The sequence below is a fragment of the Magnolia sinica genome, chromosome 4 (assembly GCF_029962835.1).
Source record: "Magnolia sinica isolate HGM2019 chromosome 4, MsV1, whole genome shotgun sequence".
Lineage (NCBI taxonomy): Eukaryota > Viridiplantae > Streptophyta > Magnoliopsida > Magnoliales > Magnoliaceae > Magnolia > Magnolia sinica.
Window position 1 is genome coordinate 109,521,996 of NC_080576.1, and position 61,661 is coordinate 109,583,656.

At 41.3% G+C, this 61,661-nt stretch overlaps 2 protein-coding genes across 4 annotated transcripts; both read right to left on the reverse strand.

The window, feature by feature from the left end:
- Positions 1 to 21,497: 21,497 nt before the first annotated feature.
- On the reverse strand, positions 21,498 to 34,836 carry LOC131243767 (E3 ubiquitin-protein ligase SDIR1). 3 transcript variants are annotated; one of them, XM_058243334.1, is made up of 9 exons: positions 34,683 to 34,835; positions 31,867 to 31,974; positions 31,682 to 31,739; positions 31,493 to 31,545; positions 31,130 to 31,358; positions 30,443 to 30,578; positions 28,533 to 28,581; positions 22,763 to 22,876; positions 21,498 to 21,827 (listed from the first exon to the last, which is right to left on the reverse strand). In XM_058243334.1, exons 2-9 carry the CDS (start codon positions 31,942 to 31,944, stop codon positions 21,702 to 21,704), a joined length of 843 nt encoding a protein of 280 aa, XP_058099317.1. In that variant the 5' UTR covers positions 31,945 to 31,974; positions 34,683 to 34,835; the 3' UTR covers positions 21,498 to 21,701. The 3 variants fall into 3 exon arrangements, with proteins under 3 accessions (XP_058099317.1, XP_058099315.1, XP_058099316.1); XM_058243332.1 differs by lacking the exons at positions 21,498 to 21,827; positions 22,763 to 22,876; positions 28,533 to 28,581 and having other exon boundaries at positions 30,181 to 30,578; positions 31,493 to 31,548; positions 34,683 to 34,836; XM_058243333.1 differs by lacking the exons at positions 21,498 to 21,827; positions 22,763 to 22,876; positions 28,533 to 28,581; positions 34,683 to 34,835 and adding an exon at positions 34,487 to 34,647 and having other exon boundaries at positions 30,181 to 30,578; positions 31,493 to 31,548.
- A 10,862-nt stretch (positions 34,837 to 45,698) lies between these two features.
- On the reverse strand, positions 45,699 to 48,106 carry LOC131243768 (aspartic proteinase PCS1-like). Its single transcript, XM_058243335.1, has one exon. The coding sequence runs from the start codon at positions 47,997 to 47,999 to the stop codon at positions 46,725 to 46,727; it is 1,275 nt and encodes a 424-aa protein (XP_058099318.1). The 5' UTR covers positions 48,000 to 48,106; the 3' UTR covers positions 45,699 to 46,724.
- Between the last annotated feature and the right edge of the window lie 13,555 nt (positions 48,107 to 61,661).

The following is a 61,661-nucleotide window of genomic DNA, read 5'->3' on the forward strand; positions in this document are numbered from 1 at the left end:
AAAGGCCACAAAAGTTTTAGATCAAGCTTATATTTGTGTTTTCCCTTATTTCATGTCTTTTTTAACTTTTGAATAGGTTGGATTTCATGGTGGGCCTTAGGATAATTTCAACGGTGGGATCCACTCTACCCACTGTTTTCTGTGGTGGGGTCCACTACAGATTTTCATTTGCCTCATTCTTTGGCTTGTGCCTAAAATGATATCTCAAAATGGAAGGGCAGTGTGGATACAACACATGCATCATACTGGAGCTCACAAAACTTGGTGACGTCACTTCGGACTCACTACTCAACCTGTCAGTATCTAATCCGCGTCCGGTTGTACCGACCATTCTCCTTGCAGACCACTCATGACCATTACATATACCTACTTCCTTCTCAAAATACGTATAGGTATACACGTATATATACGCATACGTAATATGCACGTACAAATGTATATATCCGATACATTCTCGTGTAGTATAAAAGTGCATACACAAAGACCTGTATGCATATACGTGCTTAATGACTGTAGGCTGCTGCCCTAGAAAGAGAGGCTGTCTATCGTGTGCATTTAATAAACGGCCACGACTTATCTATACACATCTTCCATACATATACAGTCAATCCAGACCATCGAAATCTTTGGGTCCAATGTTGATGAAGCGTAGACAGAGAGCAGGAGAGCCATATTAATTCAACGGTCTTAAATGGATGGAACCTGTGATTTGGACGGTCTGTGTTGGGGCTAATGAATGCCATGTGGACAGTGCATGAGTGCGGATCCTCTGCCTCCCGCGGGCAGTAACTCCCTGCGTTTTCATTTGTCAACGTCACTCTAAGTGCCACGTCATTAAATTTTTTAAGAGTGCGGATCCTACGCCTCCCGAAGCAGAAACTCCCTGCCTCTGGCGTTTTCATTAGTCATCGTAATTATAAGTGCCACGTCGCCACATTTTAAAAATATATTAAAAAAGTACATTTAATAAGAAGTATAACGTAGACGCTAAACGGAAGCGGTTTGCGTGCTAAGTAAATCAGTATGGTAAGCTTACTAATTAAGTAACGTCTGTGGAGCCCACCGTTGACTGTATCAACTCCATCCATCTCTTTTATCATCGAATTTTAGGGTTTAAGAACAAAAATTAATCATATCCAAAGATCAAGTGGACCACACCACCTGAAACAGTGTGAATTGAATTCTACCATTGAAAAGTTGTTGGGGGCCCACAGAAGTTTTATATCAAGATGATATTTGTTTTTTCCATTCACCCATGTCTTTGTTATCTTATGAACAGTTTGGATGAAAAATAAACATCATTGAGGGCCTAGAAACATTTCAATGGTGAAAATCAATACTTCCACTGTTTCCTTTGGTATGGTCTACTTGTGCTTTTGATATACTTTAGTTTTGGGCTCAACCCCTAAAATGATCTGAAAAAACGGATGGACGGCGTGGATAAACCACATGAATTCATAGTGGGCCCAACAGAGTTTACTTAGTACGCAATCCGATTTCACGTGTCTAACGAGGACTCGGATTTCCTGCCAAAGCCTTTTGCAGTAAGCAGAGCTGGGCAAAACAGGTTCAAACCGGTGGATCCGACCTGATCAGACCCGATCCGACCCGATCCTAACCGAACCGACGGCCTGGATCAGGGCGGATCGAGTTAGGCATTTCGGATCCGAAAGATTTTCGAATCAGGATCGGATCGTGGTCAACCCGGACCGATCCGATCCGAATAGACCCGATCTGGAGCCTTAGGAGGATTTTAATGGAGGATATCCAATCATTATTGTTTTCCTGTGGTGTGGTCCACCTGAGATTTTTATCCCTCTAATATTTTGTATCAAGCATTGTAATGATCCGTAAAAATGAATGAACAGCATCGATGAAATACATACATCATAGTGGGGCCCACAGATCACTGAACACAGGAGTAGGCAGTAGCCAATCCGTTAGCGTCAGTACCATGTAACAACCTAGAGCCTACTGCCTACTGTTGTTGCTTAGGAAACGAGGGAAATAGGATTGCGTATTGAGCTACTCGGTAGGCTTTTATCGTACAAAGTAAACTCAGTTGGGCCTACCATGATTGTATTGGATTATCCACGCCGTCCATCCGTTTTTCGAGATCATTGTAGTGGTTGAATCTAAAATAGAAGTATTCCCAATGCGCAAGTGGACCACACTATAAGAAACAATGCAAGTAATGACTCTCACCATTGAAACCTTGCTAGGGCCCACAGTGATTTTTATTTGTCATCCAACCTGTTCATAAGATTACGCAGACATGGATGAAGGGAAAAAAAGAAATGTCAACTTGATCCAAAACTTCTGTAGGCTCGAAATTTTCAACGGTAGAATTTCAATTCACACTATTTCCCGTGGTGAGGTCCACTTGAGATTTGGATATATCTCATTTTTGGGATGAAACCATAAAATTATCTTTTAAAATGGATGGACGGAGTAGATAAAATATGCAAATCACGGTGGACCCCACAGAGTTTACTCAGTACACTTAGTGTACTGAGTTACAATAGTACGCAATCGGCTTCCGTAGCTATGGTAGCTAGCTAGGTACGTGGCGTGCGACGACCCTCCTCGAGCTCCGAGTTGTACAAACGGTTCAAAGGAGATCAAAGTTATATGGGCCCTACAGTGATGTATTTATTATATTTGCACCGTTCATATATTTTTAGATATCATTGTAAAATATTATCCAAAAAATGAATAATATCCAAAGATCATTTGGACCACACTACAAATAGCAGCAGTGAATGATTTTCACCGTTAAACATCTCATGTGGTCCACTTGATAGTTAGATCTGTCTTATTTTTCGTCTCAAGCCTTAATACGAGCTTGCCAAATGGATGGACGGTTTGGATATAACACATACCCTATGATCAGACCCATAGAACATGCTAACATCAACACAACAAGTACAACACTTGCGTGAAACGTTGGGAAACGTCACTGCACTTTCGTGCAGTGCACGTCTAAAATATCTAATATATATCCCATGAAAGTAAGGATACGTAGATGGGTAGTTCCTTCATAGCCATGTGGGGCCCCCCTTGATGTATATGTTTTATCTAAGCCGTTTATCCATTTTGACATATCATTTTAAGCCTTGAGCACAAAAAGGATGTATAATAAAGGCTAAAATAGACCACACCACATAAAACAGTCAGATTAAATTTATACGATCCGAATTCTACCGAATCCGATCCGACTCGGTTTCCCTGACCGAGTCGGACTTGGTTCGGGTCAGGCCAACCAAGTATCGGATCGGTCTGAGTCAGGTGACCCACACTCGGTTCTGAATCGGATGGAGTTCGGGTCAGGACAATGAGACTTCGGATCGGGTCGAGTTGTACCAATCCGGTCCGATCCGGACCGATGCCCAGCTCTAGCAGTAAGATCTTGCACAAGGATTCCGGGTGGGCCCACTGCGACGTTTGTGATGAATCCAACCCGTTCATCCATTTTTAGATATCATTTTAGGACATAATACCAAAACTAAGGTGTATACAAAACTCAAATGGGCCACACGAGAGGAAACAGTGTGGATTTAGTGTCCACCGTTGAAATATTTATATGGCCACAAAAGTTTTGCATAGGTCTAATATTTTGGTGTTTTCACTTCATCCTAGTAAAAATGACCTTATAAGCAATTTGGATGGCATATAAACATCAAGTCGCCTAGGAAGGTTTCAATTGTAGGAATTTCTTTTTCCACTGTTTCATCTTGTATAGCCCAGTTGAGTTTTTGATCATCCTAATTTTTGGTTACATGTCTTAAAATGAGCTCTAAAAATGGATGAATGGATTGGAGTTCTTATAAACATCATGGTGGACCCCACCATACATCCCAGCGCTGGAACTTCATGCAAAAGGCTTTCCCCAGTGAATCTGCGTCCATGGTTTCCATTGGAAATGGACTGGCTACTCCCCTGCCACTCGGTGCTATGTGGGCCCTCCATGATGTATGTGTTTCATCCATGCCATCCATTTATTTTTTCTAGATCATTTTATGGTCTGAGACCAAAAATGAGATATAACCCAATCTCAAGTGGACCACATTACATGAAACAGTGTTGAATGAATGTTGACCCTTAAAAACTTTTTAGGAGCCATAAAAGTTTTGGATCAAGCTGATCTTTGTTTTTTCCCTTCATTTGGGTCTTTATGACCAAACCAACAGATTGGATGTCAAATAAAAAGTACGGTGGGCCTTATGAGGACTTTAATGATGGATATCCAATCACCATTGTTTTCCTGTGGTGTGGTCCATATGAGATTTATATCCCTCTCATTTTTGGGATCAACCCCTAAAATTATATGTAAAAATAGATTAACGGAATGGATGAAACACATACATCATGGTGGGGCCCACAGAGTACCAACCACCACCACCGGGCTGGTGGTGGGGGGAGTAGCCAATCCGCTTTCATTTCCATTTGGGATTCAGTGCCACATTGAGCAGTAAGACTCGCTACTGAAGTGATGTCACCTATTTATATGGGTCCCACTATGATGTATGTTTTGTATCCACACCGTCCATCCATTTGGAGAGATCATTTTAGGGCATGAGCCAAAGAATGAATCAAATCCAAAACTCAAGTGGACCCCACCACAGAAAATAGTGGAGAGAGTCACGCCCACTATTTATTACAACTGAATCCAATCCAAACCTCGTCACTTTGTCTATTGAACCCCCTCACTTTGTACTGCAACCCCGTCACTTTATCTACTGAACCCTATCACTTTGCACTGCAACCTCGTCACTTTGTTTAGTGTACCTCGTCACTTTGTACTGCAATCCCGTCACTTTGTCAACTGAACCCCGTCACTTTGTCTACTAAACCCCGTTACTTTGTACTGCAACATCATCACTTTGTTTACTGTACCTCGTCACTCTGTGCTGCAACCCCATCACTTTGTCTACTGTACCCCGTCATTTTGTGCTGCAACCTTGTCACTTTGTCTACTGTACCCCGTCACTTTGTACTGTAACCTCGTCACTTTATCTACTGAACCCCATCACTTTGTATTGCAACCTCGTCACTTTGTACTGCAACCTCATCAAAGTGACGAGGTTGCAGTACAAAGTGACAGGGTTCAGTAGATAAAGTGACGGGGTTGCAGTACAAAGTAACGGGGTTCAGTAGACAAAGTGATGAGGTTTGGATTGGATTCAGTTGTAATAAATGGTGGGCGTGACTCTCTCCACTGTTTTCTACGGTGGGCTCCACTCGAGTTTTGGATCTGATTTAGTCTTTGGCTCATGCCTTAAAATGATCTCTCCAAATGGATGGACGGTGTGGATACAAAACATACATCATAGTGGGACCCATATAAATATGTGACATCACTTTAGTAGCGAATCTCACTAATCAATGTAGCACTGAATCCCAAATGGAAATGATAACGGATTGGCTACTCCCCTACCACCAGCCCGGTGGTGGTGGTGGTCGGTACTTTGTGGGCCCCACCATGAAGTATATGTTTCATCCATTCCGTTAATCTATTTTTACATATAATTTTAATAAACAAAGTGATGATGTTGCTGTACAAAGTGACGAGGTTCAGTAGACAAAGTGACGGGGTTGCAGTACAAAGTGACGGGGTTCAATAGACAAAGTGACAGGGTTGCAATATATTGTGACGGGGTACAGTAGACAAAGTGACGAGGTTGTAGTACAAAGTGACGGGGTTCAGTAGACAAAGTAACGGGGTTGCAGTTCAAAGTGATAGGGTTCACTAGACAAAGTGACGAGGTTGGAACACAAAGTGACGAGGTTGTAGCACAAAGTGATGGGGTACAGTAGACAAAGTGACAATGTTGCAGTACAAAGTGACGGAGTTCAGTAGACAAAGTACGGGATTGCAGTACAAAGTGACAGGGTTCAGTAAACAAAGTGATGGGGTTGCAATACAAAGTGACGTGGTTCACTAGACAAAGTGACGAGGTTGCAACACAAAGTGACAGGGTTCAGTAGATAAAGTGACGAGGTTGCAGTGCAAAGTGACGGGGTTCAGTAGACAAAGTGACGAGGTTTGGATTGGATTCAGTCATAATAAATGGTGGGCGTGACTCTCTCCACTATTTTTTGTGGTGAGGTCCACTCGAGTTTTGGATCTGATTCATTCTTTAGCTCATGCCTAAAATGATCTCTCCAAATGGATGGACAGTGTGGATACAAAACATACATCATAGTGGGACCATATAAATAGGTGACATCACTTCAGTAGCGAGTCACACTGCTCAATGTGGTACTGAATCCCAAATGGAAATGAAAGCGGATTGACTACTCCCCCCACCACCAACCCGGTGGTGGTGGTGGTCAGTACTCTGTGGGCCCCACCATGATGTATATGTTTTATCCATTCCATTAATCTATTTTTACATATAATTTTAGGGGTTGATCCCAAAAATGAGAGGGATATAAACCTCATATGGACCACACCACAGGAAAACAATGGTGACTGGATATCCATCATTAAAGTCCTCCTAAGGCCCATCGTACTGTTTATTTGACATCCAATCTGTTGGTTTGGTCATAAAGACCCAGATGAAGGGGAAAAAAAAAAGATCAGCTTGATCCAAAACTTTTATGGCCCCCAAAAAGGTTTTAATGGTCAACTTCATTCAACACTGTTTCATGTGATGTGGTCCACTTGAGTTGGGCTATACCTCATTTTTGGTCTCAGACCATAAAATGATCTAGAAAAATAAATGGATGTCATGGATGAAACATATACATCATGGTGGACCCACATAGCACCAAGTGGCAGGGGAGTAGCTAGTCTGTTTCCAATGGAAACCGTGGACGCGGATTCACCGGGGAAAGCCTTTTGCATGAAGTTCCAGCGTTGGGATGTACGGTGGGGTCCACCATGATGTTTATAAGAACTCCAATCCATTCATCCATTTTTAGAGCTCATTTTAAGACATGTAACCAAAAATTAGGATGATCAAAAACTCAACTGGGCCATACAAGATGAAACAGTAGAAAAAGAAATTCCTACAGTTGAAACCTTCCTAAGTGTCTTGATGTTTATATGCCATCCAAACTGTTTATAAGCTCATTTTTACTAGGATGAAGTGAAAACACCAAAATATTGGACCAATGCAAAACTTTTGTGGCCATATAAATATTTCAACGGTGGATACTAAATCCCCACTGTTTCCTCTTGTGTGGCCCATTTGAGTTTTGTATACACCTTAGTTTTGGTATTACATCCTAAAATGATATCTAAAAATGGATGAACGGGTTGAATTCATCACAAACGTCGCAGTGGGCCCATCAGGAATCCTTGCGCAAGATCTTACTGCTAGAGCTGGGCATCGGACTGGATTGGTACAACTCGACCCAATCCGAAGTCTCATTGTCCTGACCCGAACTCGATCCGATTCAAAAATGAGTACGGGTCACCTGACTCGGACCGATCTGATACTTGGTTGGCCTGACCCGAACCAAGTCCAACTCAGTCAGGGAAACCGAGTCGGATCGAATTCGGTAGAATTCGGATCGTATAAATTTAATCTGACTATTTATGTGGTGTGGTCTATTTTAGCCTTTAATATACGTCTTTTTTGTGCTCAAGGCTTAAAATGATATGTCAAAATGGATAAACGACTTAGATAAAACATATACATCAAGGGGGGCCCCACATGGCTATGAAGGAACTACCCATCTACGTATCCTTACTTTCATGGGATATATATTAGATATTTTAGACGTGCACTGCACGAAAGTGCAGTGACGTTTCCCAACGTTTCACGCAAGTGCTGTACTTGTTGTGTTGATGTTAGCATGTTCTATGGGTCTGATCATAGGGTATGTGTTATATCCAAACCATCCATCCATTTGGCAAGCTCGTATTAAGGCTTGAGACGAAAAATAAGACAGATCTAACTATCAAGTGGACCACATGAGATGTTTAACGGTGAAAATCATTCACTGCTGCTATTTATAGTGTGGTCCAAATTTTTTCCATAATATTTTACAATGATATCTAAAAATATATGAACGGTGTAGGTATAATAAATACGTCACTATAGGGCCCATATAACTTTGATCTCCTTTGAACCGTTCGAACAACTCAGAGCTAGAGGAGGGTCGTCGCACGCCACGTACCTAGCTAGCGACCATCGCTACGGAAGCCGATTGCGTACTATTGTAACCATCATTGTATGGCCCATATAACTTTGATCTCCTTTGAACCATTCGAACAACTTGGAGCTCGAGGAGGGTCGTCACACGCTATGTACCTAGCTAGCTACCATAGCTACGGAAGCCGATTACGTACTATTGTAACTCAGTACACCAAGTGTACTGAGTAAACTCTGTGGGGTCCACCGTGATCTGCATATTTTATCTACTCCGTCTATCCATTTTAAAAGATAATTTTATGGTTTCATCTCAAAAATGGGATATATCCAAATCTCAAATGGACCTCACCACGGGAAATAGTGTGAATTGAAATTCTACCGTTGAAAATTTCTTACTCCATCCATCCATTGTAAAAGATAATTTTATGGTTTCATCCCAAAAATGAGATATATCCAAATCTCAAGTGGACCTCACCACGGGAAATAGTGTGAATTGAAATTCTACTGTTGAAAATTTCGAGCCTACAGAAGTTTTGGATCAAGCTGACATTTCTTTTTTTTTCCTTCATCCATGTCTGCGTAATCTTATAAACAAGTTGGATGACAAATAAAAATCACTGTAGGCCCTAGCAAGGTTTCAATGGTGAGAGTCATTACTCGCATTGTTTCTTATAGTGTGGTCCACTTGCGCATTGGGAATACTTCTATTTTAGATTCAACCACTAAAGTGATCTCGAAAAACGGATGGACGGCGTGGATAATCCAATACAATCATGGTAGGCCCAACTGAGTTTACTTTGTACGATAAAAGCCTACCGAGTAGCTCAATACGCAATCCTATTTCCCTCGTTTCCTAAGCAACAGCAATGGGCAGTAGGCTCTAGGCTGTTGCGTGGTACTGACGCTGACGGATTGGCTACTACCTACTCTTGTGTTCAGTGATCTGTGGGCCCCACTATGATGTATGTATTTCATCGATGTCATTCATTCATTTTTACGGATCATTATAATGCTTGATACAAAATATTAGAGGGATAAAAATCTCAGGTGGACCACACCACAGGAAAACAATAATGATTGGATATCCTCCATTAAAATCCTCCTAAGGCTCTGAATCTGGTCAGATCTGATCGGATCGGGTCTATTCGGATCGGATCGGTCCAGGTTGACCACGATCCGATCCTGATCCGAAAATCTTTCGGATCCGAAATGCCTTACTTGATTCGCCTTGATCTAGGTCGTTGATTCGGTTAAGATCAGGTCGGATCGGGTTTGATCAGGTCGGATCCACCGGTTTGAACCTGTTTTGCCCAGCTCTGCTTACTGCAAAAGGCTTTGGCAGGAAATACGCGTCCCCATTAGACACGTGAAATCGGATTGTGTACTAAGTCTTATCGTACTGAGTAAACTCTGTTGGGCCCACTATGAATTCATGTGGTTTATCCATGCCGTCCATCCTTTTTTTTCAAATCATTTTAGGGGTTGAGCCCAAAACTGAAGTATATCAAAAGCTCAAGTAGACCATACCAAAGGAAACAGTGGAAGTATTGATTTTCACCATTGAAATGTTTCTAAGCCCCCAATGATGTTTATTTTTCATCCAAACTGTTCATAAGATCACAAAGACATGGATGAATGGAAAAAACAAATATCATCTTGATATAAAACTTCTGTGGGCCCCCAACAACTTTTCAATGGTAGAATTCAATTCACACTGTTTCAGGTGGTGTGGTCCACTTGATCTTTGGATATGATTAATTTTTGTTCTTAAACCCTAAAATTCGATAATAAAAGAGATGGATGGAGTTGATACAGTGCACGGTGGGCTCCACGGACTTTACTTAGTATGCTTACCATTTACTTAGTATGCTTTATACTTCTTATTAAATGTATATTTTTAATATATTTAAAAACTCTGATGACGTGGCACTTATAGTGACGTTTACCAATGAAAACGCTGGAGGCAGGGAGTTTCTGCCTCCGGGAGGCAGAGGATCCGCACTCACAGTGCACAAGCACCGTTTCGGTTGTTGGGGCTGTGGCTATTTAGAGTAGTCGTTTTCAATCTTACGTGGCAACTGGTTTTTCCTTTAGGTAGTAAAGTGCACGTGGAAACACTCAATTACGACAATACTCGATCAACCGTTCCCTAAAAAGTGGAGTGGGCGAGGATAATTTCATGGTGGGCCCCATTTAATGGACAGCTTTGATCTTGACGTTGGTAGACGCGAGTTTACTATAATAAGTGTTACATGGAGTTCCTTGGATCCAAAGCTTCATAAGCCCCACGTCCATGTTGGTATGAAATCCCAAAATCAAGTGGGCCACACCACAGTGGATAGTAGGGATTGAAGGCCAACCATTAAAATTTTCTCTAAGTTTATGTAGGTTTTGGATCATGGTGATATTTTTATATATTTCCCTTCATCTTAGTAGGAATCACCTTTTGAACGGGTTGGATGTCATACCAATATCATTGATTATCTCTGAGAAGGTTTCAACGGTGAGTGTTTCCATTCTTGCTATTTTCATGTGGTGTGGTTCACTCCCATGTTTGGTGTTTTATTTTTGGGCTATCATCTTAAGATGATTTGATAAAACTAGTAAACGGAGTAGATTTTACACGGACATCATGGTGGGCTACACACAGCCTTTTATTACGAAGTTAGAGTAAAAGGGAAACTTGCATCCTAAGAATTACAGGGATGGGCAGTTAGGCAGCCATCTCGAGCAACCATGTCCTTAGCTGAAAATGATATTCTTGCATTTCGTGGGTAGGGCCATACATACTCCTTAGGCCGTGTGCCTCTCCGAGAGTAAGGAAACGACCTTACTAGCATGAAATCCACCCGGTTCATCAGGTACATCGTCTCTTGTTTGGTCTGATCTCAAAAGCTCAACTCTGATTAGATACTCAGGTGGGCCACACCATAAAGAACAGTGTAACATTATACCTGAAACCTCTAAATATTCACGTGCTATGACCCACCTGAGTTTCCAAAGAGAGTTATTTTGGGGGAATTTTTTCATCCTGATGAGGAACATCAGATGAATGGATTGGATGAAATATAGACACCGTGGTGAACCCTACTCAAAACTAATGGTGAGCGGCCCATCTGAATTGCTTTCTATGGTGTGGCCTACCTGAGTTTTGGATCGTCAAATGTCTAAGCATCAATAATAATATGTGGTTGCGTACCTGATGAACGGTGTGGATCTCATGAAAGTTCTAACGATGGGGCGGGCCACCACGCCAGTATCCCTAGGGTCCTTTTTTAAATGGTGGTGATTCATCTTCCTCTCACGTGGCACTCATGTAAGGCTATGGAGACAACCCGACCCGAGTATCATGGGTAGAACATGCATCTAATGCAATCATAAGTTCCTAACCATCCAATTGATGGCCATTGAATGAATGGCTAAAAGTAAAATAGTGAGTGGTCCGAATTCCAACGGTAAGAATAAACTTTTGAATTATACTCCATCAACAACTGGGTCAGCAATCTGCACGGTCTGGATCGATGTATAACTATGCCAATGCCTAAGGTCCAAAGGATCACCAACTACCACAGGAGTTTTTAGCTAAAGGTGGTATTTCAATGATCCAAGCCGTTCATATTGATAATCCTTAACTCTTTTTCTTTGCATTTGGACAGCCTCATTAACCTTTGTGGGCCATTCATCTAAATTTTAAGATATTCTGATCTTGATGAATTTCAACCTCAACCACTATCGACTATGATTCTTGCCAGATCAACGGTTTGGATCATTGAATAATATCTGTCCCTTTACATATTCTAGTAAATCGATGAATTGGAGCGAAGCTCAACACGGCTGTCAATGGGCTGCACTGGGCTATTTGGGATTTGGGCCCGATACTGGGCCCAGAACTAGAATTAAAATCTGTTTATTAATCGGGCAGGCATTTGGCTATATACAAGTTCTCTTTGGTCAAGCTCAATCATGGATGGGCCCAGCCCACATATGGGTTTAAGGGCGTTTGTGTAATAATCATGCATGTGAGGTCCACTAAACGGATGGCTGGATCTTGCACAAAAGCGGATGGCAGGCCCCAAGCATGGACATGGGACATGATCATCTGGGCTGGGCTCTCAGCAGGAGTTATATTGAAAAGAAGAGCTAAGCTTGTACAATTGCATGCCATCCCACGTACCAAAGTGGCACACATGGGAGTCTTCCATCCCTGATGACGCCCACCATATAAGTGGTTTGGATCATAAAAGTATGTCCCCCATAAGCGGCATCATGCATCAGCAAACAGAACGATTTGCAAATGAAGACCCTGTAATTCTTCAATGATTATTTATTTATTTATTATTTTCATTTTTCATGCACTCTAGTTAGTGTTCCTCTGCAAGTGCTGGTAGAATGAGCTCATTCTACAAGGGTTGCATGTGGGGCCTCCATGGGGTTGCCCCACCAAACGCACTAAAAAAATCAGGCAAATCCAACCATCATGTGGGCCAGCACTCAAATTTGAAAGTTTTCAGGGGATCATCTATTATTTTCTATGGTGTGACCCACCTAATGATTGGATGGGTGAGCACAGTACAAATAGGCAATTAGGCAGGTGAATAACTTTTAGACAGGTGCTTCACGTTCATAGGTTGTACAATAAGCATATTCTACCTGAGTGTTTTTTTTTAAAGAAGTATAAAAAAAGTCGAAAAGCAAAGTATTTTATTTCACTTTTTCAAGTGGAAAAGGCAATCACATGGGGTAGGAAGAAGGAATTTGGAGTGCTTATAATGCTCTTATTTATATAGCCTCTTGAAAAGAATCTATATTATACCATACTTCATACACTCGGATGGGACCGACCTAGGCGGAAACCAGTTAATCGGGTGTGCATGATATTCACACGCAAACCAAGTATATAATCGAGTGGGTCACTTTCTTTTAAGCCTTCAAACGCTTGCTTTTGCTGAAAATTAAAATACATCCCTTCAAATCCAAGCGCACCCAAACTACTCGTAGTAGTATCAGGTCTCTCTCTTTTATCTCATTTTGTTTATAAACAAAGGGGCTGTTGTGTCTTAAGATTTCAAGCAACAGAACTCTCTTCCTTATTCTCTCTCTGAAATCTCATCCTCTCTTCTTCTCTCCGGATATGTGAAGGAGCAGTGGTATTGGTGTTGGTTTCAGGCAACAATATGCACATTGTCAGAACCATATGCTAGGCCAATGTATGCAGAAGATAGAAGATAGTGCGCTAAAAACCTATTGGATTGAAAGATTCTGCCAAGAGACGGGAACTATGTCAAAGATAGCTATTGAATCCATACCTTGTTCAAACAAAAAATCATATTCGGTGCCAGTTGCATTATACCGTGAACAAGTATGAGGTTTCATATATATTTTTTTATATTTTATTTTTGAATATTTTCCATATCATTATTTTAGCATATTAAGATGCAAAGACTTATAGAGGAACCGGCCTATAGCAAATGTTGTGATTTAACCACATGGGTGATCCACCTTGCAAATAGGCCAGGCCAGTCTTCAGCTAATTTACATTCCCCTCAAGAGACCATCCCATGAATGTCCCTATGGATGCCTCAGATTCACAACACATGCACCATGTTGGCAAGTTGATTGTTTGTGTTTGAGACTTCAAGGTGGGGGCCATGCATGCATTCCTAACGGAAACTACACTATGAATCCATGACTGAACTTGATTGATTAAAACATGATTGCTTAAAACATTCTTCTTCTTTTTTGGGTTTTGGGCAACCGCAAACCGAGCTTACCGCAACACTCAAGACTCACGTTGATCTCATGTGAACTTGGCAAGTGTGTGACACGGGCCAATCAATAGGCAGACATCCAATAATGGCCATCGCCCATATCAGAAAAATGGGGGCAGTCGGACAATCCTTATGGCCTGATTTGAACATTGAGTGGGAACAATTGGTTCAAGTTGTGAATCATGCACTTGTCTGTCAGGCTTACAAATCCAATACAAACGAGATTGCCGCCAAGCAAACCCTTCGAACTCTATAAAACCCATGATTGGTGGACCTCACCGATGAGAGGACCATCCCTTTGGTGGGTAACAGAAAAATTCTGCAAACTGGGTAGTTCATAGAGACCTCCTCAATAGCAACCAGGCGCATGACGGTCATATAACGTTAACAGCTGGAATATGTCGAGAAACTCTTTAATGCTTCAAGCATCGAGCACTGGCCCATCCATCCCATATGATGCAACAAGTGCACCAACCGCATACTCTCAAACATTTTTTTTTTGAAAGATTACTGAATATATATATATATATATATATATATATAATAAAGGAAGGGAGGAAGAAAAGATGGGGGCATAGACGGGAGCAAATGGGGGTTGCCGAGCAAGCAAACAAACCATTAGGCCCCGAGAAAAGGAAAATCTACTTCCTGATAACCAACAACATAGACTGTCCATTCAATCAGAAGGCTTTACTGGCAATCACCGATACGGGATTTGAAATGTCCCTAAAACACCTGTTGTTTCTTTCTTCCCAAACCGACCACCAAATAGCTATGATGACTGACGCAGGGGAGGACGTGAGGTCGAGCACTGTCTTCCTCAAGAGGATAACTATTCCGAATCCACGGAACTTCTCTGGACTCCTCACAGAGACTTCTCGAATCCACGAGGAAAGAAAGCAGAAAATAGAAATAAATTCTAATAAATTCGAAATTGATTAATGAATAATTAAAAACGAGTTCACAACCCTTTAAATAAGGGTATCAAGCAATGGGAAAGAAATCATAATCAAACTACAACTCAAACTCCTAGAATCCGTGACTTACTATAAATAGTAAACTTACTATTTATAGACGGTCGTGATGTCTACTAGTGCGCAAGGTTTTCGGCCAAAAATAGTAAGTGTCCTATTTGGCTTCACCAAACCGTTCCCCTAATTATTCTAAGCTCTTTTCACGTTGGGCACAACTCCTAAAGCCCGACGGATGAAGAGTTATAATCAAACTAAAACTTACTATTTATAGTAAAAACGAAATTAAAACAGGGAAACGACCATCGATCAAGGGGTTTTTCGCAATTCCGGGCTGCGCATCCCAGCATAGCTGAGTTAGTTGGCTAAAGTAGCTCGTTCTACCCCAAAATCATATATTTTACGTCAGATAACTCATTCCGGATTGCGAGATACGCCCGATCTAAGGTCTGATGGTCCGAATCACTTTTGTCGTTGACCGGGCCTTTTCTGATCCATCTTGGCCATGAAACTGTCTGCGACCCGCTCTACATCAGTCCCCTCCACTTCAAAAGAACTCGTCCTCGAGTTCTCATCTTGCGCTAGTTCATGATACTTGGTCAGGTCCGCGACGTTGAAAGTCCGTGAGATTGCCATGTCATCTGGAAGATCAACAACATAAGCGTTGTCATTGATCTTTCGGATGATTGGTACCGGTCCAATCTTTTTATTCTTTAACTTGTTGTACGTTCCAGTCGGAAATCGTTCTTTGCGCAGATGGACCATTACTTGGTCACCCACCTCGAACACTTTTTGTCGCCGATGCTTGTCGGCTTGCTTCTTGTATTTTTCGTTCGAGGCATGTAGCTTGGTTTGTACTTCCGCATGAATGCCCATGATCTTGTCAGCCATATGTTCCGCTGCAATGCTCATGCCTGGGAGCTTGGGCAGAGGGACCAAGTCTAGTGTGTGGCGAGGGACTCGTCCATAAATAACCTGGAACGGGGATTTCCCTGTCGAGCGGTTCACCATGTTGTTAAATGCAAACTCCACTTGAGACAAAGCCAAATCCCACTACTTCGGTTTTTCTCCTGAAATACATCAAAGGAGGTTTCCCAACGTGCGATTCGCAACCTCGGTTTGACCGTCAGTCTGTGGGTGGTAGGCGCTGCTGAACCGAAGTCGTGTATCGAATCGAGTCCACAAAGTTCACCAAAAGTGGCTTATGAACTTCGTGTCACGGTCAGAAGTAATAGTCTTGGGAACCCCGTGTAGCCGCACAATTTCTCTGAAGAATAGATTCGCACGTGTGTTGCATCGAGAGTCTTCTTGCATGGAATAAAGTACGCTATCTTGGAGAAACGATCTACTACCACGAACACCGAATCCATGCCGCGTTGTGTTCGTGGGAGACCAATCACGAAATCCATAGATAAATCCTCCCAAGGGCCGTCAGGCACGGGTAATGGAGTGTAAAGGCCCGTATTAGGAGATTGCCCCTTACAGGTTTGACAAATATAACAACGTTGGACTGCCTTTCCCACATCACATACCAATTGCGACCAGTAATACCGTTCTTCTACAAGAGCTCGTGTCTTGTCTCGCCCAAGGTGTCCACTGAGGCCACCTCCATGTAGCTCTTGGATTATTTGTTCCCTTAGCGAACTGTTTGGGATGCACAGTCGATTTCCCTTGAAAAGGAACCCGTCTTGCATATGTAAGTCGCCGGGGTGACCTTCTTGGCATCTAACCCATGCGTCCTTGAAGTCGTCGTCATCGGCATATATGTCTTTGAGGCGCTCGAACCCGACAACCTCATTACTCATAGTGACTAACAAAGTTGCACGGCGACTCAGTGCATCAGCTACTTTGTTCTGTTGCCCTGACTTATGTTTTAGTACGAACGTGAATTCCTGCAAAAACGAGATCCATCTAGCATGCACACGGTTAATGTTAGCTTGACTATTAATGAATTTGAGAGCTTGATGGTCCGTGTAAAGTATGAATTCCCTTTGAATCAAATAATGTCACCAGTGCCGCAGTGCCTGGACCACTGCGTATAACTCGATCTCATATGTAGACCACTTCTTACGTGCATCGCTAAGTTTCTCACTGTAGAAGGCTATTGGCTTACCTTCTTGAGATAAAACTCCTCCAATTCTGACATATGAGGCATCGCATTCGACTTCAAACAGTTTATCAAAGTTGGGAAGTATAAGAACCGGGGTCGTGGATAACTTGCGCTTGATTTCGGCAAAGCTCCTGTCGGCTTCGTTAGTCCACTGAAACTGTCATTTCTTCATGCAATCTGTGATTGGTGACACAATGGTACTGAAATTTTTCACGAACCGACGATAGAATGTCGCCAGTCCATGAAAACTTCGCACTTCGTGAATATTTGTAGGAACCGGCCATTCTCTGATTGCCTTCACCTTTTCCTTATCCACCCGAATGCCCGTGGATGTGACGACAAAACCCAGGAACAATAGGCTATCAGTCATGAAGCTGCACTTTTTTAAATTGAGGTACAGTTTATTTTTAGTGAGCACTTGAAGGACCTTCTTGAGGTGTTCCATATGGGTGGTTTCGTCTTGACTGTATATCAAAATATCATCGAAGTAAACCACAACGAATCGCCCAATGAAAGGTTTCAGAACTTGGTTCATCAATCTCATAAATGTGCTAGGCGCATTCGAAAGACCGAAGGGCATGACCATCCATTCATATAATCCTTCCTTGGTCTTAAAGGCTGTTTTCCACTCATCACCCGACCGTATTCGAATCTGATGGTAGCCGCTCCTTAGGTCCAATTTAGAGAATATTTTTGCACCCTCTAGCATGTCGAGCATATCGTCCAACCGGGGTATAGGAAACCTGTATTTTATGGTGATTTTGTTGATGGCTCGGCTGTCGACACACATGCGCCAACTCCCATCTTTCTTTGGAGTTAATAGAGCTGGTACAGCGCATGGACTCATGCTCTCTCGAATAAGACCCTTACGGATTAACTCCTCTACTTGTCCCTGCAGAATCTCGCACTCATTCGGACTCATTCGATAATGGGGACGATTCGGTAAACTGGACCCAGGGACAAAGTCGATATGGTGTTGGATATCCCGCATGGGGGGTAACCCATCTGGAAGCTCATCGGGCCAGATTTCTTTGAATTCATGTAGCAGGGGCCTTAGTCTTTCAGGGATGTTGGTAGGCTCGAGTTCTTCCCCTTTTACAATTAATGCATAAGTCTGTCCTGTTTCCTTTGATTCTTCCATGAAGTCCCGTATGGTTAAGAGAAAACGCCCTCCACTTTAGAAGTTTCAGGTGGTCCCTCTGGATCCATAGGGGCCAATATGGTCTTCCGGCCGTCCTTGACGAAGATATATATATTATCTCGCCCTTTATGAGTGGCATCACGGTCAGATTGCCAGGGCCGACCGAGTAGTATGTGACATGCTTCCATGTCGACCACATCGCATACTACTTCATCCTTATAATGTTTGCCAATTGAGAAGGATATGGTGCACCGTTCAGTTACCTTTATTTCATTGACCTTCTTGATCCAACCGATTGTATATGGTGAGGGATGACGCTCCGTTTTCAATTGCAATTTTTCTACCATGACCTTGGAGACGATGTTCTCGCTGCTCCCACTGTCAATGATCACGTCACAAACCTTTCGATTCACCGTACACCTAGTGCGGAAGATGTTATGTCGATGTGGATGCACTTCTTTTCTTGGTGCATATAATAGTCGCCTCACGATGAGCGACTCGCCGTGATCTTGCTGAATCCAACCTGAATCATCTGCCTCGTCCTCGGTGGTATGCTCTTGTTCTTCAATATCTGGACCTTCATAAGCATTATCAGTACTACCATCATTAATGGCGAGGTTTGCCACTTTTCGAGGACAAGTATTTGATAGATGGCCCGGTTGGCCACAACAGTAACAATCGGGTCTTGGCCGAGCATAGGGGTTCGGGATTCTACTTGGACCGGCAGAGTTGATATGCCCCTTTGGGGTCTAGCTTACCCACTTCCCTGATCTCGGCTCTCAAGCGTAGGAGGTTGAGTGCGTGCTCCTATGGGCTCCTTCCCCTTAGGGTCATGCGGTTCCACAGGCGGACACTGCCACAGAATCCTTGCGAGTAGGATATGTCCGTGTGTTAGGACGTTCAAGTTGCGCTTCTACCCGAGTAGCCAACTTGATCGCGTCATTCATCATCCAAACGGACTGCATCTGGACTCGATCTTGGATAGCATACGTAATCCACCATTGAATCGGACGACTTGCTGCTATTCAGTCTCGACCAAATCATTACGTGCCGCCAGGCGGTAAAATTCTTCTGCGTATTCTCTCACCAACCGACTACCCTGTCGACAATTTTGATATTGTTGGAATAATACCTGATCGTAATCGCTATGGAGGAACGGGCACGTAGTAGCTGCTTCATCCACTGCCAGGTGCGGACTGATGGTGTCATCTGCCTGGTTCGCGCGAGTTGTAGTTGTTCCCACCAAGCTGAAGCTCCTCCTTTCAATTTGTAGGCCACAAGCTTGACCTTCTTTGCTTCAGGGATGTCCATATAGTCGAAAAATCGCTCAACTTCAAAAAGCAAATCGAGAAAATTCTCAATGTGTAGTTGGCCATTGAAGCTAGGAATATCAACCTGCATCTTAAATTCTCGATCCGTTCGATCTACTCGATCGCCGCCATGTCTGGGGTGTTGGAAGATTATGTCGTCGATTTCCTCCTCACTGGAGCCCCCTTCCTCAGGAAGGACTCTTGGATGCATTGTCGGTACTATCCTGCAATCAGGGCGATTAATTGGGGGTGGAGGATTGCCACCTGGAATACGGAGTTGCCTTAGATTTTCCGACGATCCGTTATGCGGTCGATGGAAGCCTGCATCCCTTGCATGTCTTGCTGATTCTCTCGTTGCGCTACTAGCTGGCGCCGTTAAAGGTAAATTCCCGGAGCACCGCCATGGGATTGTTGCCGACTCGTCGTTGGAAGCCATCAATTGAGGAGAAACCTCGCTTTGATACCAAACTAACGCAGGGAAAGACGTGAGGTCGAGCACCGTCTTCCTCAAGAGGATAACTATTCCGAATCCACGGAACTTCTCTGGACTCCTCACAGAGACTTCTCGAATCCACGAGGAAAGAAAGCAGAAAATAGAAATAAATTCTAATAAATTCGAAATTGATTAATGAATAATTAAAAACGAGTTCACAACCCTTTAAATAAGGGTATCAAGCAATGGGAAAGAAATCATAATCAAACTACAACTCAAACTCCTAGAATCGCGACTTACTATAAATAGTAAACTTACTATTTATAGCGGTCGTGATGTCTACTAGTCTTCAGAGTTTTCGGCCAAAAATAGTGTCTATTTGGCTTCACCAAACCGTTCCTAATTATTCTAAGCTCTTTTCACGTTGGGCGCAACTCCCAAAGCGACGGATGAAGAGTTATAATCAAACTAAAACTTACTATTTATAGTAAAACGGAATTAAAAACAGGGAAACAACCATCGATCAAGGGTTTTTCGCAATTCTGTTGGACTGGGCAATGGGTTGGTTAGCTAAAGTAGCTCGTTCTACCCCAAAATCATATATTTTACGTCGGATAACTCATTCGGATTGCGAGATACGCCCGATTTAAGATCCGATGGTCGGATCACTTCCGTCGTCGACCGGGCCTTTTCTCGATCCATCCTGGCCATGAAACTGTCTACGACCTGCTCTACATCAATGACCATGTGCCAGATCCTCGTTTTCTGCTTGCCCAAACTGACCCCATGCCAAGCTTTGATGAGGAGAGAAACCGAGCCAGGGAAACACCACTTCAAATTGAAGCATTTGAGGAATTCTGACCAAATTTCAGAGATGAACGGGCAGAAGAGCAACAGGTGGTCGATGTTTTCTTCATTCTTCATGCAGCAAAGGCAAATGTTGACAATTTACATACCCCCTTTTCTCAGATTATCCACCGTGAGTATTCTTTTGGTCCCCACCAGCCAGGCAAAAGCAGCGTGTTTGGGAGGAACGGAATATTTCCAAAATTTGAAAGGAGGGTGCACCTCAAGGGAGATCGTGCCGTGGTCCAGTTGGTGATAAAAGGATTTGACTGAGAAGATGCTGGATTTGTCCGCCTTCCAGATTAATTTGTCCAGACTGAGGATGTCTGGCATACTCGAACTTATGCGCTGAAGGAGTCCCGCAAACTTGTCAATCTCCCAGTCCTGTAGGTTCCTTCTACATTCCACGATCCACTCGATCTGATTGTCCAGGGAGTAGCAGTCGGCTACGAAGGACTTGGGGTTGGAGGCGATATGAAAGATGTATACTCTCAAACATGTCAGGACACAAAATGAACATCCTGCATCACCAGACTACATTCCATGTCTACGCCCCTACAATTGATAAGATGAGTTGCAGAGTTCCGTGGGAAGAAGAGAGTCAAAACTGTTGTATCGGTGGGGCCTTAAAACAGACAGTGATTAGAAAGCAAAGATCACCATACCGCACAAACACCAGCACATACAAGGCATATGGAAAGAAACGCATGGCATCTGAAATTCTCACCGATACATTCAGTTGAAATCGTCTCATTCAAGCTACTGAAAGCCCATTCTCTACAACGCCACACCAAATGTGGGTTTTACTCGGTATAGAAAAATCTATTTCTTCTTCAGTCAATAAGTTTTTAGATACTCAACACAACTCCTGGATATACATGTCAAACTAGCCAGTGACAACGATCTACGTGTATGTATTGATTAAATACAGGGCGGAACCAATCATGGTTACAATTCGAAGGGACCACAGGGCAGATCGTTTAGTGAAACCCAGGGCATTGGGTATGGAATGGGTGCTTAGACGATGAAAGAACTCGCCATTCCACTCTCCCCGCTTTCTTGCCACCCCGAGCCTGCTCTAAATTTACAGACGGGGCATGTGCCCTGTTGCCGCAGCCATGGATCTATGCAATTGGCGTGAAACTGGAAAAACACGTTAGCAGACTGTTCAATTGGCTGTAAATAAGGTAAACTTTCCCATTCAATATCTTGCAAGGTAATAGTCATTTATTCATCCTTCGCTGACCCCAAACCATGGGCCTTCTGGATCGGAGATACACCGACAGGTCTCCCCATCAGATGATCCTAACCCAGCTGACAACTTCCAAATAAATGCAGCCGGTTTGGCTGACATTATCTGTTTGCAAGAGAGAAATTGGGGGCCTAACATCATATGGATGGGAAATGTAGGGGCATGACCATCCCATGATGTGGCCTAACTTATGAACAGTTTTTTATTAAAAACTGGGTCCACATTCAAGGAAAGACCACCTTTCTATCTGGGACATTTCCAGGGCATTCCCATCTACGTCAGGCCCATCAAATCAAACAGTTTGGATTGCCGAAGCATGTGTCTGCACTCAGGAAGGGTAATGACAAAAGCTAAGATATAACGAAATAGAGGAATCTGTCTCAGTGCCTCATGTGCAGATTGCTAATGCTGCTAATTTGACACAGGTGGAGGACATGGTCGGTGTTCCAGACTGTTGATATGATGGGTCCCACCATGGACAGGGGGATGGTAAATAGGAGCTCACCTTTCAGTAATATAGATCATTTATCCCGTGGCCCACAATGGGATGGAACATCACCTAATATCTCCACGACCAGATGATCTTAGCCATCCAGAGTGTGGTCAACTACGACCAATCGCCAATATTTAAGGCCCAATTGGATGATTAGGAACATGGAGATATTCAGGGACATCCTGCACACCCCACAGGGCCCATCAAATGAACAAGTCAGATCACCAAATTGTAATGTCCTGCATGAACAGTTCGCAGAGCCAAGCGATTGCTCAACCAAAACCACATTTCCTCATCATACGTATCATAAATCATGCAAGGAAAAGCAGTGACCTGATGCAAGCATGGCAAGCTACGTATAAGTTCTCCCATGCTGACTTGCTCCAAGCAGACGCTGCATGTCAGTTCGTCTTCTGGGGCTTTTGTAGCTCCATCTGGTTGTTTTTTCTGCTTAACAAAGAAGTTAAACAGATAAGAGTGACACTTAAAAAGGGGAAATTTTATTTTAAAAAAAAACTTGGAGATGTATCAAACTGGTGACACAAGTGCTCATGAGACCACAGAAAGTATAAAAGCAATAGAGAAGACCTTAAGATATTAAAAGAACAACAACAGTGGAAATGATTCATTGTCCTATTAGAAAGGCACTAGTTTTTTTCCCCCTTTAATCGTTTGCCAATTAGAGAGATCTCTCATGTTTCTGACCTTTTTAAAAAAAAATATTCCAAAACAACAGATGAATTTAACCTTATAGAGTAGTTTTGTTTCTATTCAAAACCGTTAGCATTCAGGGTACTCTTGATCCGCAAATAATCATGTCTACTATTTATTATAAATTTAAATGTGCTCCTACATTGAATGCATAAATTACACAGCATGCAATTGTAAAGAAAAAAATAAAATAAAATATGAATGACCAGTTCTTACCAAATTCTTAGCTGAAAGAAGGAAAATATGAGGTGTGTCGTTCGATGTGTCGCCTCACCTTTTTTTTTTTTTTTTTGGAACAGTCACGATTTTATTGAAAAAGGGGCAAAAGAATTACAGCCAAAAGGGAATTAACAAAAAAGGAAGATCCCTATCGACCATTCTGCCTTCTTCCCCACACCTCCACTCTCCACGGGGAGATAAAAGACTTGATAGAATGGGGATCACCACATCACCCTAAAGCATCTGAAGAAGTCTTCCCACAACTTCCTGGCAATTGGGCAATCCTCATTCTACACGCGAAGGAAACAGATGTAGTGATGCAGGATAACTAACCACTTGGTCTAAAAGCTCTAACTAATACCCTGCCAAACCCACCTCGTGGGCCCCACATCACATGGGTCTCGCCTCACACGAGTGTGAAAATGCCCTTGCATTAATCACCCCTGATGAGGAGTCTCGAATACAAGGCATCCCACTCTGATACCGCTCTGATGTAGGACAACTAACCACTTACTCTAAAAGCTCAAACTAATAGAGCATGGTGAATCAATCCCTTTATCTCATAGCCTAGGCCCCACTTTCCATGGGTTAGGTCCTTGGCCGAACCCCCTCGTGGGCCCCACATCACATGGGTCTCTCCTCACATGGGGGCACAATACAGGCCACCCCACTCGAGCTCGGTGTAAAAATGACACTGCATTAATCAACCACGGTGAGGAGTCTCAAACATGAGACCTCCCGCACTAATACCATTTAGATGCAAGATAACTAGCCACTTTCTCTAAAAGCTCGAATTGATAGACTGTGGCAAATCAATCCCTTAATCTCATAGCCCAAGCCCCACTTCCCATGTGTTAGGCCCTCAGCCGAAACCCCCTTGTGGGCCCTACATCACATGGGTCTCACCTCACATGGGCTGCCCACCCCGAGTGTGCCCCTGCATCCCATTATTCTCACAGGCCACCCCACTCAAGGCCGGTGTGAAAATGCCCCTGCATTATGTTGGCGATATGCATTCCTCTTCTTCGCAAGTTGTTGATGGGAACAGTGTTACATCATGTCTCTGCCTTTTAAACACTAATCAAACCTTCCCATCTGAGCTTGCACAGAACATGTGATTCATCTTAATACGGATGTGAGATATGCTTTCTAGAAAAAGATTACTATCATTTTTCCTTCTGAAGTGTAGATCCTGGATTCAACCCCAGGTCACCATCTAGTAGCCAAAAAGAAGAAGGGTAGATCATGCCATTTCTCTCCACAAGCATGCCGTGGCATTGAACTCTCTATCCATTTCAAGCCAGTTTGATGACTGTCTCGTGCGGGACATTGGGAGGATAAAAAAGAAATGCAAATGCAATAGATTCTTTTCTGAGAGGGAAGGCTGTTCTTATAAAATCATTGGCAATAAATAGATTTGGAGCAGAACTTCCACTGGGAGGATAAGCAACTCAGAGAAGGAACCCTACACTTAATTAAATCTAGCAGAAACACCACCAAGGACGAGTACACTGAGTAGTTGTGATCTCAGAACAAATGGAAGAGCAGCATCTTTCCTTGTATAGCCCCTCTGAGGTCCAACTGGCCAGCTGACTGTGGAAGGCCTTTGAACAAGAAAGCTAGGAATCTCATTGATTTTGTGACCATAACAGTATTTTCCTTTTCCTGGATGACGTCTGGGAATCCTTTATATAAATAATAAGGTCCAGGACTTTTTTTATGGATGACAAGATCTGGGATTCTATCTTTGGTTGCAAGAAAAGAGACTAACAGTGGGTTTTCTGCCTTTATAACTACTAATAGAACTACATTTAAGTAAATTTTATTAGAGGAGAAAAGCACACATATGAAGAGGATGATGAACCATCATCCTATTAATGCAACAAAGAAGAGCCCCAAAACAACTCAATGGCACTCTATGTGAAAACCTTGAGCATTGGTGCCTGTTTGGCCCTCAGAAAGACCAATCCCAGTGAACAAAACTCATCCTAGAATAGCCTTCAATTCCATTCAAGCCAAATTGCCCAGAGAGTGGCTAGGCAATATAGCTACAATATAAAGAAAACCTCCTTTTGCATTTGTTTCTACCCCTTGCAAAACATGGAAGAAATCCCCAATTGAAAATGGCACAACTCATTCCACACCAAACAACTAGAAGAATTTCCACCCATTCAAGCCAAATTGCTCAAAGAGTGGCTAGGAAAGATAGCTACAATATAAAGAAAACCTCCTTTTGCATCTGTTTCCAGCCCTTGCTAAACATGGAAGAAATCCCCAATTGAAGATGGCACAACCCATCCCACACCAGACAACTAGAAGAATTTCCACCAGATCTCCAACGCATAGGGACAGCGCATGAATGAACGGCCCACCGTCTCCACGTCCATTAGGCAAAGAATGCAACCATTAGGAATAATCATATGCCTACTCCTTGGGCTAATTGCAAGCACCTTCTTTTTACCTACTGCAATATGATAAATGGGATCCAAGACCCTATGAGCTAAGGAGATTGCCAAATAGAAAGACTGGAGTACTGGACAGAAAATCAGCCCAGGAACTTCCATTCCTCAACTTCTAGAGAAGGGGCTCCATCTTCTTAGAAAGAGCCACACAAGGTGGCTCACATACAGTTCAGGAGTCAAGCCCCAGAGCAAGCGTTCGATCAACATTTAAATGTTAATTAAGCCTTTCGTCATTTTCAAAATTTTCTCTTGGTATGTAAGCTGTGAGCAAAGCACAACATCAGGCTACAACACAAAAGAACCACCTGATTAAACTAGGGGGTTGACTCCAACAAAATAGAACAGAACAGATTACATTGCTTTTTTATATTAGGGTTTCATGTTTCTTAGAAAGAACTGCACGACGAGGCTCATGTATGGTCCAGGAGACAAGCCCAGCATAAGCACTCAATCAACACTTAAATGTTTTTTTTTTTTTGAAAGATAACTTGTATTAAAAAGCAAAAAGGAACAGAGGAGAAACGGAATCTGCTGAGGAGGCAGAAACCATTAATCCTTAAAGGAAAGAAAATCTACATTAATCCCATCCATATGGGATGCCCAATCCGCTATCATGCACTTAACCAGGGAAGACAGAAAGTGGGGAGGCCGCGCTTTGTTCTGAAAACACCTATTATTCCTCTCAATCCAAACAGCCCACCAAGTAGCCATTATTGCCATGTGCCAGATCCGGGTAGATTGTTTTCCTATTCCTACGCCATGCCATACCTTTCATCGTTTTCAAATTTTCCTTTCGGTAGGTCAGCTGTGAGCAAACCGCAACATCAGGCCATGGCGCAGAAAAAAATAATCACCTGATTGAGCTAGGGGCTTGACTGGCATAGAACAGATCACAACTCTTTTCCAATATTAAAGAAACTGATGTTAAGAAAAGTCGTTATTCTTGATGAAATTGTCTTCGTCAGTGTTGAGAAGAATCCGGACAGTTTCATAGTTTCTTAAGGACATCTTACCTTGAGGATCCAGAAAATTTATTTTTATTATGGGCAGGTATTAACAGAAAACTTGTAACTCAATATGGCTTTTTGCCTGCCAATACTGCTTGCCTGAAGAAATAATGATCTTGAAGCTAAGCTCCTTGCAAAAAGTCACTAACATAAAAAAGTGATAATGCATTAAAGAAATAAAAAATCCCTCACTAATTTTAATTCTAAGGCCAATCTTTTATTTTATCAATCTCTAAGTATTAACAATTGATAACATCCTTATCACATGAACCCCATTCTATTATAACTATTCATTTGATAGAAAAAAAAAAAGAAAAAGAAGGAAGCAAGGTATCAAAACTAATAAAAAAGTGCAAAAGACAGAAACCAAAAAAGTTACATAATTGCCTGTTGCATTAATACCGTCCCAACTTATTTAATCACACGATGAATCGTCTGAATAACAGTAAAGGCCACTAACTATGACAACAAAATCAATCATAAAATAAAATGCACATGAGCATTATCTACGTGACACAATTAGAATCACAGCATTTAGAGAATGTAGAAGATTCTTGATCAGCCATGATGACGTAAAATTTTGAACATGCAAATAGAACAGGGTAAAGGGACTCGAATCACCATTACACACAAGACAGATGATAAAGAAGATATGAACTAAGTAACCCCATCATAAATGTTAGATGGAAATCAGGAACAGTGTTGTCAAGTGTGATTGTATATGGCATTTTTTTAGAACAATTGCATCATGGCATATGCAAACCAAGATGGTATGCGATGGCATACGTTGCAAGTAGTGTTTTTTTTTTTTTTCTTTTGAAGGTGGCTTGTAAATAGTAAATTAGGTTGTAACTTGTAATTTATAAGTTGTTCAAGTTATCATTTACCAATAAAATTTCCATGTTTGAAGGTTTTTAATAATTAAACTCTTTACGTAACATGTCGTTTGTTTTGTTAAATTTTATGTAAATATAATATGAGTAATTAAATACATAACTTATTTTATAGATGGTCTAATAGTCTCAAACATTCAAACTACAATGAAATAGGTAAAAGAATCCAATACAATCACTTGTAGTAATTAGGCATAGTTTTTCCTAATTTTTTAGATTTTTTTTCAATTTTTACATATTTAAAAAAAAAAAAAAATTTAAAATTAAATTAAAGCCAAGTGAATATGTGATCACATGCGTAAGTAGGCGAATAGCATATGCCACTCACATACGATGGCATATGCGATTTGACAACATTGATCAGGAACTTCATGAACTATTATTATAGTTTAACAGACAGACCAAGGGTATACTTGGGTTCCAGGTTTACTAGGGCAACAAAAGCGCAAGTGAGATAAGTAAACGACCTTGAACCTTCCCACGTCTCACTTGTGATTCAGCACCAAAAAGCAGGAAAATGGAAATCTGCTTAATGCAGGTTTTGCTTCTGAGCTGCTCCAAACACAAAAGGTGCCACCAACCACCATTTGGTGCTACACCCAAGTGCTAGCTAAACTAGTGCTATTTCAAACTTATAAGCCTCTACTGAAACAGATTAATCATGTGGGACAAACAAAACAAAACAAAAAAAACAAAAAAAAGAAGAAGAAGAAGAAGAAGAGGAAGAAGAAGTGACAAGTAGCTTATATTTAAGATGCAGTTAGTGAAACCATCTATGAAGAGTTAAAACAAGAAGTGAAGAAGAATATACCTCAGTCATGGTTGCAGAAGATGATGCCTGCTGCAGCGATGAGCCTTCACTGCTAACAAAACCAAGATTACACTAATTACCTCTCAGAAGTTATCAAAACCTCTAGAATGTAACCGAAATGTTCATTTGAGACTTCTATTCCAAATCAAACAAAAACAAGAGAGAAGATGGAACCATTGCCGTTGTTGTCGTCATTGTGGCATTCTCCAACTGTTCTCCAACTTTTTTTCCTTTATTATTATTATTATTATTGTTTTGGAAAGATCTATTTGGGGTAACTTAACTTTTCCAACAACTGGGTTTACAAGTGGCAGTCTGTCTATTCCAGCAATTGCGCTAACTTATTCAGGATTTGAAACAGGAGCTTTCATGATGGCATGGAAAACATTCCACAACTTGCTGCCTTTCTCAACATCACAATCCTCTGACCCTAACATAAGGGGGAAAACTGCATAAAGGCCAGCCTCAGCTTGGCAAACTTTTAATCAGGCTGGCCTCAACAATTGCAAGCTTGTCTACAGTCAAAATTATTTCTCTGTGGATACATGAGATGCAACCAACCAAGCTACAAGGAGGATTTTATTTTATTTTTTGTTCTTCATTATCTTGTACTTTGATTTAAAAAACAGGTAGGGTTCACCTTCACCCACATAAGACATTGAGCAGCACCCTCAGTCCAGAGCAAGGTATCCCGTATCGGTATCGGTTGGCGTAACAGTACCTTCCGATACCGATACGGATATGGGGGTGTAACGGCGATACAGGGGCGTAACGGCCCGTAACAGTGCAATTTTTATTTTTTTTTTGCCAAAAAAATATGAAAAAATATGGATTAAATCCGGAATATTCTAAGCATTCCAAATATGCATTCATTTATAAATTAGAACATGCTTATGGTGGTGTAACAGTCCACTCTTTGGTGAGAAGTTGTATCGGACTGTCTGATGAATTTATGAACCATATAACTTAAATTTGACTACAAAATTCATATATTTAATTTTATAAATATCTAATTTACATACTTAACAATTTGATATCATTTCTCCCAATAGTTCTTTAAAAAAATTAAATTAAATTCGGGTAGATGGCGTTGCCAATTTGGGGCTGACTTGGAGGACCAATTCATGCTCCAAATCAGTCTCAAATTCTTGCAATTTATTGGCATTATCCCACTTATGAATTGGTGGACATTTATTGGATAGCGAATCATGAAAAAAATCAAAAGGCCCTATTTAAAAAAATAAGCGTCTACAAATTAACAATTAAAACAATTAAAACAATTTGATTTTTCGGTGGACATTTATTGGATAGCAAATCATGAAAAAAATCAAAAGGCCCTATTTTAAAAAATAAGCATCTACAAATTAACAATTAAAACAATTATTGGCAATCAAAAGGCCCAATTTAAAAAAATAAGCGTCTACAAATTAACAATTAAAACAATTTGATTTTTGGGTGAGCATTTATTGGATAGCGAATCATGAAAAAAATCAAAAGGCCATATTTAAAAAAATAAGCGTCTACAAATTAACAATTAAAACAATTTGATTTTGGCATGGTGAATTAGCACATGAGACAAATTAACAATTAAAACAATTTGATTTTGGCATGGTGAATTAGCACATGAGGAGGAGTAGGAGGAGACTTCTGTATTTTTTTCATCTGTTGGAAAGGTAAATCAGTTCCAAGACTTCTGTATTTTTTCCCTTTGTTGGAAAGGTAAATCAGTTCCAAGACTTGCAAAAAGATAATTAAAAAGGAAAAAAGAGAAAGCCAAGCTTTTAGGCTGACAAAGAAAATGCATGTCCCTGAGCTTTTGCCAGTTCACCATCATAAAAAAGGGATGCAAAGCCAGACAGACATTCTTGCAAGCAGGCTGACAAATAATGGAACAAGATCTTCTAACTTGCCTTGGTGGACCAGACGGAGATGCATGGTGAGACTGAACTTTGTATTTGTGAACAGGCAGAGCATTAATGTCTTCCTCACTCATTGAAGGAGCACTAGGATTATTATCCGAATCAAGTGCTCTTAACGCATCATAGTCTGCAACGAAATGAATGAAAGAATTAAAACCTGCAAACTGACATCTCTTTCCATAGCAACCAAGGTAAACAAACTTGTATAAAATCATGTAGCATGATTTTAGATATGAAGAACACCACATTTTCACTGCCTAGCAAACAAAATCTATATCATATTTCATCTACAGAGGATTTAAAGTGTCCATATGCAACAAGTCCTTGATCTAGACTATTGATCAGACTATCCCTGCCCCAGATGGGGAATGCCCAAAAATCTCATAGATTTGGAAATACTAGCCATGCAATATAGCCTTTTTTTTCCATATGGTTGTTGAACTGTGCTTATTTGTGGGCGAATGATCAAGGATTGGGATCTTTCACCCTGAGAGAATTTCCGGGATCCCTTTCCATGATAATTCCCATCGGATTAATTGTCTGGATCAGCAAACCATTGGCCCCACTTGTATTGACCTGGCGCACCAGGTCCCCAATGAATACACATATCCTGATGCTTCAGCACCTTAATAATACCTCTCATCTAAAATATCCTCCAGCAGTAAATACACCACCTACCTAGGTCATCAAATTCACGGTCAAGAAGAGCAAGCTGGAGTCTGAGGCCATGCAGTCGCCCTCTTGTTGCAAATGCAATGGAAGGAGGCATATGAAGCCGAAATTCGGTGTGACCAAGCAGGCCACTGGCAGCTGCAGCATGGGCTTGGGCCTGTGCTTGAAGTTGTTGACAGGTTGCATACATCCTAAGGCTAGTAGCCATTAAAAAGACACCCAAAACTAGCCAGAGCTACAAACATGAAGCAAACATGGAAAAAGAAACCTTCAATCGCTTGCACCAGAAAACATTTATTAATATAATGATCAAACAAAATATTAATCCTTGAAAATAACCTATTTAGCATTTTTTTTTAAAAAAAATACCAGAAAATTTGGTGACATCTGATGCGAGTTTAATATCATGAACAGTAGAAGAACTGCTGGAACAAGTAGCCCAAGGATTAGAAGTGTAAGGATAAGAGAAATGCGCACAATTTAAAACTAATAACTTTCTGTTCAATCAATTTCTGGTCATCAGTCAAAACCAACAGGAACAATTGACAAAAACAATACCTGTGACAAGAAAGGCCAACGAGTTGGTATTGACTGGCCGACCTCCAGCATGCATTCGCTGAACATGGAATAATTAGCATAACAACTGGGATAGAGATAATTAGACTTGGGTAAAAGAGAGTCATACTAAATAGCCAGTATTGACCCACAAAATTTAAATAAACTCAAAGATGTCAGAGACATACCACTGAACGCCTTTCCGGAATAAACCCGGGAAGCCCGCTTTCAAGATCTGCTCTAGTCCCTCGAAAGACGAAACTCATGATTGTAGATGTTCGAAGAGAATCCCTCTACTGTAAGACAGTCAAATAGTCCAAAGAACGTCAGAAATCGTCCGTAACAGAACTGTGAAACCTCTAGGGCATCAAAGGGAAAAATGTATAAAGAAAAACAATTTCCATGTTTGTCTCCTTATTTTCCTCAATCAAATACAATGTTGGTTGTTTCCATTAAGTTATAAATATCTGTAGTACATGAATCAAGATATTAAAAACAGTTATGTAATGGCTGTAATGGCCATTAAGTAACAGTAATGGTGGTAACAGTTACAACTTCTTTTTTAGAAGAGTTACTGCTTGATTTATTAGAAACGTGCTGAAAAAACACAAGGAATTACAATCAAAGCAAAAGAGAAAAATTACAGTCTTGTATTTCAAATTAATTTATCCTAGAATCCCAATCCACTACAGGACTATTTACTTTAAAAACAACTTACACCGCTTTGGCCGACTCATTCCAGTAACAATTACACATTGCGGGGCTCTAAGGGCTGTAGCGGAAAAATTGGTCCATAATGGCCCGTTACAGCCTTACGGGTAATGGTAATGGTGGTGGCCGTTATAGCCACTGTTACCGTTATGAAATAGAAATAGCTTGACATGAATAGAATAGTGATGTTGTTAAAGTTTGAATTCTTTCCAAGCATATGTCAGAAGAAAGCACAAGCTACCAGTCTACCATGACAATCGGAGGTTGTTTAAACTAATAAAATACACTTTCGTATATAAGCACCCATAAGAGACCATTAAGCTACCACTTATAAGAGACACCATTTAGCTCCCATGTAAAATACACTTCCATATATAAGCACCCATAAGAGACCATTAAGCTACCATTTATAAGAGACACCATTTAGCTCCCATGTAACAAGGATACTCCAATTTGACAAATTGGGCGTGCATTGATGCAACTATTAGAAGAACTTACATCTTTTTCTTGTATTCCAAATTATTTATACAGCCATTATGTAAATTTAGCATGTAGATAATTTTTCTGTATCTTACGCTTTCGTGAAGTAAATTTTATATCAAGATATACTTTCACATTTGCATGTGTCAGCATGTGGATTTTTGATGGTTCCTGTGGCCCACACCTCATAACTGTGTCCTACATTGGAGCAGGTGTCTGTCTAAGACTTACAAAGCTAAAGCCCAAGGTACTGAGCTCATAATCACCTGCGATGAAACCTAAACATATTCTACCCAGCTGAAAGGATGATCAAAAGCTGGCACACCATGTTTACATAGTTCAATATAGAAATCTATGTTGAATTGCACAGTTCCCAATCAAATTTGCAAATCCTCTAACCATAGACAGCTGCCAACAGGGTTTTCCTAATATTATTCTTTTGAGAAGGCAAAGTTACCGGTGATGGATCCAGACACTCCACGCGTTCAAGTGCAAGTACATGGTGTTTCCTACACTTCATTTTATTTTTTTCCTAATTGCACATAACATAAGTTTAAATTTAAATTTGTTACCAAGTTCTACTCTAAAGGAAAACAATGCACTAAAATTTGTCCAACCTTTTTTTCCTCTCTTGAGAAACCATATAACCAGTTCTATGTCCCAGTATATAATTGGCTATTATACGATCGTAGACATATATAAAAGATAATAAACTTGTAAATTTGGCTGTTATATATGGTCAATTCCATGATCCTCCAACAACACTCCATACCAATATCAAGTTGTGAGTCTTGTAACAGATCTCCCCTATGCACTCCATTTGCATTCACAATGAATGTACCCTAGCAATGAAAGAGACCTAAAATAGAGACCCATTTCCATCACAGTAGGCTTCGTAATCTATATCACATTTCGGGAGATATGAGAAGAAAATGTTGAAAAGAGAAAAAAGCATCACAAGAGAAACAGGTTATGCTATTTCCATGTTGGGAGGTTTCAGTGCATCGAAAAACTCCCCAAAGAAGCTGATCTACTTACAAAACAAATTCCATACTAGTCTCCTGCCCATGGTTCTTAAAAACATTACAGCTACCATTGTAATTTGTAACAGTAACAGCCCCAAAGTGCTAGTTGAGATTCACTAATCCAGCATGCAGCCATGCAGGCACACGTGCGAGATCCAAAAAATTCATCAGGCGGACCCCACCATTTGTGCCCTTTGCCCAAAACCCAGCTGGTCCACTCATCAGCTGTGCCACATGCGTGCCCGGAACCTGGATTGTTGGACATTTCTACCCATGCAGTCCCCTGATGACCAAACCGGCTTAATTCTAGAGCCAGAGAACAAGCCCACTGAGGCCCACCTGACAAACAGCTTGGATCAGTCCGAAAAGCATGCCTACATGCAGGACTGGCAAAGCCCTAACGAGAAATGCAGTGGTGAAAAGCACATGTTCCTACAAAACGACGGCATTGCAGAACATAAAACCGCCGAAACAGAACAATGGCCGACATCTTACCACTACATATAGAAATGTGTGACCTTTCAACCCTAATTGGATCCGATTATACGAAAAAAACACAATCAAGCAACTGCATTCGAGAAGAATTAGAGACCTAATTTGCCCTAATTCGAGATCTCGATAGATCACGAAGAATATCTACATCCTACGAAATCGTTTCACGAATAACCGTTGAAAGATCAACAGATGAGAGATTTTCAAGAGATCATTCGATGATCGCGATATCAAACCCTATAATCGTTGAAAGATCATGAAATTCGAAGAGGAAAATGAGGAGAGAGAAAACTTACGAAATGGAAGAAGAGAGAGATCAACCGTCGGTTGGCGTCTGATCTTCCGAGAAAGAGAGGGTTTTGAGAGAGAGAGAGAGACGCGTGTTTTGGAAGAGAGAAGAAGAGACGCGGAGGAGAAAAGGAAACGAACGGGAAAGGGGCTGGACTTCTGTCTTTTTTCACTTGGGCGTTACACGAGGGGAGCGGATTAGGTGCGGCCCCGGTCATACCAAAGATGGTACGTCCCTTACCGTGGGGCCCACCTTGATGTATCTATTCTGTATCCGTGCTGTCCATCCGTTTTTAAAAATAATTTTAGATCATCAAGAGAAATATTAAATAGATAAAAATCTCAAGTGGACCATACCATAGGAAACGTTGGTGACTAAACTCTCTACCATTAAAAGCTTCCTAAGGCCCATTGTAATGTTTTCATAACTTTTATTAGCCATCCAACCAGTTGGTAATGTCACATATACCTTTTTAAGGTATAAAGATAAATTTCATCTTTATAAAATACTCTAATGGACCACAAGAATATTTTAATGGTCAATCGACACCTTTTCGCATGGAATGGTCCACCTGAGATTTGAATCTGTTTCATTTTAAGTATAATGTAATAAAATAATAGGAAAAAACGTTTGGACGGAGTGGATATAAAATAAATACATCAAGGTTGGCCTCAAGGTAAGGGTCGTACAGTCTTGGGTGATGCCGGGCCGCACCTAATCTGCTCCCTTTCCACGATACGTGCACCGCATATCTGCACGTGTGCACGTGTCCGATTTTTCAGTAATCCAGACCATTGAAATATCTATTTCCACTTACTTAGTTTATCTACTATCAAGGCACACATATTTTCATTTTGGCAAATGGTACTATGAGGTCTACCTCATGAGAACTTCCCATGAGGTCGAGCTTTGTGGGCCCCACTGTGATGTATGTCAAATATCTACCCCATCAGTCAGATGCACCATTCCATGATGGGCCAAGTTTTTAAAAATAAAGTTAATCCATGACTTTGGTGAACCACATCACATACAACAGTTGAGAGTGGTTACCTTCTCATTAAAACATTCATAATCATTTACTGGGCCCATCGAGATGTGGTTCATACATCCAAACCATTCATTGTGTGTGTCCCAATTGGATGAGCGATCAGAAAAATTTTCATCCACATCCAAAACTCATGTACGCCCTACCAAGTTCTTTTATATGTTTCAAGAATGTCTTCACATGGTTTTAGATGGTATGGCCAACTTGAGTTCCGTATAATACTTATTTTTGGGATATCCAATAACCTAAAGGATACCCATTAAATTCAAGGTGTTGATTTTGGACACACATCACGGTGGGACCCACACAGCTCGACCTCATGGTCCCATGAGGTCGGCCTTATAGTACCATTTCCCTTTCATTTTTAGCAAAAAAATAATAAACGGCTAAGAAAATAAATACATCAACGGTCCATATCAAAATATAAAGATTGATTGGGATATTTGTGAGTAATTCTCCATCCAATGTGGACCTCAATAAATCAGTGGTCCCGATCATAAATTGGTTTTCCTCACTTTCTACAGTTGAAAACCATGCGTACCGTGAAAATATGCGGCCGTGCATCAGCTAATTCCTCTGTTGGTATTATAAATAAATACTAAACGATTCGCGCGATGGAATATCCGGCGCACATTGCCAACTCGGCACACGTGTGTGACTGAAAATCTGCTCAACATGGGACACCATGGTGAAAGTTTCCTGATCGAAAACTCGGGCTTGTCAGATAGGATACACGAGTATGAAAAATGGACAGTTGGAAGAGACCTATCAGCGATACATTGTAGCCCACCCAAGTCCTGACTCCTTAACGTTCCTAATTTTTGAGATAGAGAATCTAAACGGCTCTAACCATCGGATGAGTGACAGAGATTCTTCGTACGAGTGAAAAGCTGGAAAGTGCTTTGCGAATCCCCTCTTCAATCTCTCCACGCGCGAATAGCTTCAGGAGCTCTATTTCTTTTCTTTATTTTTCTATTTTGTCTTTTCCCTTACAGAGCGGTGCATCCGTGTCGGAATTAAAGGTACGTTTCGTACGTTGTGCTCGCGCGCGTGTGATTAGCATCGAGCGAACGTGCCAGGCCTGCATACAATTGAGATCTGACCGTTGATCAGGAGATGCAGTCATGTGTGATCCCTTTAGAATGATGATCTAGAGAGTCTGCTCATCAGGTGGACCTCATCGTATGAAAGAATGAGTGGTTAAAAAAAATTGATCAGTGATACATGCTCGATATAAGACTGTGGCCCACTTAATAAGATGATGGGCCTATTTTCGAACATGGAAGACTTGCCACCAGAGAAACAGTCCAGATTTCACATGTTTGCTGTTCTGCCCTGCTATCAGTACACAATCCTACACTCGCGAGTAGCTCGAGCTGAACCACGCGTCTTCATGGTTAATGACAGTGTCCGGATCCTCTGGTCAACAGGGATTTCCGTTTACCCTAATGGTTTGGCGTCCAAAGCTTTATTTTGGATTTTTTTTTTCTTTCCAAGTGAGTGGTGACGTGGACCAATGAGGATTAGGGTAATAGGAAATCCCTGTTGACGATCCCGACTCTTAATGACACGCACTGAGGGTGAGGGTGGGGGTGGGCATCGAGCTGAGCCAAGTCAAGGTGGGCCAAGCTCAGCTTAGCTTGTCCATGGTGTACTTGAGTTCGAGCTCGAGCTTGAACTCGATTTCAAGCTCAACATTAAAGCTATGCTTGTTTATCAAAATTGTCAAGTCCAGTTCGAGTCGAGCCAGTGGTTTGAGTCGAGTCGAATTTACCTCAAGTCAAACTCGAACTTATTGGGTAAGAAAGTAATGGATTTTGTTCTTGATTCTCCTCTATTAATTTAGAAGAGAAGCTAAATAAAAAAAATTTAAAGAGACATTTTACATGACGCTCCACCAAGCGAAATTCATTTTTCGTTTGGCCCGGCAACTAAAATAGAGTGTAGTCCATCTTTTAGCAGTCCAGAAAATTCATCTGTGTGGACCCTATGATAGAAGAACCATGTGGCCAAAAGCATCCTCAATTGTATGTTCTGAATTACCCATCATCAAGACCATATTTTTCAATGGATAGGATTTTGAACAGACCTGAGACCACAAAAAAGTGGGACACACCTGTATTGTTGTTGCTCAGACAAAAGCATAGTTTCCGTTACATTGCAGATGATCTGAGGACTTGTAGCCCACAACATATTCAGGAAAGATATGTCTATTCATGTGAGTGCTCCATGCAATATACCATTTTGGATTCAAGAGTTCATCAACACCAACATCAAACTCTTCGCTGTTGGGGTGAAAGCAAAGAGATCCCACTTTAACTTTCTCCACATTTCTCACAACTTTAATATATTTATTAATCAAGCCGAGTCAAGCTTAAGTTTGAGATTCGAGTCAAGTTGAAATGCCCACTGGTCGAACTCGGCTTGAACTCAACTCGAGCTTCAAATAATTAGCTTGAATCGGCCCGAATCGGCCATTCAAGCCGAGTCAATCCAAGCTGACTCGAGTTGAGTCGAGCGAGTTTTTCAAGCTAGCTCAACTCATGAACAGCCCTAGTTGAGGGACGCAGATTAGTCGTTGCCCACAGGCCACACCACCTCCAGCTGTGGTGTGGCATGGTGATGTGTTGGGGGTTGTGGGGTCCACCTTGATATATATGTTTTATATCCACGCCGTCCATACGTTTTTATGGCCTATTTGATGGTACTAAACCAAAAATGAATCAGATCATAAGGTCAAGTGGACAACACCATAGGAAATGGTGGGATGATTATACCCACCATTGAAACCTTCCCAGGCCCCACCGTAATGTTTATTTTCCATATGATAAGCTCACACAGATATAGATGAAGATAGGAAAAAGACCGGCTTGATTCAAAATTTTTGTGGCCCTTGGAAGTTTTTAATGGTGGGCATTAAATCACCAAAAATGAATCAGATCATAAAGTCAAGTGGACAACACCATAGGAAATGGTGGGATGATTATACCCACCGTTGAAACCTTCCTAGGCCCCACCGTAATGTTTATTTTCCATATGATAAGCTCACACAGATATGGATGAAGATAGGAAAAAGACCGGCTTGATTCAAAATTTTTGTGGCCCCTGGAAGTTTTTAATGGTGGGCAGTGTAGTCCACTTAACCTCATGATCTTCTTTTCTTTTTCGGGCACATGACCTAAAATTAACTCGAAAAATAGATGGACCGTATGAATATAAAACACACGTATCCTAGTGGCCCCCACAACACCCAACACATCACAATGCCAACACTCCAGGTGGTGTGGGCAACACCACTAGATCCGCATCTGAGTCGTCCCGCAAGCCTGTCATGTGGGCCCCTCGGCATATGATTTTGATATAAAATGGCCACCTAATCATTTAGGTGGCCCACAGGTATGGATTGAACGTTCACTGCAGATATATCCTTTTCTTATCTGGTATGGATTTTCTAATTATAAGCCTGGCCCACTTATTAAGTGGACCAACCGAATTTTTGCGCTTAGGAACATTCACCCTGGCCCCCTCTTGATGAATGGGTCTCGATATCAAACATGCATGCCATGTCTTGTTGTTGGCCTATCAAAATGTGGGGCCTCAAAATGGCAGTCCTTTGGGCCAGCTTAGTGAGTGTGACCCTAGCCATGTGGGACCACCTTGATATTATTTCATACATCAGTATTTACATCTCATTTTTAGGAAGCGAATTGGCTAGTGTACCTCACACTGGTTATATTAGTGTTGTATTAATATCAGCATGTGGGTCGATCATGAGGTATGTGTTATATCCAAACCGTCCATCCATTTTATGAGCTTGTCTTAATGCTTGAGATGAAAAATAAGATATATAATTATCAAGTAGGCCACGCTGCAAAAACCAATGGCGGAATGAATGTCTACCATTGAAACTCTTTTTGGGGTCACGGAAGTTTTGGATCAATATGATTTTTTTTTCCCCTCTTCATTCAGGTGTTTTTGACCTTATGAACAAATTGGATGTAAAATACGATGGGCCCTAAAAATTGTTTAATGGTGAAAATCCTTATATTCGCTGCTATTTATGGCGCGGTCCAAATGATCTTTTAATATGATTCATTTTTCTCTTTTTTTGGATAATGCTTTAAAATGATCTCTAAAAATAGATGAACAGTGTAGATATAATAAATACATCACCATGGAGCCCATGTAACTTTGAACTGTTCGTACAACTCGGAGCTCAAGGAGCGCCAGTGCCCAGCTTTGCATGACACGCACCTCCAGTAATTATATAGCTAGTGTGAGGTACACCACCCAATCCACTCACCTCATTTTAAAACATGATCTTAAACCTTAAAAAGACTTTAAATTTCATGATATCATTAGAAATAGTGATGAATGGGGGTTAAAAACTTTTTTGGACCATAAAAGTTTTGAATAAAACGGATAATTATATTTTCTAGATCTTCTTCAAAATGGATGAACGACATGAATATAAAAATAAACATTTGTTTGTGTATATAATGACTCATGACTCAGATGGTACAAGATCTGGACAAGTGATAGCATGAGAATTTTTTTTCAGCTGCTCTACATATTAGATAGGCTAGAATTCATAAAATCGTGAGTGGCCTGGAAATTGTAAGTCTAACTACGTACAACAATGATATGTATATATATGTTGCATATCCAATGCCCACTATTCACCACAAAAGGCACCATAAGTAAAGTTGTATTTCGAACTAACAGTGATAGCTAGTCATGAATTTGGCCAACCAACCAGGACGTGCTGCATGATTCTCATGTTTGAATATAAGCAGAGTATTAATTACACTAAGTTGGCTTAATATCACAGCACGTCATTCATATTTGTGCAAAGAAGTAGATAGCTATCACTACACATGGTAGTTTAAGAGACTCTCATTTATGCATAGGCAGTGGGGCGTGCGTGCAAGCAATGGCTAACCCATAATAAATGATTAGCACACATGGTATATTTTGATATGCGACGATTGTTTATGGGTTCAGGTAGTTATTTATATTAGGGGACAGAAAAAGTAACTATGAATCACTCCTTACTATTGTTCTCAAGATTCTATAAATAAAAATAAGATTTAAGAGCTCCAACCCCTTACCAATCTAACACATCAAATCAAATCAATAATACAACAGTAGATTGATCTTAAGCCAGGAAGTAGTGTCATCTCATCTGTCAATACTGCTCTGCTGGACTAGCTTAGAATGCAAGTGGTGTGTGTGTGTGTGTGTATATATATATATATATATATATATATATATATATATAAAAATCTATGCCAAGCACTGGATTGTAGTGACGGCATTTACTTTTGCTTTCGGTGGTATAACTCCCTTAGTTTAGGCCTAAGTTGCTAGACTAAGAAGATTTAAATATGAGGCCTCATCATTTATGCCACCGACATTGGCAAAGAGATATCTTTATAAGTTTTCATTATCATTTTAATTAATACGATTGAATTCATTTTACTCACACATTGTACATGTCAGTTCATTTATACCATCATAGTTTAGACAATCAAATTACTTCAGTTTTCCAACATAAGCAATTACTCGTGGTTTCTCTATTTATTTCAGTGCTTAGGGTTAAAGACATTCGATTGGAATTGAGTTGTAAAATGCTATAACATGCCTAATACCATACACACATATGCACCATTGAATTTAAAGCCAAACAACATCATGGTGGGCCCAACACCATACACTAACGGAAAATTTGGAAGAGGATAAAGATTGCTCAACTAATTCAATTTTGGTATTGTGACTAAGGTCAAGGACATGGATTAAATACTCACCCGCCCTGTATTGACAAGAGTACAAGTTGCTGCCAGAGATGGGCCAAACACTTAAATACATGCTTTTCCTAGTCCCATCTCTGATAGCGACTTACCATTCACTGAAATCCTGTGCTCATACCAACACCACAGGTATCTAATCTATACTTTCCACAATCAAACCATCGTCGTCGTGACCCACGAGATCAACAGTACCGATAATCACATGCTTGCCACGTGTACCTTCAGAAGGAACTGTATGGAGCTGAAGTTATTAGCACGTGATGATCCATACCTTTCATTTAAAAGTTCCCATAGGACATGGTCAGCATTGAAGCGATTTTACTAACTATGGATCGTAACCGTTTATGCTAAGCAGGGTAGACCTTTTTCACATGAACTATCCATGGTGGGCATTTCTAGATGAATGGTCTGGATCATCACATGGTGGGATCGAAGTGGTGAGCAGACTATGGGCCTGCGTTGGACGAAAGCAAATGGGCCCAACCCGGCCCGTTATGATTATGAGAAGGCCAAGATTGAGTCTGGTCACCTACTTTTGTACAAGATCTGGACCGTCCATTAAGTGTGACTCTTATGATATTTGACAAAAATGCCTTTCAACCCCTAAACGGTCGGGATGATGGGCTCTTTAATACAGCCCGAGCCCAACCCATTTATAGATGTGGTGCAGGATGGTCCCAGCCACGGGGCCTAGTAATCCAGCCCAAGCCCAGAAAGAGGCACCACAGGCCAACCTGGTCGCTCTAGGTCAACAGTAGAAAATCATTTAGCCCCCATAATCGGATGATCACAGCCATTGAAACAAACACCTGAAAATGGATGGTTTGACAATTTTCTTTTGACATCCATTTCGCATGCCCTTGTTCTTACGCTAGAGATCATCCCACGATAGTCATTTTTGGGACACGTGGAACCTAGGATGGTAGATAGGCTCACTTGGGCCCCACAAAAGAAGTAGATCATAGTTCACTCTATGACATTCGTGGGCTAGGTGGGCCCATCTTGTGAGTTAAAACCAGAATCAGGCCAGTCCAGGCCCACCATCCACCAAAGACCGCGTCCAGTTCCATTCATCATCAGGCCTAGGTCCGACCTGCAGGCTGTCCGCCAGACCAAGCCCAGATCGAAGAGGGTCGACCCGCAGACTGTTGGGTCAGCCCAAGGCCAGATTGTAGTGGGCTAGACTTGAGTAAGCTTGGACCAGACCAACCTAGTTATATGGATTAAAATCGTTCATTTCATGGACCACAACGTAAATAGCAATGGATGAGATATCCAACACCATCAGAGCATCTTAGTCATTGCATCAGCAATGTGTAAATGGACGGCTTAAAATGAATGAAGCGGGGACTAGAGCATCGTCCAGGCAATTTTAGGCTCCATTCTCCACATGAGGCACACGGTCTTTGATAGTTACGTAAGGGAAAGCCAACGGTCTATATTCAATGCACGTGATCTATCTGAATCGCCTGAATTTTCAGGTCGCATTGAAGGTGGGCCCGGCTTGAATAGCAGCTCCTACTGCATACAGGTGGGACGCGGATTTCCTGCAAAAAGTTCCTGCGCTGGCAACCCAGGTGGGGCCCACTGTGATGTTTTTGAGAAATCATCCCCGTCCATCCCTTTTTTTTTTTTAATTTCATTTTAGGACATGTTGTCAAAAATGAACCATATGCAATACTCAAGTGAGCCGTAATAAAAGAAAAGATGGTTAGGAAAATTCCTACCGTTGAAACCTCCCTGGGTTCGACACTGATGTTTATAAGCCATTTATACCGTTAATAACGTCATTACAATTGAGATGAACTGAAATATATATATATAGAGAGAGAGAGAGAGAGAGAGAGTCCCCTGCGCACCTATGCACGTGTGCACCTTTGCACACGTGTCATGGGTGTCTAATCTAAATGGTCCATGTGATGCGGAATTCCATGACACCTTATGTGACAACTTTCACCCTAATCTGAAATTCAGTTGGGTCATAGCAAAGAGAAATGTAAATCAAGGGAGGAAAATGTTTTCATTTTTCATGGGCCATCAAAATTTTAGATCAAAGTAAAACTTGCGCTCTGGGAGTTTCACGAGGTGTTGCTTCACATGAACTGTTCAGATTTTGGATCCACATCAGGTAGAATGGGTTCTCAAAAAAGTACGTACGTAGTACGTACGAACTCGTTCGCAAGTGAGTGTTTCCGTGTGTGTGTGTGTGTGTGTTAGCATGATTCAAAACTTTCATGGCCCACGAATATTTCAACTGTGTACCTTCAACTATTTTTCGATATCATTGTATGGTATGAGACCAAAAATTAGGTATATCACAGTCTCAAATGCACCACATTACAGGAAACAGTGTTGAATGAACTTCGACCATTCAAAACTTCTCGGGGCCATATAAGTTTTGGATCAAGCTGATCTTTGTGTTTTCCCTTCATCTGAGCTGTATGACCTAATCAACAGATTAGATGTCAAATTAACAGTACAGTGGGCCTTAGGAGGATTTTAATGGCGGATATCCAATCACTGCTGTTTCTCCTGTGGTGTGTTCCTTCTGAGATTTATATCCCTTTCAATTTTTAGATCAAGCCCTAAAATGATATGTAAAAATGAATGAACGGAATGGATGAAACACATACATCATGGTGGGGCCTACAAAGCACCGACCACCGGCCACCGGGATGGCGGCAGGGGAGTAGCCAATCGGTTCCCGATATTTTCGTTGCATGCAACAAAGTCGGTGCGGCGAAATTCGATTGGACCGTACTTATTCTACCGACAACGTGTGGGACATATGCCCTGCTTTCTCGGGAAGTGCTGAGTGGATCCCTACGGGGCACACCGTGATGTATGCGGCTTACATCCACCCTGTGTATTTGCTTTGATGGCTCATTCTAGGACATGATCCCATAAGTGAAGCTGATCTAAATCTTAGGTGGACTGGACCACAAGAAACAGTGGTGGTGAATCTGGTGATTAAATACCCACCATTAAAAAGTTCTAGGGCTGACCATAATTTTTATTTTCCATCTAACCTGTTGATAAATTCACAAAGACCTCAGACGAAAGGACCGCACAAATAACAGCTTGATCTAAAACTTTGTGGCCCACAAAAAGTTTTTAATGGTCAATCAACACTGTTTCCTGAGGTGTGGTCAACCTGAGATCTGGATCTACTTCATTTTTTGGATCATTTCCTGAAATGAGCTTTCAAAATGGATAAAGGGCATGGATGTAAGGCACATACATCAAGGTGGGCCTCGCAGTCAGGGATCCACGCTGCTTTTTTCTAACCGTAGCAAGTACCTCATCAAATGGGTCATCTTGTGTTTGTTGAATTTGGACGGTGGATGTTTTTTTTAAAGGCTCACTGTCATCAAATGTGGCCCAACGCGTAGATCGATCTGAGTCTACGGTCAACATATCTCTACGGTAGGCCCATCTGATGAGCAACACAGTCAAAGATTCGTATTATCCAAATAGGGAAAACTGGAAAAGAGAGAAAATGATGGGGGCTTTATATAGGGCATTTATATCCCACGTGCGGGTACAGGCAGCTCATGTGCAAGCCACACATGTGCCAGCATGGCACGTGAGTACGGTATCCAGCCATTCATCTGAAGAGTTACGGTACTATATCCAATCCATTCATTAGTAGGGTAACCACTATGTAGATGCTCTCCCCGGAAATCAGATTCATCCACTTGTCAGATAGGCCACAAATCAAAAGATAAAATACCCGGCTGAAGTTCTCTCAACCGTCCAACTGCTTGGCCCACCTGCTGAATGGACCAGATTTATTTTGGGCGAGTACGTCTACATAGCCACCCACATACCGACACGGTTCTTTAACACGGCACTAATGAAAAGCACAATCAAACCAACTAATCAATCTGAACCATCCAATCACTGTGCGACCCTTGAATTGACCATCTTCAATAATTCGAACCAATCAAAGCATCCTCAAGTTTTCGACAGCGATAATTCGACAGTCCGTGGATTTCCTCATCAATCTGGACCGTCCAGGAGATGGGCCACCGATTGAAGACGCCGTGGACTAAAATATAATCAATGCGGGCATTCCTAACCATCCATCCAATCCAATGCACTTTGTTTTTTTTTGGACCTTAGCATGCATTATTAGAGAGTTGAGAAAATCCCATTTCTTATGTCCTTTTGCTTTGATTTCTGGGGAGGTGAACAAGATCGAACCGATCATTTGACCCTACCCCTGACTGGACCATATTACAAAATCCACACGCATTGGACAATCCCAGCTCTTCTGGATTGGAGGACTTTTTCTTTTCCACTTATTATGACCGTCCATTTTCTTTCTTTACACCCGCAGAACGGCTATGATTATTCGGTCAGTACGATTTCGAAGTGTAGCCCATTCGAGATGGATTCCTAACGATCGGTCTGGATCTTGCCAATGCTGGCGACGTACACCGAAATCAGCCGTTGATACTTGATAGATTTAAAGCAGATGGAAACACCAATGGATGCACACACCACAGACTACGCAAACTAAAAAGTCAGAGAAGACTCACAAAAATGCAAAAAAATCCCACGATTGCAAGCCTCCATCTGCTACACGTGCGAGCTGCGTGTCGGCGAAAGTCAAATCTTCTCCGACAGTGTTACTGGGACAATTCGCGCGAGGACAATTAGGAAAACCATTCGCGGTACACATGCCAACATAACACCATCGTGCGAAATCCAGGCTACTCATCAGGTGATGGACGTCGTGGAAAACGCCGTAGCCTAATAATAAAGTTGATCCACTCATTAGGTGAGACACGTTTGTGAGTAAAATGGACGGTCAAGAAAAGAATAGCCAACAGTCAATATTCACAGCCTACTCTTGCAGTCCACCTAATATTTGTTTCCCACCCACCGTATGTTGAAGATGGATCCACCTAATGAGTGGTCTGGATCTCATACATGTGCGCCACATTGTCACATAAGACGTGAATAACTCCACGATATCTCATTGTGCGAATCACCTCAACAATCAGAGAGAACTCGCAACTGGTCCGATCATGTCATGGTTTCGGGCCCGCATCTTCCCACCCACGTGACAGGTCTCAAGACAGCCTACCTCTCGGTTGTCCGCAGGACACTGAACACCTTTTCCTACAGCCTCTCTTCCGAGAAAAGAAGCGTCGAAACCATCCGCATCTCCAGTGGGGCCCACATCCTACACCCCCACCCCCAGCTTCTGGGCCGCCACCTCACACTTTGCGGGCCCAAACCCGACGCGGGACTCCTGCAAATCGTAGTCCACCCACATATCCCGCTGCTGGTGGTGCCCGATAACGTACGCCTCCATCGGCACCAGATCCGAATTCCCAAACGCGAAGCACCAAACCGCATCAACGCCTCTCATCTCCCCTTCAACCCGATACAGCAACCGTTCGCCCGATACGGATATTTCGGCCCCCCGAAACATCAGAACCACCGCCGGCAAATCCGGCACGCGTTCCGCTACCGGAATTTTAAAGCATAAATCCATTGCTCCTTGGAACACAAAACCCGGTTCGTTCAAGACCCGAAGAACCCGGCTCGTCTGATTCGCGAACTCGTTCTTCAGCGCCGTGTAGACCGGCCCGAGAAGGAAGGTGAACTGGGTCCCGGAGTCGACCATGGTCTGACCCGCCCCAGTGTGATCGGGTTCGTATACCGACTTGGGCAGCGGCAGCAGCTTGTTGGAGACCCGAATCCCTTCTAGCTGGACAGAGTACGCTACTCGGTCGAAATACGGGAGCGGAATCGATATCTGTATCAGAGGAGTGTAGTTGAGTGGAGTCAACGACGGAAGGTCCGAGTCGCCGAGCACCAACACGCCGGACGAGTCGCGACCCGATATGCAGTAGGAGAATTTCGGAAAACCCAGCTGGGAAATGAAGGACAGAGACCCTCTGTTCATGCCCAGCATGCCGGCATTTTGCGAGTCTTCCTGAGGCGAGCTGCTGAAATCCGTGTTCATGCAGCCGAAAATCGTCCCTGGTCGGGTTGAGTCGCCGATCCGGAAGGTGTCCATGGCGAGGCTGCCTTCGGTGGATGACGCGTCGGCGTAGGAGAGGGACACGTGACAGAGATTCTTGGAGTCGCAGGAAGGGGGGATTGGGAAATCGCGGGTTCGGGTCTTGCAGGTGGAGGAGGAGCAGGGAAGGGTAGAATAGGAAGAGGAGGCGAGGGGGGAGAAGGAGGGGTATTTTGGGGATTTCCAGCATCGGAGCCAGGAGAGCTCGCTGCCAGTGTCAAGAACGAGGGTGACGGGCTGAGGAGGGGTACCGACGGAAAGGGAGATGGTGAGAGAGACGTTGTGGTGGAAGAAGAGCTTGTTGGGGGGTTTTGGGATGGACGAAGATGGGATTTTTTGGGTTTTTAGGGGTAGAATGATGGGATTTGAGTAAGACAGGGGAGAGTGAAAGAAGAGAAGGAGAGGAAGAAGAAGAAGAAGAGAAGCCATGAGAGAGAGAGGTTTGAACGAGAGACAGATAAGTTCGAACGATGCTGGGTTTGGTTTGAAATCCTGAAATATCTCATGTTCTTAACTGTTTTCTCTTCCATCCTTTTCCTCTCAAGGGTAGGCACAACTAAGTGATGTGGGCCCACCTGTTTAAATGTTAATCCACTCCGTCTATCAGGTGGGGACCATTACTTTGACCGTACGTACAAAATATTAGCCCGTCGAAAATCTCCGATGGGGAAACCTAGAACCTGAAGCGAGTTTTTGCAAGAATTTCCTCAAACTACAAAGGCTGTGGGGTCCACCAGATATCCATTTGAAATCCACTCCGTCTGTCAGTTTCTCCGGATCATGATGGGTTAAAACCCAAAAATTTGGCAGATATAATACCCAAGTGGGCCACACCACAGGATACAGTAGGTACTGAAGGCCCTTAGTGGGACCCACATGTTTTGGATCAGGCTTGAAGTTTCGTGGTAGGAATCACCTTATTGTCGGGTTGGATGGCATATAAACATCACGGTCAGTGCCAGGGAGGTTTCAATACAAACCTATGGTTGGCATCCATATGCTCCCTGTGATGTAGCCCACCTCAGTTATTTAACTAGATTTTTTTTCCCAAACCCTATAATGAATTATATAAACTGATGGACGGAGTGGATTTTACATAGGAGCCCCACAGGCTTGAGTGTTCTACGCGGGAGCGGATTGCACAGAGATACCTATGTGGCAGGGGCTGTGTGGGGTCCACAGAGATGTGGATGACAAATCCACTCCGTCAATATTTTTTTAAAGACCACGATAAAAAAGGATTCTAAAATTCAGTCAGATTCAAAACTCAGGTGGGCCATACCAAAAAAACAGTGGGAACAACAACTTCGGCAGTTGAAACCTTCCTGGAACTGACCATGATGTAGGAACAAATATCATCCTCATACAAAGCTTCTTTCACCGTCAGATATTCACTCATCGCTTTTTCGTGTGGTATGGCCTATATGAGTTTTGGATCTGACTTATTTTTATAATACTAACCTATTGTGGTTTTTCAAAACAGATGGACGGAGTGGATTTATCACGAACATCTCTATGGGTCCCACACAGCCCTGGCCACAGAGATATCTCCGTGCCCGGGGTCACACGCAATCCGCTCCCGTTCCACGCACTGCGTAAAACAGGTGCCGTCGGATTCCGGTCTGGTACTAATATCTAGATCCGGTAATATGGAAATATGTTAGAGCTATTTCAATTTCTGTACAGTGGAAGGTATGTGTTTGAATCAGGACCGTACATACTGTGGATCTTTCCATGGATTGGAAATATTTCAAAAAATACAGTAATTGGATTTAGCAATATATTCAATAACTCGATAAAAATTTGACGGTACGAAACCAAATTGTTTAGCGGTATGGATTCATACGTGAAATGTGCAACGAAAATTGCTGGCTTAGATTTTAAGATAGTTATGTTTTGTTGTGGTTTTTTTTTTTTTTTTTCCATGCGCGATATGCGTGAAAGTCCACGACATGGATTGACAGCCCGGATTGGTAATTTCCGCCACGTGTACAGTGGAGATATAGCTTTACCCTAATCGGCTTCTTCCAGCTATCCTGGATCACTTCCTTTTGAGGAAATTGTCCTCTCACACGTGGTAACGAGGCACACGTTAGAAAGATCCAATCCTTTTATCTGTCGGGTACCGCGGTCCGGTTTGCTTGCACCACATGTAAAAAGTACAGGGATGGCTGAGAGAAACTGACCATATTAAAATTATTTTTCTGCCATACCTGATGGTTTGAATGGAATAAACTTTTGGGAAGGGAATGTATCACAATGAGGCTGACCTGATGAACGTCATGGATCTCAAACACGTTGGCGAAATTGTAATATGTGTACAAAGCTTCCCTTCCATCACACGCGCGCGGATACACTTAAAATTTGTCATTTCTGGGAACATGTTTTTATATTCTCTTCATGTTTTTGCGGGGTTGGGTTAAAACTGCGGAGAGAGTCAGTTCAGTACTTTAAATTCCAACTGCACGACCCATATATGGCCCACCAACCTTTTAAAGCCCACTTGCTTTTTACCTCCCAAGTGTAGGAAGCGGATTGCGTACTGAGTAACTCAGTACCCTTAGGGCCTGTTTGGCCGGCTGGATTAGATGGGCTTGGGTGGGATGGAATTGCATCTGGTCCTGTGCCAATTCCACTCCATGTTTGGGAAGAGTAGAAAAGCTTGGAAGTTGGCTAGATGGAATCTGTATCGGGTCACGTGCTAATACCACACAATGTTAGTAAGTTGTGTAGGTCCCACCATGATGTGTGGGCTATATCCACACCGTCCACCCATTTTTTGAGATCATTTTAGAGCATGGGCCAAAAAAGCAAGTAGATCTAAATCTCAAGAAACCCCACCATAGAAAGCAATGGGGATTGAATACTTACCGTTGAAAACTTCTTTGGGGCCACATAAGTTTTGGATCTGCTTAATTTTTAGGCCCATGCCATAAAATGAGGTTACAAAACAAATGAACGGTTTAGATATAACACATGTATGTTATTGTCAATAGTTTAAAATGATGGTGGGTATCTCCATTCAATGTACCACCGTATTACAAACTAAAAAGGTAATTAAGCTTATCCCATAGTACCACGGAACAGTCCCTGCCATGGGTAATAATGATGTTTTTTGGAATCCCATCCCACCTAATATTGTGGGATCGGTCCGGCCAAACAGGCCCTTAGCGTACTGAGTAAACTGTACAGGGACCACTGTTATTTATTTATTTTATCACTCCGTTAATCCATGTTAACAGATAATTTCAGAGCTTGATTCCAAAAACGAAGCAAGTTAAAATCTTAAGTGGACCACATCATAGGAAACAGTTTGATTGAACCTCTACCATTGAAAATTTTTTGGAGGCCAAAGAAGTTTTGGATCAAGCTGATGTTTGTGGTTTCTCTTCATCCATATCTTTGTGATCTTATAAACAGGTTGGATGACAAATAAAAATTACTTTAGACCCTAAGAACGTTTCAACGGTGGAAATCATTATTCCACACTGTTTCCTATGTAATGGTACACTTGAGCTTTGTATTTACTTCAATTTTGGAATCAACCCTGAAATTAGAAGTAAAAATGGATGGACGGTGTGGGTAAACCACATAAATTCACGGTGGGCCCAACTGAGTTTACTCGGTACGATGAAAGCGTACTGAGTAACTCAGCACGCAATCCGATTTCCCAAGAATAAGCCCCAGCTGTACAGCCCCATTCTCAGGTCGAAAATGCCTTGCTTTTCCTCTGGTGCTCGAAGACGAGCGCTAATGCTCCTCGAACTCCGAGTTATACGAACGGTTCAAAAGAAATCAAAGTCACATGGGCCCCACAGTTATGTATTTATTATATCCACAACCTTCATCCATATTTTGAGATCATTTCAGAGCATTATCAAAAAAAAAAAAAAAAAAAAATCATATCCAAAATCATATCAAATTTTATAAGGCCCACCATAATATTTATTTTCCATCCAATCTATTCATAATGTCACAAAGACCTGGATGAAAAAGAAAAACAAATTTCATAATGATCCAAAACTTCCGTGACCCCTAGAAGGGTTTCAATGGTAGATGTTCAATCCTCCACTGCTTTTTACAATGTGGTCCACTTGATAGCTAGATCTATCTTATATTTCGTCTCAAGCCTTAATTCGAGTTCACCAAATAAATGGACGGTTTGGATATAACACATACCTCATAATGGGACCCATAAAAAGCGGTGGAGATTATAATAGGAAAAAAAAAAAAACAGCGAGCGAGTCGGGGTCGACCGGGTTGGGACCTGGTCGAACAGGTCAGTAGCTACGGATTATAACCGTAGCCATAACCGTAGTGTTGCGGCAGCGCAACAGCCTGCACATTTCAGCAAGCGAGTCGGGGTCGACCGAGTTAGGACTCGGTCAATCGGGTCAATAGTTATAGATTATAACCGTTGCCATAACCGTGGCAGTGGAAATTACTATGGTTATGGCTACGATTATAATCCATAGCCATTGACCTGGTCAACCGGGTCCCAACCCAGTCGACCTCAACTTGCTGGCTGTTTCTTTTCCCCTATTGTAATCCCCATTGCTTTTTGTGGGTCCCATTATGAGGTATGTGTTATATCCATATCATCCATCTATTTGGCGAACTCGTATTAAGGCTTGAGACGAAAAATAAGATAGATCTAGCTATCAAGTGGACCACACTGTAAAAGGCAGTGCATGATCGAACGTCTACCATTGAAACACTTTTAGGGGCCACAGAAGTTTTGGATCATCATGAAATTTAATTTTCCTCTTCATCCATGTCATTGTGACCTTATGAATAGATTGGATGGAAAATAAAAGTCATGACGACCGTGAAATGAAGGGGATTGACCGTGAAATGCATGAAAATGGCCGTGAAGTGAAGGGGAATCGCCGAGATTGACCATGAAATGCATGGAATTGACCGTGAAGTGATGGGGAATCGCCGGCATTGACGTTGAAATGAATGGAAATGACCGTGAAGTGAAGGGATTGACCGTGAAATGCATGGAATTAACCATGAAGTGATGGGGAATCGCCGAAATTAACCGTGAAATGAATGGAAATGGCCGTGAAATGAAATGAATTGACCGTGAAATGCATGGAAATGACTGTGAATCCAAACGGAATTGCCGAAAATGACCATGAAATGCATGGAAATGACCATGAAGTGAAGCGAATTAACCATGAAATGCATGAAAATGACCATGAAGTGAAGGGAAATGACCATGAAATGCATGGAAATGACCGTGAATACAAACAGAATTGCCGGAAATGACCGTAAAATGCATGGAAATGATCGTGAAGTGAAGCTAATTGACCGTGAAATGCGTGGAAATGATCGTGAAATTCATGGAAATGACCGTGAATCCAAGCGGAATTGCCGGAATTGACCGTGAAATGTATGGAAATGATCGTGAAGTGAAGCGAATTGACTATGAAATGCGTGGAAATGACCGTGAAGTGAAGGGAATTGACTGTGAAATACATGGAAATGACCGTGAAGTGAAGGGAATTGACTGTGAAATACATGGAAATGACCGTAAAGTGAAGCGAATTGACCATGAAATGCGTGGAAAAGACCGTGAAGTGAAAGGAAATGATCATGAAATGCATAGAAATGACCATGAATGCAGATAGAATTGCCGGAAATAACCGTGAAATGCATGGAAATGACCGTGAAGTGAAGCGAATTGACCATGAGATGCGTGGAAATGACTGTGAAGTGAAGGGAATTGACCATGAAATGCATGGAAATGACCGTGAATCCAAACAGAATCACTAGAAATGACTGTGAAATGCATGGAAATGACCGTGAAGTGAAGTGAATTGACCGTGAAATGCATGGAAACGACCGTGAATTGAAGGTAATTGACCGTGAAATGCATGGAAATGACTGTGAATGCAAATGAAATTGCCGAAAATGACCGTGAAATGCATGGAAATGACTGTGAAGTGAAGCGAATTGACCTTGAAATGCGTGGAAACGACCGTGAAGTGAAGGGAATTGACCGTGAATCCAAACGGAATCGTCGGAATTGACCATAAAATGCATGAAAATGACCGTGAAGTGAAGCGAATTGACCGTGAAATGCATGGAAATGACTGTGAAGTGAAGGGAATTGATCGTGAAATTCACAGAAATGACCGCGAATCCAAATGGAATTGCCGAAATTGACCATGAAATGCATGGAAATGACCATGAATCCAAACGGAATCACTGAAATTGACCGTGAAATGAATGGAAATGATTGTGAAGTGAAGGGAATTGACCGTGAAATGCATGAAATTGACCGTGAAGTGAAGAGGATTCGCCGAAATTGACCGTGAAGTGAAGCGAATTGACCATGAAATGCATGGAAATGACCCTGAAGTGAAGGAAAATCGTCGGAATTGACCGTGAAATGACTATGAAGTGAAGCGAAATGACCGTGAAATGCATTGAATTGATCGTGAAATGCATGGAATTGACCGCAAAGTGAAGGGAATTGACCGTGAAATGCACGGAATTGACCGTGAAGTGAAGGGAATTGACCGTGAAATGAATTGAATTGACCGTGAAGTGAAGGAGAATCGTCGTAATTGGAATTGACTGTGAAATGAAAGGAATTGACCATGAAATACATAGAATTGACCGTGAAGTAAAGGGAATTGACCGTGAAATAAATTGAATTGACTGTGAAGTGAAGGGAAATCGTTGGAATTGACCGTGAAATGCACGAAATTGACCGTGAAGTGAAGAGAATTGACTGTGAAATGCATGAAATTGACCGTGAAGTAAAGGGGAATTGCCGAAATTGACAGTGAAATGCATGGACTTGATCGTGAAGTAAATGAAATGAATGAAATTGACCACAAACTGAATGAAATTGACCGCGAACTAAATGAAATTGACTACGAAGTGATTGAAATGGATTTTCAACCATCGACCTGATGAAATCTTGGAAAATAAGCAGGTTGGTGGGCTAAAGTAGCTTCTCCTACCCCAAAATCACATAGGATATATCAAGTAACTAATTTTGGTTTAGAAGATATTCTTGTTAAATGAATAAATAAAGAAATGAAATAAAGAGAGATTTTTTTTTTATATGCTTATATATATATATTTATATAAATATGTATTAGAGAAGAATGTAGGTAGAATAAAGTTCTCCATGTAGAAAAAAAAAAGAAAAAGTGCATCCATAAAATAGCCTGGCCTAGTCGGCCTTAACTCCTATCTCACTATCTACTTGTTGTCAACAGCTACAATTAAAGCTACGGTTATAATCCGTAGCCATAGAAAACCCTAGCTACAAAATGCTTTTTTGAAAAGCGGGGGCATTTTCGTAACGTAAAAAGCTGCGTACATCCGGGGAGTATTCTTGGGAGGTAAAAAGCAAGTGGGCTTAAAAAGGTTGGTGGGCCATAAATGGGTCGTAAAGTTGGAAATTTCTCTTTAAATTACGTTATTAAATAAGAAAACTCTAAGACTCTGGCAGAGTATGATAGATAATACGCAGGCACTTAGAAATTGCACAAGTAGAATATCGGTAAGTCAATTAAACTGTCCAAATTACGGTTCCCTGCTATGATGTATCATGAACGAAAAGCTATTCTCATTAGATTATCTGGCAATCGGATTTTTTTATATATATTGGACGGTCCAAAATGAAAAACAAATAAAAATCAAATGACATATTTCCAGAAACAAGTGTTCACGAATCAGTGGTTAGGATTGTTCAAAGAATCTGAGGATCAAAACTCAGAGACAGTAGGCTCACAGACATTTACAGGCCAGAAGTGCAATTTTTGAATGCTTGCGTATCAAGAGCCATACGACTATCGAGTATCATAACCCTTCTTATTAAATAAAGGAAGTATTATATAATACTACTGATTTTTACACAATTTTTAATTTGATACTTTTTAAAAATATTTTCTTTAAATTATTTCATCAAGTAAGTTTTATAGTAAAAAAGTGCGGAATTCCTTTTTTTTTTTTTTGGTAAAGGATGAAAATGCCCTTTGGACAAAAGTACTCTTTTAACAAACATCATTTATAAGTAAAAGAACAAAATTATTTAACTCATTTTATTTTGGAACTTTGATATTTTATAGTGCTCGCGTAACACTATCATATTTTAATTGAATATTCAATAACAAAATAATAATAATAATAACTACCTTTTGTCTTACTTTCACGCTTTATTTGAAGTACCATCTCTTACAGATGTAGGTGGTGTGCCTACCGCTAATCGAGCACCTCGTGGATGGACCTGACTCACACTCTCCGAAATATGGGCCGTCCTTTAGATGTATTAATAACCTAAATTTATTATCATTTTATTATCTAAGTAATGAATTGGTAGACATTTATTAGATGGCTAGAAGTGAAGATATCCAATGGTCCTAATTCAACAACCAACCATCCTAAAATTAAATATAGGATAAATCAACCAATTTTATATTGGGATTTGAACTTCGCAACAGTGAATTCTACAAGTTGGTCACTTAAATATGATGTGGCATGGCATGCGTATAATTTCTAAATGCTTGTTTAAAATGTGTTATATGCGGCTCCAAAGTTCAAATGAAAACCCATCCAATGAAATTCACCAAGTTTGCTGAGAGTCATGAGGGTGGAAATTTCATGAGATCTGCTCTGGACATTGGGTACGCAACCTCATTTTAGTGGTTGAACTCAAAAATAATGGAAATCCAACACTTGGGTAAGTCACAAAATAAGAAATAGTTGGGATGCAACACCCACCCTTAATTTTGTATAAGGCTTGCTATGACGTTTATATGCAATCCAATCTGTTCATGTGATGAGTCTCTTTAATATGAATGACTTGGCCAAAAATCATTGTATTCTAGGACTCAAGTGGGCCATACCATGGAAACTTTGAGGTTTCAGGTATAAATTTTTTTTTTGGGTGCCCCACATGAGTAATGAACTAGCCTGAGTTTTGGGATCTAGAACGAAAGAAAGAGGGGATATTTGATGGACAACATTGATTTCATGCGTGTTAAATATTTTCTTTCACATTAGAGAAGGCAACTTTGGTACATACCCTTTTTTTTTTTTTTTTCACACACGCACTCATACCACAGTGCGATTTCATGACAATGGATATCCTTAGTAAATACCTAGCCATAGCATAAATGAATTATAATTTGTAAGGAACCTATGTAACAAAGGTTAGGGCTGTGGTGAAATGTGTGTGACATCTACTTTGTTCATCATTTGTGCTAGCTCATCTTATAATGTTTGTTAAAAATCAGCCCAAGCCAATACTCAAGTGGGCCACACCACATAAAAAAAGTAACAATTGGATGCCTATCATCCAAACCTTTTTGGAGCCCATAGAAGCTTTGAATTAAGCTTATATTTTGAATTCCTATAATCATAATGGTATTCAATGATCTAAACATCACAATAGATCATTTGAGGATTTCAATCAGGCATCCCTATCCTCACTTTTCCTAGTATTGTGGCCCACTTAAGTGTTGCAATGTCATTATTTTTCCCATTAAGCATGACATTCCCAAATGATAGATTGGATGTCACACACACACCAAAATGGTGCTTTTGCTGGGGGCTATGCATGTACCTATGCCATGCGGCAACTCGCACCAATAATTCAAAATGACAAATATGCCTATGTTACGTGTAGTGGGTAAAAAGAGAACTATGCCATGACATCCGACGGGAAGGGATGATGGCTTTGTATATTGCTTTATATAAATATATATACAAGCACACATATACATGTGTGTACCTTTGCACATGTGTCATGAGTGTCTAATCCAAATAGTCCACGTGATGCGGAATCCAATAGAACTCTAGAGAAAAAATTTTCATCATGATTTAAAATTTTGGTGGGCCATAGCAAAGAGAAAGGCAAAAAAGGGGGTTTCATTTTACATGGCCTACCAAAGTTTTGAATCAAAGTAAAAATTAGGCTCAAAAGTTTCATAAGGTCTGCTTCGCGTAGATCAATTAGATTTTGGAGTCACATCACTTATGATAGATTCTTAAAAAAGTTCACACATGTTTCATGCAAACGGGTGCACAATTGAGCATACACACACATACACCATAATAACATTTCACCGCTTATGGGAACTCAATCCAAGTACTTGTGTAGAAAAACTTGAGAGTCTACCACGAATGAAGGATGGTTAGACTGAGTGAAGTGTGAGCTGACAGTGTTGTGTACTAACAAGCCTTCCCCCCCCCTCCCCCCCCCCAAAAAAAAAGAATATTTTCTTCCTTAACCGTTCTCGTGAGAGAGGGAATGGCAGTTTCATGAAAAAATAATAATAATAAAAAAATCTAATAACCGTTTATAAAATCTAATGAAAAGTAACCGAGCAAAACTTACCCCACCTAGTGAAAATATAATAAAAGAAAGAACCTTAATGTAAAATTTATAAAAATCAGGTAGTATTTTATAAAATTACTTTAAATAAATTGAATTAGTGTAAGTATATATTGGTGCATCTTGCACCAAGCACTTTATTGTGAGCTACCATGGAAATGGGACATGCTGCACCATAATCTATGATCTGGACCGTTCAATGTGTGGGTCTGAACCTGGGATGAGCAGTGCTAGATGTTCTCAATGATTAAATAATATGATATGTGACTTACAATGGGGCAGTTGAAAATTGATGCAGTTTTTTAAAAGAGTTCCCTAATTTAAAAGTGGATGTGTTCCAAAGTTAACCTAACCTGCCGGCACCTAATATACTCAATGTGTTGTGCTGTACTCCAATTGGACACGTGGCACAGAACCCTTCATCCAGACTGTTTATTGGGTGGGCCCACGGTGGATCAGTCAAGATAGACAAGATATTGCAAATTGGGCATTCTTTAAGAAATCACAGCAGCCATCGTTGAAAAGGAAAATGTCCACCATCGAGAGGCTGTGATTGTTCAATCCATGAAATATGCAGATATCTACCCATCCATGGTGGAACCCACAAAATGTTTTGGTGGTATGATGGGCCCACTGTTCCACATGTCTAATTTAAATACTTGTGCACCGCGCTACCGTAGATTTCTCCTTTGTCCAAAATGTTCCGGTTATATTTTTAATTTTTAGGAAAAAAAAAAAACAAAAATGAATGAGGGTAGATTGGGAATAAGTTTGTACATTTGCAATTTGAGGAAACGGATTGGCTACTCCCCGTGCCACCGGCCAATGGATGGTGGTCGGTGCTCTGTGGGCCCCACCATTCCATTATGTATGTGTTTCATCCATGCTGTCCATATATTTTTATAGATAATTTTTTGGTACAAGAACAAAAATGAGATATATCTCAATCTCAAGTGGACCACATTACAGGAAATAGTGTTGAATGAACGTCGATGATTAAAAAATTTTTGGCGGCCAGAAAGTTTTGGATCAAGCTGATCTTTGTTTGTTCCCTTCATCAGGGTCTGTATGACCTAATCAACAGATTGGATGTCAAATAAACAGTACATTGGGCCTTAGGAGGATTTTAATGATGGATATCCAATCACTATTGTTTTCTTGTAGTGTGGTCCTCCTGAGATTTATATCCCTCTAATTTTTGGGTCAAGCCATAAAATGATCTATAAAAATGGATGAAAGGAATGGATGAAACACATACATCATGGTGGGGCCCACATAGCACAAATCATCAACCACCGGGCTGGTGGTAGGGGGAGTAGCCAATTCGTTTCCGCACCAACATGGTGTTTATATAGCATCCAACTTGTCCACTTGTCCAGTGGGAATACCTCAAACATGCCAAATTTTTTTTTTTTTTTAATAAGATCTAACTATTATGTGGGCTATTAAGTGAAATTGAAGGTTTTTGAGTGGTTGTCCATTGCTTTCTAATTTTGTCAATTATATCTCAATATTTGCGAGCCGCTAGGTATTTACGAATTAATGGAGAATAAGGAGACATCGGGGTGTTGGTTGTGGTTGGAGACTATTCGATGCCAAAGTTATAATTATGCATACCTTTTTCTCATGGTTGAGGGTGTATTTACAAGTTTTTATGGGCAATCTATGTATTTGATTGAATTTACTAGATAAGCTAGAGGGACCCGTATTGAAATCGGAATCTAATTACAAGAATATTTGTGATTTTGCTTCAATCGACACGATTGATTTCATCTTTATATATTAGAAGATTCTCTTCAAATATTTTCGTTCTGAGGTCGAGTTTGGTACTCGAGGTCGAAATCGATATCCGAGGTCAAGATTGATATTCGATGTCGAGGTCAGTAACTGAGGTCGAGGTCGAGGTTAATATCTGAAGTCGGCGTGTAAGGTCGAGGTGTGCAATCAAGATCTATAGGTTTGCTGACCATCCTCATCCCAGGTTTTTAAACTTGGATATTGACTCTCTCCACTCGCTCATCCTCCCTAACTCATAAGTTTTGGGTTGCATTTGAACGAATATTCTAGTAACCTCGTGCCTCATACATTAAAGTAGCTTGGTTTTTACCCATAACAATAGACATAATCAAGAGATCGTGTAATGCTTGGTTTGGATAACATAGCCATCATATGGCGAGCCCAAACAGATGTGTCTAAGCAGGTAAATGATTTTTAGCAGAATGTGAATGACTTTTCAGTGTAAATACTTGTACAGTATTCATTGGATACATTTTGGAGGGGCCCACAGTAATCTGTACCACTCACCGTTGGCCCACCATGGATTATTCAAATGTGAGAAGTCACATTATCTGGGGACTTCTGGTCATCTGATCAGTGGGACTTGCAAATGAACGGCTAAAGGAATGGAGTATGGTCGGCACTCTGATGGACTGAAGTCCCAATACCTCCACATCGTTTATCCTATGTGTGGCTTAACTAGATGAGATCCAAACCATTTATTGGAAAGGCCCAATAGCGAATGGGTGATAAAAAAAATGTTAAGATGATCCTATCCATTTATTAGTGGGTTACAAAAAGAGAAAAGCAGCAAAGACTCAAATTCAATGGTAAAAGGTTTCGCTGAGTAGATGGTTAGGATTGTCCAAAAAAAGGTTTTTTTTTTTTTTGTTTTGTCAACAGTCAATCAATGGTGGAGCCCACTAGATGAATGGTACAGATCTATATATGCCACGTGGCCAGCAGGTGGGCCCATCTTGATGTCCATTGCAGAAATTGTTCTCATCTGATTATCTTACCCGTCGGCTCAACAGACCTTTGGTCACAGACCATTGATCTGATGGACCACATACTAGAATGGAAGATCTTCCCATCCATCGTTTGATGCCAGCCTGACTAGGTTCAACTCGGTCTGACTCGGTTGGACCGCCCTATTTAATATGTTGGTCTTCTTTATGTTGATAGCAGAATTTTAACTACTTCCATCTTAAGCCATTTATTAGTGGGCCACCCACCAAAGGCTGAGGATTATTCAGTCAGGGATCCTTAACAGAATCCACCATAGCCAATGTGGTCCAACAAACCAGCCGTCTAGATGACAGAGACACGAGCATCACCTATTAAAAAAAAAAACAAGTGCCGAGATTAATAGCAAGCATATGCTCGGCCGAGGATTATATGATTCCTCAAAAAGTTAAAAAATAAAAATAAAACCTGAACTTTCGCCAAACAAGGAGAATCCTCTGCCAACTTTAGAAAATCAATTTTAGAGTAAACGGTAACTTCGATTAACAAGAAATACAGTAGTAGTTACTTATACTATGATTGTGTATACACTTGTCTCCATCCAGACCATCCCTGCTTTGGTCCCCACTTTAAATGGGCCATAACCCAAACATCAGATTGACTGAATGTTCCTGGCCCTTGAATGAAATGTCTACTATTTAAGAATTTGGATTGTTGACATTTTCAATCATTGTCGTCCATTTTGTGGACAGCAATCAGATAGGATTAATCGTGCCGTGTGATTCAAGCATGCCCTAGGTACAAATGGATCCACGGTTTGGATGGTTTAGATTAAAGTACCTGTGTGCTTCAAGCAGTAGGTACCACTGTCATTCTATAAGTCCAGTATCTCCACAGCTAGAATCAGTGTTCCAAATGGCTGGACCTTCCAGGACGAGAGGACCCGCTTTCTCTTTTACCCGAGTCGAAGTTTTTGTTGTACTTCC

Bases quoted from the DNA above. Each gene is read 5' to 3' on its own strand.
- LOC131243767 (XM_058243334.1), bottom strand. From the start codon at position 31,944: ATGAGTTTCGTCTTTCGAGGGACTAGAGCAGATCTTGAAAGCGGGCTT. The intron at 31,359-31,492 runs GTATTTTTTTTA...TCATGTTTGTAG, and splicing joins AGATGTCACCAAATTTTCTG to CTCTGGCTAGTTTTGGGTGT. The intron at 22,877-28,532 runs GTATATTCTTCT...TTTGTTAAGCAG, and splicing joins CTTCTGCAACCATGACTGAG to AAAAAACAACCAGATGGAGC.
- LOC131243768 (XM_058243335.1), bottom strand. From the start codon at position 47,999: ATGGCTTCTCTTCTTCTTCTTCTTCCTCTCCTTCTCTTCTTTCACTCT.